This window comes from Hordeum vulgare, chromosome 4H (genome assembly GCF_904849725.1).
Source record: "Hordeum vulgare subsp. vulgare chromosome 4H, MorexV3_pseudomolecules_assembly, whole genome shotgun sequence".
Taxonomy (NCBI): Eukaryota; Viridiplantae; Streptophyta; class Magnoliopsida; order Poales; family Poaceae; genus Hordeum; species Hordeum vulgare.
Genome location: NC_058521.1, coordinates 159,818,965 through 159,891,053, shown reverse-complemented (window position 1 = coordinate 159,891,053; position 72,089 = coordinate 159,818,965). Strand labels below are relative to the sequence as shown.

General features: G+C 44.5%; 1 protein-coding gene and 1 long non-coding RNA gene across 4 annotated transcripts; one reads left to right on the top strand and one right to left on the bottom strand.

The window, feature by feature from the left end:
• The first annotated feature begins 43,427 nt into the window (after positions 1-43,427).
• LOC123448272 (RHOMBOID-like protein 2) lies at positions 43,428-47,676 on the top strand. The gene is made up of 6 exons (XM_045125122.1): positions 43,428-44,036; positions 45,579-45,742; positions 46,234-46,397; positions 46,524-46,783; positions 46,876-47,002; positions 47,210-47,676. The coding sequence occupies exons 1-6, from the start codon at positions 43,735-43,737 to the stop codon at positions 47,330-47,332; spliced, it is 1,140 nt and encodes a 379-aa protein (XP_044981057.1). The 5' UTR covers positions 43,428-43,734; the 3' UTR covers positions 47,333-47,676.
• A 3,788-nt stretch (positions 47,677-51,464) lies between these two features.
• LOC123448270 lies at positions 51,465-53,193 on the bottom strand. 3 transcript variants are annotated; one of them, XR_006631642.1, is made up of 3 exons: positions 53,103-53,193; positions 52,776-52,826; positions 51,465-52,690 (listed from the first exon to the last, which is right to left on the bottom strand). It is a non-coding gene; the product is annotated as an uncharacterized LOC123448270 (long non-coding RNA). The 3 variants fall into 3 exon arrangements; XR_006631643.1 differs by having other exon boundaries at positions 53,107-53,143; XR_006631641.1 differs by lacking the exon at positions 53,103-53,193 and having other exon boundaries at positions 52,776-53,096.
• Between the last annotated feature and the right edge of the window lie 18,896 nt (positions 53,194-72,089).

Sequence of the window (72,089 nt, the reverse complement as noted above, 5' to 3'; positions counted from 1 at the left end):
GGAGGAAGAACGGCGACGATGGCGACGCTACGGGGGCTCGAGTGCTCGAAGGAGATGATGGAGGGATGCAGCTCGTCGAGGCGGAGGAGTGGATCTCTTCAGGGAGGCGAGGGGTGGCCGGGGTGGAGCTAGCGACGAGCTCGGGCGGCCGGCAATGGCGGCGAGAAGAACTCGAGACAGAAAAGAGAGGAGAGACAGAGAGTTGGGGGGTGGAGAGGATAAGGGAAGGAGCGGGCTCGTACGCTGGCGCGGTGGAGGCAGGAGGGAACTCCACGCAAGCAGGAGGTGGCGAGGGCGCCGTGCCTTCCTTCTCCTCTGCCTTCTGGCACGAGGAGGAAGACGACAGGGAGACCCCCCTCTGGTGGGCCGGCCCAGGAGGGTGGCGACAGGTAAGTTTTTCTGTTTTTTTTTCATTTCTCTTTTTTTTTCTTTCTGACATTCACTTTTAGGATTTAAAATATATAGTTTGACCAAATATAAAACCCAAAAATGTTATTAGGTGACAGAAACAATAATGTCCAATGCCACATAGAAGTTTCAACATTTTTGAAACTTTAAAATAGAAGGAATCAAAATAATTCCATTCCAAATAGCTATTTAGTCAACTCAAAAATCCTTTTTAAAAAAGTTATTGTGACCTAGAATTTTGGTTTGACAATTTTACCTTATGTCACAATTTTGCCAAATTTTTGGAACATTTTTCTGGTTCCATTTAAGGTATTAAATTTTATTGCCTTCTTGTCAATTGATCAAAACATTTGGGGCTTTGATCACTTCCTATTTAAACATCAAAGTTTTTATAATGCATGCATGAATGCTTGGCAAACAAATGAAAGCTAGGGCTGTGACATGTTTAGATTATTCATGATCAATATTTGAGTCTCCCCTCATATACAATATGATTCTTATGTGCATGGTTGTGATAGATTCGTAATTCTCTCTGATCTACTGAAATAGTTTGGCCAACGGGGTTGAAATTTGTTCGGTGAGAGAGGTGTGTTGTAGTAGGTTCAACTGGCGAGTTTCTAGATCACAATGACAGAAGAGGACAAGTTTCATCTTTGTGTTGTTGCTACTAAGGGTAAAACGATGGGGTTTATTCATATTGATGGAGTTTACTTTGTCTACATCATGTCATCTTTCTCCAAGCATTACCTCGTTTGTCATGAACTTAATACATAGAGAGGCAAGCATAGAAGCGCTCTTGAAGTGAAGTAATAGTAATAGGTGCATGCAGGAGTCGACCTATTTGTTTATGGACGTGATGCTTATATTTACATGATCATTACCATGAAAATCGCATACCTATCCGCTCTTCTATCAATTTCCCAACAATAATTTGTTTACGCTCCGTGAGCTATTTTCAAGAGAGATGCCATTAGGGGAAACTATGGCCCCGGGTCTATTCACAACATATTCCTAAAACCTCCAATACCTTGCTGCCATTTATTTGCTTGTATTTTATTTTTCTTGCAAAAAACGAGACCAAGGGGATTGACAACCCTCTAGCCCGCGTTGGGAGAAAAATGTTTCTTCTTTTGTGTGCAGCCGCTAAAGACGGTTGTGGTTGATATTCCTATTGGTTTTATAAACCTTGGTTTCATAACTGAGGGAAATACTTAACCGCATTGTGCTGAGATAACCCATTCCTGTTAAAGGAAACCCAATGCAGATCACAAGTATCATGCCCATACCCATGTACTCAAGCATCCTCCTTAGGTGATGGTGGTGGTGTAGTAACATTCTTCTTCTCCAGCTTACGTCAAAAGATAAAATACTCCTCCCCCAAGTCATCGTTTTCTTGCTCAAGCTTCAATACCTTTTTGCATAATGCCATCTTTCTTTCGTGTGACAAACATGACGGGATAAATTGATCCTTAGACTTATTTACCCTGTTTGGGAGACTTGACTTCTTGAATTCCACATGCACATCTTCAAGTTGAGGGAATGGAGCTTCATCTTCATCAAAACCGACGCGAGGACCAACATCTTTTATTTCCTCCAAATCATCATCTTCTCCCTCATCCATGAAACAAGGTTAGGGTAAATATCTCCAAAGATCTTTGGGTCCGCGGTATAGTGAGAGACATAGCTCTCTCCATCTGAATCTTGAGACGACATATTCTCAGATCTGTTAGAAAAATAACCCGAAACAAGAACAGAGGAAAATCTCGTGATGCGGTGGTCAACACAATCAGGAGTGTATATATATATATATATATATATATATATATATATATCTTTTTCCACATAAGAATACGTGCTTGGGAAGAATTCGTAGTTCAGGAGGCGCATGAGGGCCCCACAAGCCATCAGGGCGCGACATGGGGGCGCCCTTTTGGCTTGTGCCTCCCTCGTGGGTCCCCTAGACTCCTTTTTAGTTTTATAATTTTTATAAAATACCAAAACCAGCAAAGAATATATTTTTTGGAATTTTTGGAGCTGGTTTACTTACCGTACCACGTACCTACCCCTTTTTGAGGTTTATCGAGCATTCCGGAAGACTTCCTTTATGTGCTCCGTCGATGTTATTACTTGGATGACATTAGTTTCCTCATTAATGGTTGTACCTGAAATATAATGTTGGATTCTTTGCGCATTCACCACTCTCGGGTTTTTACCTTTGAAGTTATTAATTTTTATAGCACCAGGGTGATAAACCTCCTCGACAACATAAGGTCCTTCCCATTTGGAGATGAGTTTCCCTGCAAAAAATTTAAAACGAGAACTGTACAAAAGCACTAGGTCTCGTACATCAAATTCTTCTTTTTGAATTCTCTTGTCATGCCATCTTTTAACTTTTTCTTTAAATAACTTGGCATTTTCATAGACTTGTGTCCTCCATGCATCCAGTGTGCTAATATAAGATAACCTCTTTTCACCAGCAAGTTTAAAGTCATAATTAAGTTCTTTAATTGCCCAATAAGCTTTATGTTCTAACTCAAGAGGTAAATGACAAGCTTTTACATAGACCATTTTATATGGGGACATCCGCATGGGGTTCTTATAAGCAGTTCTATAAGCCCATAAAGTATCATCTAGTTTCTTAGACCAATTATTTCTGGACCTATTAACAGTCTTCTACAAGATTAATTTTATTTCTTGATTGCTTAATTCAACTTGACCACTAGATTGAGGATGATAACGTGATGCAATTCTATGGTTAACATCGTATTTAGCTAAGAGTTTACGTAAAGCACCATGAATAAAATGTAAACCACCATTAGTCATTAAATATCTAGGGACTACAAACCTCGGAAAGATAATGTCTTTAAGCATTTTAATAGAAGCGTTATGATCAGCACTACTAGTTGGAATAGCTTTACCCACTTAGTAACATAATTAACAGCAACTAAAATATGAGTATATCCATTAGAGGACGGAAAAGGTCCCATAAAATCAAAACCCCACACATCAAATGGTTCAATAGAAAGTGAATAGTTCATGAGCATTTCCTGACGTTTACCAATATTACCCACTCTTTGGCATTCATCACAAGAAAGGAAATACTTACGAGCGTCTTTAAAGAGAGTAGGCCAATAAAAACCAGATTGTGATACCTTGTGTGCAGTTCTGTCACCGGCATGGTGTCCTCTGTAGGCCTCACAATGGCACTTCCTAATGATACGTTCCTGTTCATGCTCACTTATACAACGTCTAATAACACCATCTACTCCTTCTTTATTAAGATGTGGGTCATCCCAAAAGTAATGTCGTAAAGCATAAAAGAACTTTTATTTTGTTGATATGTGAAACTAGGTGGGATATATTTTGCAACAATGTAATTAGCATAATCAGCATACCAAGGAGAGCTACGTGAAGTATTAATAGCAGCAAGTTGATCGTCCGGGAAATTATCATCAATAGGTAGTGGGTTGTTAAGAACATTTTGCATTCTAGACAAGTTATCTGCTACATGATTATCAGCTCCCTTTCTATCAATGATATGCAAATCAAACTCTTGAAGTAAAAGTACCACCTAATGAGTCCAGGTTTAGCATATATCTTTTCCATAAGGTATTTAATAGCAGCAGCATCCTCTGAATAGTTACTTTAGAATTAACAATGTAAGGTCTAAACTTATCACATGCAAATACAAATGCTAAAAATTATTTTTAGTAGTACCATAGTTTCTTTGAGCGACATCTAGGGTCTTACTATCATAATGAATAACATTCAATTTCTTGTCCACTCTTTTCCCTAGAACAACACCACCGACATAATCACTAGCATCACACATTATTTCAAATGGTAGGTTCCAATCATGTGGTTGGACAATAGGTGCTGAAATTAAAGCTTTCTTAAGCATTTCAAAGGCTTCTACACAATCATCATGAAAAACAAAAGGAACCTCTTTTTGGGGAAGATTAGATAATGGCCTAGAAATATTTGATAAATCTTTAACGAATCACCTATAGAGACCAGCATGACCAAGGAAGCTTCTTATACCTTTGATATCTTTTGGGAAAGGTATTTTCTCTATTGCATCAGCTTTGGCCTTATCCACTTCAGTACCTCGTTCAGAAATCTTATGCGCGAGCACTATACCTTCATTCACCATGAAGTGGAACTTTCCCCAATTCAGGACAAGATTAGTTTCTTCATATCTTTGCAAAACCACTACAATCTTTGAAAGGTTGCTCAAGAAATCATCAAAGGAAGTCTCTTAAACGGAAAAATCATCCATGAAAACCTCAACAATCTTTTCAAAAAAATCAGAAAATATAGCAGTCATACATCCTCAAAAGGTAGCAGGTGCATTGCATAGACCAAAAGGCATATGCATATAAGCATAGGTTCCAAAAGGGCAAGTAAAGGTAGTTTTCTCTTGGTCCTCTTTTGATACGGGTATTTGAGAGAACCCAAAATATCCATCAAGAAAGCAAAAGTGTGCGTGCTTAGATAATCTTTCTAACATTTGATGAATAAAAGGCAAGGGGTAATGATCTTTTCTAGTAGCTGATACGTCTCCAACGTATCTATAATTTTTGATGGTTTCATGCCTAGCTAAGGGCGTTAAACAATAGCTCTTGTTGGGAGGCAACCCAATGAATTTATCTTTTTATTTCTGTTTTGTTGCGTCCACATCATCATAATTCTATTGTGATTATGTTTTTTTGGGTTTCTTTTTGTGTTTGAGCCCAGCAAAACCTTTATGACTAGTCTTGGTAATGGTTGTTTGATCCTGCTGGAAAAAGACAGAAACTTTTCGCTCACGATATGATTTTTAATTTTTATTCAGAAAGAGCTTTTGAGTTGATTCGTTTTGCTGCTGGTTGATATGCCTTTTTCCCAGGCAGTCGTAATTTTTTAGAATTTTTGAGGTACCAGAAGTATACGAAGTATACAGATTGCTACAGACTAGTCTGTTTTTGACAGATTCTGTTTTTGTTCAGTTAGTTGCTTGTTTTGATGAAACTATGGTTAGTATCGGGGGGTACTAGACATGGAAAAGTTATAATACAGTAGCCCAACACCAATATAGATAGAATTCAAGTTTGCTACAGTACCAAAAGAGGTGGTAGTTTGTTTTCTTGTGCTAATGTTATCACGAGTTTCTGTTTAAGTTTTGTGTTGTGAAGTTTTCAAGTTTTGGGTGATGTTCTCATGGAAAAAGATATAAGGAGTGGAAAGAGCTCAAGCTTGGGTATGCCTAAGGCATCCCAAGCCAAATTAAAGGACACCAAAAAGCCTAAGCTTGGGGATGCCCCGGGAAGGCATCCCCTCTTTCGTCTTCAATCCATCGGTAACATTACTTGGAGCTATATTTTTATTCACCACATGATATGCGTTTTGCTTGGAGCGTCTTGTATCATAGGAGTCTTTTCTTTTTGTTGTGTCACAATCATCCTTGCTGCACACATTTTTGAGAGAGAGAGACATGCACTCATCGTGATTTTGCTAGAATGCTCATAGTGCTTCACTTATATCTTTTGAGCTAGATAATTTTGCTCTATGTGCTTCACTTATATCTTTTAGAGCACGGCGATGCGTGACTTGGTAGTTGGCTTATGCTATCAAAGTAGTCCCAAAGGTGATAGATACCCAAAGAGGATACAAAAACCTCCATCTTCATGTGCATTGAGTAGAAAGAGAAGTCTTGATTCCTCTCAATTAGTTTTGGGACGTGGATTTGGTAATATTAAGAGCTATGTTAGTAGGGTGTTGTGAATCTAGAAATACTTGTGTTGAAGTTAGTGATTCCCGTAGCATGCACGTATGGTGAACCGCTAGGTTAGGAAGTCGGAGCATAATTGATCTATTGATTGTCATCCTTTGTGTTGAGGTCGGGATCGCGCGATGTTTAACACCTACCAACCCTTCCCCTAGGAGTATGTGTTTAGCACTTTGTTTCGATTACTAATAAAAACTTTCGCGACAAGTATGTGAGTTCTTCATGACTAATGTGAGTCCATGGTATAGATGCACTTTCACCTTTCACCATTGCTAGCCTCTCTAGTGCCGCGCAATTCTCGCGGGTGCACAAACCCATTATATGCCTTCCTCAAAACAGCCACCATACCTACCTACTATGGCATTTTCATAGCCATTTCGAGATATATTGCCATGCAACTCCCAAACAGTAATTTGTTCACCCACCGTGATATTCGCTATTTTGAGTTTTCCGCACAAGACTTCAACATCTCTAATAATCCCAAGTGGTGAAATAGTATCACAGTTTGCAAGCTTAATAGTGACATCAATATCTTCACTTTCAGAGGGTGCTATATCATGCATAATTTGTTGATATAAAGTAAAAGGTTTATCACAAATAATAGGACCAATATCACACAGGCCATAATAACAATGATCTCCAATTTTAACTGCGATGACATGTGTGCCTTCCACTTGTTTATTTTTATCTAGTTCATCTTGTTTGTTTCTAACACGTTCTACAATTATAGCAGCTTGTACGATCGAAAGTATGTCTAGAGGGTCGTGATTAGACTACTTAACAAGATAAAAACTTAGCCTTCTCCAATTTTAGTTGTGGGCCAGTTTTAGCAATTATGGCAAGTCAAGTACACCCTACACATGCAGTTCTAAGAGTATAGCAGCGGAATGTAAAACATGCAAGTGTAAAGTAAAGGAGTAAGGTAGGGAGATCAGACGCATGAGGTTGACACGTCGATTTTTGGCATGGTTCCGATAGGTGGCGCTATCATACGTCCATGCTAGTGGAGACTTCAACCCACAGAGGGTAACAACTGCGAGAGTGTACGGAGGGCTCCACCCATAAGGGGTCTATGAAGAAGCGGCCATGTCTATTCCACCATGGCTTCCGCCCATGAAGGACTAGCCCTACTCATGGTAGATCTTCATGAAGTAGGTGATCTCCTTGCCCTTACAAACATCTTGGTTCAACTCCACAACACAAAGTAGGAGGCTCCCAAGCGACACCTAACCAATCTAGGAGGCACCTCCAAAAGGTAATATATGTGGTAGAATGATGAACTCCTTGCTCTTGTGCTTCTAAAGATAGTCTCCTCAAGACACAGTCACTCTCTTACAGAATAGGCATGGGTAGGAGAGATTGATTTGGTGGAAAGCAACTTGGGGAGCCTAGAGATCAAGTTTCAAATGATTGGATTGGAATATCTTGGTCTCAACACATGAGTAGGTGGCTCTCTCTCAGAAAAATGGATCTGGCAATTAAGTGCGTGTTCTGAGTGCTTCTCTCTCGAATGAGAGATGGGTGGAGTGGTATATATATGCAGTCCCCACAATCCAAGCGTTACACCTAAAGTGACCAACTAGGTGACACCGAAGTCTTGAACTAAGTGGTACCAACTTGCACTAAAGGAGGCAACTTTTGAATCTCGGTGGAACCGATATACAGAACTAGGTGACACTGAAAAGGTGGCTAACGGTCAGATGACACAACTCGATGACACTGATATACAAACTCGGAAATTCTGATTTTGTGTACCGAAGCAACAGAAAGTTGGTCACCTCAACTCGGCAGCGCCGATATGGTTTTGATTGCACTGATTTCATGGCTTTGGCTAGGGTTCTATCTGCGATGAAAATCGGTAGGGCTGAATTGAGAAAGTTGGTGGCACCGATTATGTGTATGAGGCTTTGGACAGAATGGTTATGTGGGAAAATGATTGAGTATTTTTTGGTGGCTATCTCTGAGCACTTGAGCAACTAGTTCATTTTAATACCTCACCCCCTTTTAATAGTATTGGCTTTCCTATGGACTCAAAAGTGATTTCTCACAAATATAAAATGAAGAGTCTTCTAGCTTGAAGCTTGGGCCAATCTTATTCCTTTCTTACATAAAGGGGCATCTCCACATAAGCCTTTAGCCAATGCATCTTGTGAACTTTTCTGAAATATACTTGGATAAACATATTAGTCCAATGATGCATATGTTGTGATCAATTATCAAAACCACCCTAGGGAGCAATTGTGCTTTCAGTCTCCCCCTTTTTGGTAATTTATGACAACATATAGATCAAAGATTCGAAAAAAGATATAATCAGTGATTAGCATCGACACTTTGAGAAGTATGTGAAAAACAAGAGCTCCCCCTAAATTTGAGCATTACTTATCATTTGTGTTTGAATGCAAATGCACAATCAATTAGGATCATGGGTCACTCTTCCATGTCACATACATGATGGTGGTGCACATACATGATAAGAATGAATATTAATGCACATGACACCAAAAAGAAAAGTGAATGATCATCATATAGATAGCGTATAGATAATAATGTAGCATCAACCAAGCAAATCGTATGATCAAACACGGGAACAAATATAACGTCATCCAAAAGACCAAAGTTTGAAAAACCAAAATGAGAGCAAATAAAGTCAGAAACTCTCTCTCTCTCTCGAAGCCCTATGTTCTATACACATTTCTCCCCCTTTGGCAACAAGTTACCAAAAAGTTCAAAAGTATAGAGCTAAACGTCTCTCTGGGCAGTTGATGAAGGAGTGGATAGGAAAAGCATCCACGAAGGCTTCTGTTGAATGTCGTGGAGCTGGAGGAGTGGATACTGGAGGGGCTGGAGCTAGGGTTGAAGCTGAAGGTGCAGATGCCTGAGCTGATGAAGTTGGTCTTGCTTCCGACAGTGGCACAACTGCTGACCGGGGCTTATTACTGAACTAAGTGGTTGTGCAAGGAGGCGACTCTTTGTCATCACTAGTAGAGCTGGATGTCCTCACACCATCAACTTCAAGCTTGAGCTGATCGACACTATCAGATACCCCAATCACTTTGACATCCAAATCATGGAACTTTGTTTCCACGATTCTCTCCAAACTCTTTTGATTTTGCAGAATCTCCAATTTGTTCTTCTGCATTCCTTGGACATAGCTTACTAGACAAGCCATTTTCTCAGCTTGAGTTCTGATTGTGGAACTGGTGGTGGCACATTTCTAGCAGCCTCAGCTTCTGCTGCCTCTACTGCCATTCTAGCTGCAGCTGAGCTGGGATCATTGTCATCCATGACCACTTCATTCTCTTCAAATTCTGGTTGAAGGGGTAAATGGGGACGATCAAGTAGATATGCATGCTTGCCTAGCTTGGCACTGATAAGCATCTGAATGTATGGGGGCATATCCACAAGATCTTTTCTGATCAGCAGCAGCCCTTTGATAGTTGTCCATCACTCTGAATCTAGTGTGAGTGTCCAAATGGTGCAGCAAGTTGATGGAGTGACCTCTAATCATTTTCTCATCGCCTGATTTGGGCATCAAGGTCTATCTCAGAATTGTATTGGTTGTAGGTATCCCTTCTTGCAAGAAGTACACTGAGCCAAACTTGTGAGTTGCCAAAAACTTGTCAGGAATTGGCTTGTACATGATGGCCATGGAGTTGTGACTTATCTTTAGCTCAGAGTATACATCAGCATCACCTTCTTTATCCTTAGGGGCACCCATAATAATAGCCCACTCATCAACAGTGGATTCGTACTTGTGATCACTAGTCATCCACACAATAGAGCCATCACCATAGAAATGAATAGTTGAATAGAATTGCATAATTAGTTAATCATTCCATGGGGTCATCTCTCTCCGAACAAACTCTTCAATGTCCACAGACTTGAAATTATCTTCCACATGGGGAAAGAAATTTTCATTGGCTTTGATGTAAGCCCAGACAACATATATACCATGTCACTAACAGCTGGAATTTTGTCATACAAAACGATCTCATAAAAGTCTTATTGTTCCTTGGTGTGGAACCTTGGACCAACAACAATTCTTCTCCTTATGGCATATGGATCTGCAGCTCTCCATTTCCTCAAACCAGCATATTTCCTCTTCTTCATATCTTCAGGTACTCGATGAGCAGCATTGTGCAGTGGCAGTTTAGGTCCGAGCTTTCTCAGAATGGGTGCATTCTGTTCTTCTTCCTCTGCAGCAAAGGTACTAGAAGCAGGGCCTTTGTTCTTTGCAGCTGCAAGAATATCCATTGTAGTCCTTTTGGAAGCTACAACCTTTTTATCCTTAGAAGCAGGCTTTGGAGCAGATTTCCTAGGCAAGGCATCAGCCATGAGCTTCTTCTTCTGAGGAGGAGGAGGAGCATCAGCTGGGATCTCTTCTTCTCCAACAGCATCTTCTGGGTCCTCATACATGGAAGTGGGTCTTGCAGTAACATGGATCACCCTCTTCCTGGATCTCTTCACACCAGCCTTCTTAGGAGGATTGTCAAGGGAATGTGTCATCCCTTGCCTTGCAAATTCAGGGGCTCTAACATCAGCAGACTTGGCATAATCTTTCCTGATAGTCTTCTTGATAGGAGCTTTCTCTTTCAGCTTCTGAGGTGCTGACGTTTCTCTGGCACAAAATATGAGTCCTTCTCATCTGAGTTAAGCTTCTTTCTTTGTCTGGTGGCTGCCTTGGGCAAGCCATGGGAGCTGTAAGAACCAGGATCAGAGTCTATCTTCTCACGAATTGTGCCTGAGTCCATCTCAGGACTATTTTCCCTGAAGTTGTTCTGGCTATCCTATGAATCAGAAATATTGGTAGGCAATTAACAACTCACCAAAAAACCAGCAAATAGCAACCCTGCGAAATAGATATAGAAGAGAAGAAGGGTTGAGCATCACAAAACACAGCTGATTTTTCAAAGTTTGATTTCAGAAACTCTAGGTGTAATTTACTGTCGAATGCAATTCGGTAGAACCGGGTTTATTGTTTCGGAGTCACCGAGATTGTCCACTCATGTAGCACAAACTTGGCAGCCTTTTCGGTGTCCCGAAAATAGCTACCCAGTCTCTCCAAGAAGGTTCTCACAAACCCTAAACACGAAATCGGTGGGACCGATTTCCCAAAATCGGAGTCACCGAGATGCATGCTACGGGAAATCAGATCCAGAATTTCGTCAATCTCTACTCTATGAGAATTTTCTGGTGGATAGAAGAACATGCACATGGTGGATTTGAGATAAAAGCAACTATTGCGCGTGGATAGGATTTGGGAGCGCAAAATAGGAGCGGAGTCATACCCTAACTTGGCGGTGGTCCGACTACGGCAGCAACGACGGTGTAGATTCCGTCGAAGGCGGTGAATCCCAGTGACGGAGGAGCTCGGGGATGAAAAGGTGACGACCATGGGTCCTTACCGGAAAATTAGGGTTTGGGGACAAAGGGTTTTGAGGAAGTGTTTTCAAAAACCATGTTGGCCAGGTTATACACCCGTCAGTGTCAGTGTCGTCGAGATGATGAAATCGGTGTCACCGACTTCCTCTACTGTCAGCTAACAAGGAAACGTGTAACCGAGTTAGTGATTTCAGTGGTACTAAGATGGAAAATTCTGATCATCTTTGTAACTCGGTGGAACCGATTTCGTGGGATTGGTTTCACCGAAATTCACAAAGGGGTTTTGGAAGGCAGTCTTTGACGATACGGAACTCCGAGTGCTCCTTCACACAGAGGGATCGAAAAGTGCTTGTTCAAGTTTTGTGATGAAGCATTAATAGAACTTGAGATGAGATAGCATAGATAGCTAGAGGAGGGTCATAGGCATTCTTGTCCATCCAATTGGCAAAAGATAAATCAAGAGCCAAATAACAACAATTGGATGTCCTCTAATGAGCAAAAATATGCAGACCAACATGCTCACACAATAAGATGATAGACAAAACATGGTGAACATGCACAAACATTCTAGCATCTATCAAGCACTTTGGCGATGACAAAGTCATCTATATATAAGTATATAGATTTAGGAGCCAAGTAAGAATACTTGATCATAGGTCATACTCACCTTTTAAGCACAAGTGGGGTTACCACTTTCACATAAAGCACTAATGTGTTCATATCCTTAGGATATCCTTATACTCAAGATTTAGAGTAAAGCTCCCACTTGATATGACATCCCCCCTAAGAGGGATAAACTAACCTTGGGCTTTGTCGTAGAAGACTTCAAGTAGGTGAAGTAGTGGTGGACGCTCAATGTTGATGAAGATCATCTTGAGTTGGGAGCAACCCTTGTTATTTCTTACTCTTCTCACCTACATGGGTTGGTCCCAAAACACAAGGAACATATGCAAGATTATCCATGGACATGTAGTGCAACACATATGGGATGATGTCCAAAGATACATTAATTACCTTGTGCCTTGCTTACCATTGAGGGAATGTGTGACTCCTTGAACTAATGCATATGGTTGAGGTTGATTACATATAGTTCTTAGCAAAATGAATAAGAGTGAATTTCATTGGTGGAGTCACCCCTCAATAACTTTCTAGTTCTTCCACTTGGGGATCCACATCAACTTGATAGGGATCCTTGGAGTTGTGGTAGCACTAGATGAGGTAGTGCTAGTAGTGTCCTTGGGAATCCACTTGACCTTGACTTGGGGTTCCTCTTCAAATAAGTCAATGTCCACTTGAAGCTTTCCCTTGCCCTTGTGGTCTTGTGGTAGAAGGCCATCTTGTGATCTTGTTCCTTTGGGATGTGTAGGATCATACTTCATCATACTTCTCCTCTTGAGGAACAAACTTGGGAATGGGATATGGACCTTCTTCCCAAACATCTCCATTGACCTTGAAGTAGCCAACACCTTGTTTCTTCCCATGTCCTCCTTGCTTGCACACAATTTCCTCAAATCGCTTACTTCGAGCAAGACTCTTGAAGACACCTCTCTCTATAATCCCTTTCAATACATCATTTTCTTGCTCAAGTGTAACTTGGCTAAGAGAATCATTAGTGGGATCAAGAGACCTACTAGCAACACCATCATTAGTTTTAACTTTAGCATTGTTGTTACTAGAAGAAGAAACTTTCTTGCCTTTGTTACTAGTGTTCTTAGGTTTAACTTGTGGAATAAAGGTACACAAGAGTAATCGTTTGGCCAGATAAGAAGAACTCTTATTTCAAAGATCATCATTGATTGATTTTAGGAACTCCTGTTCTTGCTCCAAATTGAGCTTCGCTAAGCATAGCTTCTCATGAGTTCTTGCAAGCTCTCTATGATCTTATAGAGTAGTTTCATGAGCTAACTTAAGAGTGTTCAATTCTTTAGTTAGTCGTTCAATATCTTTATTATCATCACTCGATTTCTCTTGACTAGCATGATAATTAGCAAGTTCATTTTCAACGCAATCACTAGTTTTATCAAAGAGCAAGTCATTTATCCTAACAAGTCATCCTCATCACTATTAAAATCAAGATACTCAGGGTGTGATACCTTGGGGCATTTAGCCATGATGCAGTTTCCTAACCCCTCATTTGGTGAATCAAATAAGTCGTAGGAGTTGGAGGAAATGAGTACAATGTCGGCAACACCTTCATCTTGACTATAGTCGGAGTTAGAGTGATAGCTTCTCTCGATTGGTTGTCAGACTCAGATCCAGAAACCCATTCACCAACATGAGCATGATGTCTTCTTCTAGAGCTGCTCTTGGTGTATTTGTCCTTCTTCGATTCCTTGCCTCTTCGTGAGTGTCTTCGTTCATAACGATCTTCTCTACTCCTTCTTTGTCTGCGAGGTGACTCATCCCTTGAGCTTCATCTTCAAGGTGACTCTTCTCTTCGTTTGTAGGGATTCGAGCACTCATTGGAGTAGTGTCCAGGCTTCCCACAGTTGTGGCAGTTTCAATCACGACTAGACGAATGCTTCCCATCATGTCTTGAGCTTGAGCTTCTATCTTTGCCTCTACTCTTGTAGAACTTGTTGAATTTTCTGACCATGAGGCTTATCTCTTCATCAGTGACAAGATTGTCCTTTAAAGTAGTGGGAGCATCGCTTGAAGCTTTGTAAGCACCGCTTGACTTGTTGTGCGGCTCATCTTTGTCCATGAGTGACATCTCATGAGCAACAATCCTACCAATGACATTAGTTGGCTTGAGATCTTTGTAGTTTGGCATCATTTGGATCAATGTGCACACGGTGTCATACTTTCCATCAAGAGCTCTAAGTATCTTCTTGTTGATGAACTTGTCGGTCATCTCTTCGCTTCCCAAGCCGGCAATCTCATTTGTGACGAGAGCTGGCCAAGAGTACATTTCTACGACTCCTTCACCATCCTTCATCTTGAACTTGACAAGCTAACTTTAGAGCACATCCAACTTAGATTCTGTGACAGAATCAGTACCTTCGTGCATATCGATCAAAGTTTCCCAAATTTATTTTGCATTCTCAAGGCGCCTGATTTTGCCGAATTCTTTGGGGCATAGACAGTTGAATATGATGTCGCGGGCTTGTGCATTAAGTTGTAAGATCTTCGGTTCATCTGCTGTCGCATCATGATCCGGTTCACGCCCTTCTCCGAAAAAATCACCTTGCCCACCAACATGAATAACAGCCCCATACGGAAGGATTAAAACCAAGAATATGCATTTTCATCTTATGCTTCCAACTAGCAAACTTAGTGCCATCGAAGTATGGACCTCTACGGTGATAACTTACCTCACTAAACGCCATACTCTCTAGGTTGTTATACAATTGCAATGGATACCAAAGCTCTGATACAAGTTGTAGGATTGAAAGTATGTCTAGAGGGGGGTGATTAGACTACTTGACAAGATAAAAACTTATCCTTTTCCCAATTTTAGTTGTGGGCCTATTTTAGCAATTATGGCAAGTCAAGTACACCCTACACATGCAGTTCTAAGAGTATAGCAGCGAAATGTAAAACATGCAAGTGTAAAGTAAAGGAGTAAGGTAGGGAGATCAAACGCATGAGGTTGACACGGCGATTTTTGGCATGGTTCCGATAGGTGGCGCTATCATACGTCCATCTTAGTGGAGACTTCGACCCACGGAGGGTAACGGGTGTGAGAGTCCACGGAGTGCTCCACCCACAAGGGTTCCATGAAAAAGCGACCTTGTATATTCCACCATGGCTTCCGCCCATGAAGGCCTAGCCTTAGTCACGGTAGATCTTCATGAAAAACTCCACAACACGAAGTAGGAGGCTCCCAAGCCACACCTAACAAATCTAGGAGGCACCACCCTCCAAAAGGTAATAGATGTGGTAGAATGATGAACTCCTTGCTCTTGTGCTTCTAAAGATAGTCTCCTCAACACACAATCACTCTCTCATGGAATAGGCATGGGTAGGTGAGATTGATTTGGTGCAAAGCACCTTGGGGAGGCTATCAAGTTTCAAATGATTGGATTGGAATAACTTGGTCTCAACACATGAGTAGGTGGCTCTCTCTCAAAAAAATGGATCAGCCAATGGAATGTGTGTTCTGAGTGCTTCTCTCGAATGAGAGATGGGTGGAGGGGTATATATAGGCAGTCCCCAAAATCCAACCGTTACACCTAAAGTTACCAACTCGGTGACACCGAAGTCAAGAACTTGGTGGTACCGACTTGCACTAAGGGCAACAACTTTTGAATCTCGGTGGAACCGATATATACAACTCGGTGAAACCGAAAAGGTGGCTAATGGTCAGATGACACCGATACTGAAACATGGAAATTCTGATTTTGTGTACCGAGGCAACAGAAAGTTGGTCACCTCAACTCGGCAGCACCGATACGGTTTCGGTTGCACCGATTTGGTGGCTTTGGCTAAAGTTCCATGTGGGATGAAAATTGGTAGGGCCGAATTGAGAAAATTGGTGGTACCCATTTTGTGTATGAGGCATTGGACAGAATGGTTATGTGGGAAAATGGCTGAGTATTGTTTGGTGGCTATCTCTAAGCACTTGAGCAACCAGTTCATTTTAATACCTCACCCCCTTTTAATAGTATCGGCTTTCCTATGGACTCAAAAGTGATTTCTCACAAATATAAAATAAAGAGTCTTCTAGCTTGAAGGTTGGGCCCATCTTATTCCTTTCTTGCATCAAGGGGCATCTCCACATAAGCCTTTAGCCAATGCATCTTTTGAACTTTTCTGAAAATACTTGGATAAGCATATTAGTCCAATGATGCATATGTTGTGATCAATTTTCAAAACCATCCTGGGTACCAATTGTGCTTTCACAACTTCATCGGGGAGATAAGTAACCTTCCCATCAATATTACCAACTAGGAGATATTTAACTATAGCAACATTAGGCTCAACATTTATTTGTTCACAAGGTGTAAGTGTTCTAACATAACTCTTATTAACCACTATTGAAGCCTTAGCATGTTTTCTAATCCTAACAGGAAAAGGAGGTTTTTTCAATGTAAGCTGTAGGAACAATTGGATCAACATGGTTAACAATTATTTCTTCCTTATTAATTCTAATAGGTTCCTCGGGTAACTTTTGAATGGGACGATGATATTTAAACCAATCTTCCTTGGGAAGGTCAACATAGGTAGCAAATGATTCGCAGAAAGTAGCTACTATCTCAGAGTCAAGGCTATATTTATTATTAAACTCATGAAAAGGAGAAGTTTCCATGAAAGATTTAACACAAAAAAATTAAGCTTTATACCTGACTCTTTACCTTCATCGAGTTCCCAATCTTTAGAGTTGTGTTTAATCTTTTCCAAACGATCCCATTTGAATTCAATAGTCTCCTTCATATAGGAACCAACAACACAAGCATTGAGTAATGTTTGATCATCATGAGAAAGTCGAGCATAATTTTTTTGTATAATCAATTCCTTTGAGAGCTCATGGTTGGGGCAAGTGTGCATCACAGATTTAAGCCCCCCCCCCCCAAGCTTGAGCGATGCCTTCTCATTCATGAGACCAGCAATTATAAATAAAATTCTGATCATGATGAATTAGATGCATAGGATAAAACTTCTCATGAAATTCCAGCTTCAAGCGATTCCAATCCCATGATACAATATCATCCAATAGCCTGTACCACACTAGTGATTTTCCATCCAAAGATAAAGGGAAAACTTTCTTCTTAATTTTGTCTCCGGGTAGACCTGAAAGCTTAAACAATCCACAAATCTCATCAACATATATGAAATGGTAATCAAGATGAGTTGAACCGTTATAAGGATTAGCCAGCAGTTTCTCTACCATACCTAAAGGAATCTCATAATAAATACTTCCGTAGGTTCAATAGGTTGAAGAAAAATTTCCTCAACTTCCGTTCAAGGCGAAGATGCCCCGAACAAGCCACTCAATGGGTGACCATTCATAGTTATAAGCAATAGTAAATTTCAGCACGTACCGAAAATGTTTTCTTACCAGTTTCCACTTAGCAAAGGCGCTTCACTCCTGGGAAATGGCGCCAGAAAAGAGTCTTGATGGCTCACAAGTATAGGGGATCAATCATAGTCCTTCCAATAAGTAAGAGTGTCGAACCCAACGAGGAGCACAAGGAAATGATAAGCAGTTTTCAGCAAGGTATACTCTACAAGTGTTGTAAGTAACAATGATAGATAGTTTTATAGCACGATAATTCATAACAAGTGACAAGTAACAATAGTAGAAAAGGTGCAGAAAGGTATCCCAATACTTTTTATATCAAAGGAAAGGCCTGAAAGTACTCCTATATAAAGCAAGCGCTCCTAAGGACACATGGGAATTTTTGTCTAGTCATGTTCATCATATTGAGTTGATTCACATTTGCTACTTTGGTGATTTGATATGTGGGTCGAGCGTTGCTAAGATTATGTTCTTACTTGAACTAACGACGTACTTATTTTCCCCCTCTCACAAGTATCCGCATCTATAAAAGAAAAATTAAGATAAATGTAACCTTAGCATGAAACATGTGGATCCAAATCAGCCCCTCATGAAGCAACACATAAACTAGGGTTAAAGATGTTGCCAATCTTGCAACCCATCATCTACTTTTTACTCCACAATGTCTTACATTAGGACATGTGGATCCAAATCAGCCCCTCATGAAGCAACACATAAACTAGGGTTAAAGATGTTGCCAATCTTGCAACCCATCATCTACTTTTTACTCCACAATGTCTTACATTAGGCCCATAACATGGTGAAGTGTCACGTATTCGACGTTCACATGACACCACTAAAGGAAGTGAAAACATATATATCATCAAAATATTGAACGAATGCCAACTCTATATGATTACTTATAACAAGACTTCTCCCATGTCGTGAGGAACAATAGTAACTAATCACACCTCATCAAACTGTTCAACATCAGAGGTATAATAATAATGATCAAATATATGAACATAATATGTTGCACCAAGTAATCCAACAAGCATCAACTACAAGATGTAATCAACACAGCTAGTAACCCACAGGTACCAATCTGAGGTTTTGAGACAAAGATTGAATACATGAGATGAACTAGGGTTGGAGATTAGATGGTGCTGGTGAAGATGTTGATGAAGATTGGTCCTCCTATGAAGGAGGGAGCGTTGGTGATGACGATGGCTTCGATTTCCCCCTCACAGAGGTGAATTCCTACGACAGAATCTCTCTCTAGGAGAGCAAAAAGGCCTCTGCCTAGGTTTACTCCTTGAGACGGTGGCGCTTCATCCCGAAAGATGACTTATGATTTCTTTTATAGGGTAAAGCACACCATATAGGAGAACAAAGGCGTCGGGAGGCCAGCTGGGGCCCCACAAGCCATCAGGGTGCGGCCTGGGGGCGCTAGTTGGCTTGTGCCCAGCTGGTGGCCCCTCTCTGGTATATTTTTGGACCATAAATTCTTAAATATTTGAGAAAAAATCTCCGTGAAGTTTCACGTCATTTGGAGCAACTTGATTTTTCTAACCTTTTCTCGATCCAGAATTCCAGTTTCCACATATTTCCTCTTTTGTGATGTACCTTGCATATTCACACAGAAAATGCATAAGAACTACATAATAACAGGGAATAATGGGCAAGAATGATGCAAATATCAATACAGAATCATGATGCAAAATGGTTGTATCAGCGTCGTGGCATCACGGGTCGGCGACACACGTGATGGTGGTGCTGCGGTTGGCGATGGGGCGGCTTAGTGGCGCGTCCGAGGCCCAGATCTGGGCCGAGTAAGGGTGGGCACTATAAAACAAAAAACCGAAAAACCGAACCAAACCAAACCATATTAACCGATTTCTTGGTTTATTTGGTGGTTCGATTTTTGGTTCGGTGGGAAATTTTAAGGTTGTTTGGTGTTTTGTTTTTGTTCGGTTTCCATTTTCCAGAAACCGAATAGACCGACAAAACGATATGTAGGATACCCCATGTAATATCTTGTTTTCAAAAGGGCAACAGTTTGGAGGCATCACGTATTTCTCCACCCGTAATACATTTCACATTTGAAGTTATTTTTTACTTAATTATTTTTACTAGTTTGATTGACCGAATAAATCATAGAATGCTATTAAGGTTCTTAGATCGTGTGATTATTATTTGCGTATTATACAATCCAAATTAGTGCTCTTGAGTCATTACACTTATAGTGACAAGTGCATGAATGTTGGTTTTTTGGTTAACCGAACAAACCAAACAGATATATTATGGTTAATATGGTTCGGTTCCTAAATTTTGAGTGATTATTTCGGGTTTTGTTTCTACAAAACCGAAATTATAAAGAACCAAATAAACCGATCCGTATTAACCATATAAAACGAACGCCCAACCCTAGCCGTGAGGGCCCCATCTGAGTCCTAGCGGGTCGGCGTCGGCGTTTCTTCGCTACCTCAGGCATGGCGGAGTGGTGGAGCGGCCCGTACGGGGAGCAGCAACATCGACGGCATGCCCTGTGCATTGCGACGACACGAACTTCACTTGCGTTTGAGGGCCTGGATGGGCATGTGGGCCCACATGCCTGGTATGATCCTGCTATCGCGTTTGGTCGGATCCCATCGGTTACGGGGGAGGTTGGACCCTCCGGCATGCTGGAGGTGTTGCTACTTTGAGTTTCGATTCCTCTTTTTCGTTGTGCAAGTCCTACCGCACGGTGTCGTGGTGAGACAGCGGTGGACGCTTCAAGACCGTGTTGGCAGAAGGTGGTGGTCGCTTTGGTGGTGAGAGCCCAAGGTGAGGGTTGGGATCGGGAGAAATCCCTGTCGGCATGGTATACACCGACGCGGTGGCGCTTGAGGGTGCCGCTGGACCTTCCTGGAGGGCGTCGAGGGCTACCCTTCCTCTCTCCTCGCCGCGTACCAGGGGAAACCCTTGGCAATAGCGTCGTCTTCGTCGCGTCCCTTCTTGGAGGTGTTGATTGGATCTTGGTGGGAGATCTCCGGTGGGCACAGTGATCGCGATGCTTCTTCATTTTTGTCGATCTGTCGTTGTCTGTATTTGTTCCTTTTGTATTTTCTCTTCCATTTTTTGGGCATGAGTGTGTTTCTTCTGCCAGAGCACCTATCATTGGTTGTATCGTTTGGTTGCTTTGTAATACAAAGCGAGGGAATCCCTTTTTCGTGAGCGCTCTCCATCAACTTCATCGCCTCCTCCGTAGGGGGGCTGGCTATCACAGCCTCGTCGTGCCACCTAAAACATCACGCCGTCGTGGTGCATCTCGACCTCCACCTCGCGTAAAATGACCAAAGAATCACATGTGCAACTCGCCTCCTTGAGGGAGTGCCTCCATCGACACCTCTATGGCATCCCCTTCCTTCCCCTCCTATGCTACAATCAGGGAGGCTGGATGGACCGCGTAGACGAGAAGGCTTGAAGAGAGCAGATATGTGGAGGATGCCTTCTCTCAGCAGGCGCCAAAGGAGTCGAATGCACCGACAGGGCAGGGTGGGGGCAGGGGAAGGGCGATGGCAGCGGCAACCCTAGCCCACCTAGGGAAGGGAGGAATGAAGGGTGGGTTTTGCTCTGGCGACCTGCATTTTAGACGTGAGATGTGTTTCTTTTTTTTGTTGTTCTTTTCCTCTTGGCACTGTAGATTCAACATGGCATGGCTTAGCGAGCGCCATTTAGAGCAACTCCAACGCGCCGACCCATTTCATCTGCACGCCTCCGTCTGGGTCGCGATGGACAGAAAAGTCAGCCCAATGCGCCGACCCAAATGGACGTGTGTCTACTTTTCATCCGCCTGTAGATCCATTCCTGACCATTTTTTAGCCTGATTTGCATCATCGCAGACATGAGAAGGACGCGCACGATGCCCGCTTACTCCTTCCCCTAGATCGCTAGTCCGTGGCACATTGGACATCCTCTACCACCCCATATCGACAGCAAACCCTCGCCCGCCTCCGCCGCATCGTCGCTGTCGCCCATTTGCCGGTGTCGACACACCATCCCCCAATGTTGCCACCTTGTTGCCACCACCATCTCACTGCTCCAGGCCAGCCACTTGGTCCAAGGGAGGCACGCATCTCTTTGTCGACCAGCTACTTCAACGACGCCCGCAAGTTGTTCGACAGTTTGCCAAGATACAAAATAGACTCCGTCGACGATTTCTTTTTCCACAATTTCCTTTGTTACTATGATGGTTCCTTGCCCGATGATGAGGAGGGAGATGTCAGCTGCTGAAAGCACAATTGCTCCCTTGGGTGGTTTTGATAATTGATCACAACATATGCATCATTGGACTAATATGTTTATCCAAGTATATTTCAGAAAAGTTCAAAAGATGCTTTGGCTAAAGGCTTAAGTGGAGATGCCCCTTGATGCAAGAAAGAAATAAATTTGGCTCAAGCTTCAAGCTAGAAGAATCTTCATTTTATATTTTGTGAGAAATCACTTTTGAGTCCATAGGAAAGCCAATATTAAAAGGGGGTGAGGTATTAAAATGAACTGGTTGCTCAAGTGCTCAAAGTTAGCGACCAAAATACTGAGTCATTTTTCCCACATAACCATTTTGTTCAATACCACACACTCAAAATCGGTGCCACCAACTTCCCCATTTCAGCCCTACCGAGTTTGATCTCAGACAGAACCCTAGCCATTCCCACCAAATCGGTGCAACCGAAACCATGTCGGTGCTACCGAGTTTAGGTGACCAACTTTTTGTTGCCTCAGTACACGAAATCGGAATTTCTGAGTTTGAGTATCGGTGTCACCGAATTGTGTCATCTGACTGTTAGCCACCTTTTCGCTGCCATCGAGTTGTGTATATCGGTTCCACCGAGATTAAAAAGTTGTTGCCTTTAGTGCAAGTCAGTACCACCGAGTTGATGACTTTGGTGTCAACGAGTTTGCCACTTTAGGTGTAACGGTTGGATTTTGTGTGCTGCCTATATATACCCCTTCACCCACCTCTCATTCGTGGGAGAAGCACCGAGAACACACACTTCATTGCGAGATCCATTTTCTGAGAGAGAGCCACTTACTCATGTGTTGACACCAAGATACTCCAATCCAATCATTTGAAACTTGATCTCTAGCCTCCCCAAGTTGCTTTCCACCAAATCAATCTCTCCTACCCATGCCAATTATGTGAGAGAATGATTTTGTGTTGAGGACACTATCTTTAGAAGCACAAGAGCAAGGAATTCATCGTTCTACCACATCTACTACCTTTTGGAGGTTGGTGCCTCCTAGATTGGTTAGGTGTCGCTTGGGAGCCTCCTACTTCGTGTTGTGGAGTTGAACCAAGATGTTTGTAAGGGCAAGGAAAGATCTACCATGAGTAAGGCTAGTCCTTCATGGACGAAAGCCATGGTGGAATAGACAAGGCTGCTTCTTCGTGGACCCCTTGTCGGTGGACCCCTTCGTGGACTCTCGCAACCGTTACACTCCGTGGGTTGAAGTATCCACTAACATGGATGTACGATAGTGCCACATATCGGAACCATGCCAAAAATCGGCATGTCATCCTCATGTGTTTGATCTCCCTACCTTACTCCTTTACTTTACACTTGCATGTTTTACATTCCACTGCTACACTCTTAGAACTGCATGTGTAGGGTGTACTTGACTTGCTATAATTGCCAAAACTGCCCCTCAACTAAAATTGGGAAAAGTATAAATTTTTATCTTGTCAGGTAGTCTAATCCCCCCTCTAGACATACTTTGATCCTACAACTGGTATGAGAGATTTGGTCTCCATCGCATTGGTATAACAACCTAGGAGATTATGGCGTCTAGTGAGGGAAATTATCACCATAGAGGTCCATACTTCGATGGCACTAATTTTGCTAGTTGGAAGCATAAGATGAAAATACATATTCTTGGCTTTGATCCTCACGTTTGGGCTGTTATTCGTGTTGGCGTGCAAGGTGATTTCTTCGGAGAAGGGCGTGAACCGGATCGTGATGTGACACCCGATGAACGGAAGATGTTGCAACTCAATGCACAAGCCTGCGACGTTATCTTCAACTGTCTATGCCCCGAAGAATTCAACAAAATCAGCCGCCTTGAGAATGCTAAAGAGATTTGGGATATTTTGATTGATATGCACGAAGATACTGATCCTGTCACAGAATCTAAGTTGGATGTGCTTCAATGTCACCTTGACAAGTTCAAGATGAATGATGGTGAAGGTGTCACTGAAATGTATTCTAGGCTAGCTCTCATCACCAATGAGATTGACGGCTTAGGAAGCGAAGAGATGACCGACAAATTCATCATCAATAAGATACTTAGAGCTCTTGATGGAAATTATGACAACGTGGGCACATTGATCCAAATGATGCCAAAGTACAAAGATCTCAAGCCAACTGAAGTCATTGGTAGGATTGTTGCTCATGAGATGTCACTCAAGGACAAAGATGAGTTGCACAACAAATCTAGCGGTGCTTACAAAGCTTCATGTGATGCTCCCACTACTTCAAAGTACAATCTTGTCATGATGAAGAGATAAACCTCATGGTCAGAAAATTCAACAAGTTCTACAAGAGTAGAGGTAAAGATATAAGCTCAAGCTCAGACATGATGAGAAGCGTTCGTCCAGTCGTGACCCTAACTGCTACAATTGTGGGAAGCCTGGAAACTACTCCAATGAGTGCTCGGCTCCCTACAAACGAAGAGAAGAGTCACCTTGAAGATGAAGCTAAAGAGATGAGTCACCTCGCAGAGAGAGAAGGAGTAGAGAGGATCATTTTGAATGAAGACACTGACAGAGAGGCAAAGAATCGGAGAAGAAGAACAAATACACCAAGAGCATCTCAAGAAGAAGGCATCAAGCTCATGTTGGTGAATGGGTTTCTGGCTCCGAGTCTCACAACCAATCCGAGAGAAGCTACCACTCCAACTCCGACTATAGTCAAGATGAAGGTGTTGTCGACATTGCACTTGTTTCCTCCAACTCCTACGACATGTTTGATTCACCAAATGATGGGTTTGGAAGCTGCTTCATGGCTAAAGTCCCCAAGGTATCACACCCCGAGTATCTTGATTTTAAGTGATGAGGATGACTTGTTAGGAGAAGATGACTTGCTCTTTGGTAAAACTAGTGATTACACTGAAAATGAACTTGCTAATAATCATGCTAGTCAAGAGAAATCGAGTGATGATGATAATAAAGAGATTGAATGACTACTAAAGAATTAAACACTCTTAAGTTAGCTCATGAAACTACTCTAGAAGATCATAGAGATCTTGCACGAACTCATGAGAAACTACGCTTCGAGAAGCTCAATTTGGAGCAAGAGCATGAGTTCCTAAAAGCGATCGATGATGATCTTCGAAAGAATAGTTCTTCCTATCTAGCCAAATGATTACTCTTGTATACTTTTGTTCCACAAGTTAAACCTAAGAACACTAGTAACAAAGGCAAGAAAGTTTCTTCGTCTAGTAACAACAAAGCTAAAGCTAAATCTAATGATGTTGTTGCTAGTACCTCTCTTGATTCCACTAATGATTCTCTTAGCCAAGTTACACTTGAGCAAGAAAATGATTTATTGGAAGGGATTACAGGGAGAGGTGTCTTCAAGAGTCTTGTCGGAAGTAAGCAATTTGAGGAAACTGTGCTCAAGCAAGGAGGACCTCGAAAGAAACAAGGTGTTGGCTACTTCAACGTCAACGAAGATGATTGTGAAGAAGGTCCATATTCCATTCCTAACTTTGTTCCTCAAGAGGAGAAGTATGATCCTACTCCTCCCAAAGGAACAAGCTCACAAGATGGCCTTCTACCACAAGACCACAAGGGCAAGGGAAAGCTTCAAGAGGACATTGACTTATTTGAAGAGGAAACCCAAGTCAAGGTCAAGGGGGTTCCCTAGGACACTACTAGCACTGTCTCATCTAGCGCTACCACAACTCCAATGTTTTCCATCAAGTTGATGTGGATCCCCAAGAGGAAGAACTAGAAAGTTCTTGAGGGGTGACTCCACCAATGAAATTCACTCTTATTCATTTTGGCAAGAACTATATGCAATCAACCTCAACCATATACATTAGTTCAAGGGGTCACACATTCCCTCAAAGGTAAGAAAGGAACAAGGTAATTAATGTATCTTTGGACATCATCTCATAGGAACTTCACTCCATGTCCATAGATGTTCTTGCATATGTTCCTTGTGCTTTGGGACTAACCCGTGTAGGTGAGAAGTGTAAGAAACAACAAGGATTGCTCCCAACTCAAGATGATCTCCATGAACATTGAGCATCCACCACTACTTCACCTACGTGAAGTCTTCTACGACAAAACCCAAGGTTAGTTTATCCCTCTTAGGGGGATGTCATATCAAGGGGGATCTTTACTCTAAATCTTGAGTATAAGCATCTCCTAAGGATATGAACACATTAATGCTTATGTAAAAGTGCTAACCCCACTTGTGTTTAACGATGAGTATGACCTATGATCAAGTATTCTTACTTGGCTCCTAAGTCAATATACTCATATATAGATGACGTTGTTATCGCCAGAGTGCTTGATAGATGCTAGGATGTTTGTGCATGTTCACCATATTTTATCTATCATCTTATTATGTGAGTATGTTGGTATGCATATTTTAGCTCATTCGAGGACATCCAATTGTTGTTATTTGGCTCTTGTTTTATCTTTTGCGAATTGGATGGACAAGAATGCCTAGGACCGTCCTCTAGCTATCTATGCTATCTCATCTCAAGTTCTATTCATGCTTCATCACAAAACTTGAACAAGCACTTGTCGATCCCTCTGTGTGAAGGAGCACTCGGAGTTCAGTATCGTCAAAGGCTTCCTTCGAAAACCTCTTTGTGAATCTCGGTGAAACCAACCCCACAGACTCGGTTCCACCGAATTCCCAAAGTTGATCTGGTTTTTCAATCTCGGTACCACCGAAATCACCAACTCGGTTACACCGAGTTTCCCTGTCAACTGATAGGAGAGGAACTCGGTGACACTGGTTTTGTAATCACGGTGACACCGTCGGTGATGGGTATATAATCTCACGGACCAAACGTTTTGAAATCCGCTCCTCAAACATTTCGTTCCCAAACCCTAAGTTGGCGCCAAAGGACCCCTCGTCATCGAATTTGCCTCCCCGAGCACCTCCGCCGTTGGGATTCGCCACCATCGACGGAATATTTGTTGTCGTCGCCGTCGTAGTCGGACCGCAACCGAGCTAGGGTACGGTTCTGATCTCCTCTTGTTCTCCTTTAATCTAACTCTTGCGCATTAGGAATTCTTCTCTACAAGCCACCATGTGCAAACCCCTCCTTCCACCAGAGAATCTCGTAGCATAGAGAATGATGGAATTTAGGATCTGATCTCCTGCAGCATGCAACTCAGTGAGACCGAGTTGGTAAAATCGGTTCCACCAATTTCAGTTTTAGGGTTCCTCACAAGCAAATCAGTGAGACCGAGCAGATCTTTTCGGTGACACCAAAAAGCCTGCCAAGTCTCTGTTATTCGAGTGGATTTTCTCGTGACTCCAAAATGACCAACCCGATGCTATCGATTTATATCCTGCAGAAGATCATACCCTAAGTTTCTGAATTCAAAATTTTAAAAATTATGATGTGTTTTGTGATGCTCACAGGGTTGCTATTTGCTGGTTTGCTGGTGAGTTGTTGCTTGTGTGCCAAGATGTAAGGATTTGAGGATAGCTAAAATGATTTCAGAGCAAACAGTTTTTAGATGGACTCAGGCACAAGTCCTGAGAAGACAGACTCTGACCCTGGTTCTTACAGCTCCCATGGCTTGCCCAAGGCAGCCATCAGGCAGAGGAAGAAGCTTAATTCAGATGAAGAGGACTCGGATTTTGTGCCAAAGGAAACTTCAGCTCCTTCAAAGGCTCCTAAGAAGACTGTCAAGAAAGAGTATGCAAAGCATGTTGATCGTAGAGCTCCTGAATCTGTAAGGAAAGGGATGACACTTTCCCTTGACAATCCTCCTAAGAAGGTTGGTGCAAAGAGAGCTAGGAAGAGGGTGATTCATGTTGTTGGGAGACAAACTCCATGTATGAGGACCTAGAAGATTCTGCAAAATCAGAAGATCCTAGACACAGTCGTGGAAACAAAGTTTCATGACCTGGATGTGAAGGTTACGGAGTTGACCACTATAGTCAAACAACTTCAACATGAAGTTGACTCAGTGCAGATTCCACACCCAAATGATGATGATGAAGATGATGATGATGATGAAGAGTCGTCTCCTCTCACTACCACTCGGTTCAGCACCTGGCCTAGGTCACCTGTTGTACGTGCTCCGGAGACAAGACAGACTTCATCAGCTCAAGCATCTGCACCTTCAGATACAGCTCTAGCTTAAGCATCTCCAGTATCCACTCCTCCAGCTCCAGGACACTCAGTAGAAGCCTTCGTGGACCCTGTTCTGTCGACTCCTTCATCAGCTGCCCAGAGAGACGATTAGCTCTATACCTTTTGAACTTTTTGGTAACTTGTTGCCAAAGGGGTATAAACGTATAGATCATAGGGCTTCGAGAGAGAGATTTTGACTTTATTTGCTCTCATTTTGGTTTTTCAAAACTATGGTCTTTTGGATGACATTACTTATTTTTGTGTGTGATCATACACTTCGCTTGGTTGATGCTACATTATTTAAGATATCCTTGTGATGATCATTCACTTATCTTGTTGGTGTCATGTGCATTACTATTCATTCTTATCTTGTATGCGCACCACCAAGATGTATGTGACATGGAAGAGTGACCCATGATCCTAATTGATTGTGCATTTGCATTCAAATGCAAATTTTAAAATATGCACAAACTCTTCCTTTTCACATACTTCTAAAAGCGTCGATGCTAATCATTGATTCTATCTTTTGTCGAAGCTGTTGGGGAACGTCGCATGGGAAACAAAAAATTTCCTACGCGCACGAAGACCTATCATGGTGATGTCCATCTACGAGAGGGGATGTGTGATCTACGTACCCTTGTAGACCGTACAGCAGAAGCGTTAGTGAACGCGGTTGATGTAGTGGAACGTCCTCACGTCCCTCGATCCGCCCCGCGAACTATCCCGCGATCAGTCCCACGATCTAGTGCCGAATGGACGGCACCTCTGCGTTCACCACACGTACAGCTCGACGATGATCTCGGCCTTCTTGATACAGCAAGTGAGACGGAGAGGTAGAAGAGTTCTCCGACAGCGTGACGGTGCTCCGGAGGTTGGTGATGATCTTGTCTCAGCAGGGCTCCGCCCGAGCTCCGCAGAAACGCGATCTAGAGGTAAAACCGTGGAGATATGTGGTCGGGCTGCCGTGGCAAAGTTGTCTCAAATCAGCCCCAAAACCTCACTATATATAGGAGGAGGAGGGGGAGACCTGCCTTGGGGTCCAAGGACTCCCAAGGGGGTCGACCGAGCCAAGGGGGAAGGTCTCCCCCTCCCAAACCGAAATCTACTTGGTTTGGAAGGTGGAGTCCTTCTTCCCTTTCCCACCTCCTTCTTTTTTTTCCTTTCCTCTTTGATTTTCTTTCCTATGCGCATAGGCCTCTCTTGGGCTGTCTCACCAGCCCACTAAGGTCTGGTGCGGCACCCCAAACACCCATGGGCTTCCCCGGGGTGGGTGGGCCCCCTCCCCCGGTGAACTCCCGGAACCCATTCGTCATTCCCGGTACATTCCCGGTAACTCCGAAAACCTTCCGGTAATCAAATGAGGTCATCCTATATATCAATCTTCGTTTCCGGACCATTCCGGAAACCCTCGTGACGTCCATGATCTCATCCGGGACTCCGAACAACATTCAGTAACCAACCATATAACTCAAATACGCATAAAACAACGTCGAACCTTAAGTGTGCAGACCATGCGGGTTCGAGAACTATGTAGACATGACCCGAGAGACTCCTCGGTCAATATCCAATAGCGGGACCTGGATGCCCATATTGGATCCTACATATTCTATGAAGATCTTATCGTTTGAACCTCAGTGCCAAGGATTCATATAATCCCGTATGTCATTCCCTTTGTCCTTCGGTATGTTACTTGCACGAGATTCGATCGTCAGTATCCGCATACCTATTTCAATCTCGTTTACCGGCAAGTCTCTTTACTCGTTCCGTAATACAAGATCCCGCAAGTTACATTAAGTTACGTTGCTTGCAAGGCTTGTGTGTGATGTTGTATTACCGAGTGGGCCCCGAGATACCTCTCCGTCACACAGAGTGACAAATCCCAGTCTTGATCCATACTAACTCAACGAACACCTTCGGAGATACCTGTAGAGCATCTTTATAGTCACCCAGTTACGTTGCAACGTTTGATACACACAAAGCATTCCTCCGGTGTCCGTGAGTTATATGATCTCATGGTCATAGGAACAAATACTTGACACGCAGAAAACAGTAGCAACAAAATGACACGATCAACATGCTACGTCTATTAGTTTGGGTCTAGTCCATCACATGAGTCTCCTAATGATGTGATCCCGTTATCAAGTGACAACACTTGCCTATGGCCAGGAAACCTTGACCATCTTTGATCAACGAGCTAGTCAACTAGAGGCTTACTAGGGACAGTGTTTTGTCTATGTATCCACACAAGTATTGTGTTTCCAATCAATACAATTATAGCATGGATAATAAACGATTATCATGAACTAAGAAATATAATAATAACTAATTTATTATTGCCTCTAGGGCATATTTCCAACAGTCTCCCACTTGCACTAGAGTCAATAATCTAGTTCACATCACCATGTGATTCCAACGAATCCAACACCCATATAGTTATGGGGTCTGATCACGTCTTGCTCATGAGAGAGGTTTTAGTCAACGGTTCTGAAACTTTCAGATCCGTGCGTTCTTTACAAATCTTTATGTCATCTTATAGATGATGCTACTACGTGCTATTCGGAAATGCTCCAAATATCTACTCTACTATACGAATCCGTTTCACTACTCATAGTTATTCGGATTAGTGTCAAAGCTTGCATTGACGTAACCCTTTACGACAAACTCTTTAACCACCTCCATAATCGAGAAAAATTCCTTAGTACATTAGTTACTAAGGTAAATTTGGACCGCTGCTAGTGATTCAATCATGGATCACTCTCTGTACCTCTCAACCTACTTTGAGTCAAGGCACACATCAGGTGCGGTACACAGCATGGCATACTTTAGATTCTACGGCTAAGGCATAGAAGACGACCTTCGTCTATTCTCTTTATTCTGCCGTTGTCGGGTTTTGAGTCTTACTCAAATTCACACCTCACAACGCAACCAAGAACTCCTTCTTTGCTGATCTATTTTGAACTCTTTCAAAAACTTGTCAAGGCATGCATCTTGTTGAAACTTCTATTAAGCACTTTCGATCTATCTCCATAGATCTTTGATGCTCAACGTTCAAGTAGCGTAATCCAGGTACTCCTTTGAAAACTTCTTTCAAACAACCTTGTATGCTTTACAGAAATTCTACATTACTTCTGATCCACAATATGTCAACCACATATACCTATCAGAAATTCTATAGTGCTCCCACTCACTTCTTTGGAAATACAAGTTTCTCATAAACCTTGTACAAACCCAAAATCTTTGATCATCTCATCAAAGTGTATATTCCAACTCCGAGCTGCTTGCACCAGTCCATTGAAGGATCACTGGAGCTTGCATACTTGCAAGTATCTTTAGGATCGACAAAACCTTCTGGTTGTATCACATACAATGTTTTCTCAAGGAAACCGTCGAGAAAACAATGTTTTGACATCCTACGTGCAATATTTCATAAATAATGCATCAACAACTAACATAATTCTAACAGACCTTTAGCATTGCTACGAGTGAGAAAGTCTCATCATAGTCAACTGTTTGATCTTATCGAAAACATCTTTGCGACAAGTCGAGCTTTTTCTTAATAGTGACTTGTCACCATCATCGTCTGTCTTCTTTTAAAGATCCATCTTTACTCAATAGTCTTATGACCATCAAGTAGTTCTTTCAAAGTCTACACTTTGTTTTCATACATGGATCCTCTCTCGGATTTCTTGGCTTCCAGCCATTTGTCGGAATCTGGGCCCACCATCGCTTTCTCCATAACTCGTAGGTTCACTGTTGCTCAACAACATGACCTCCAAGACAGGGTTACCGTACTACTCTGCAGCAGTACGCAACCTTGTCGACCTACGAGGTTTGTAGTAACTTGATTCGAAGCTCAATGATCATCATCATCAGCTTCCACTTCAATTGGTGTAGGCGCCACATGAACAACTTCCTGCGCCCTGCTACACACTGGTTGAAGTGATGGTTCAATAACCTCATCAAGTTCTACTACCCTCCCACTCAATTCTTTTGAGAGAAACCTTTCCTCGAGAAAGGATCCGTTTCTAGAAACAAACACTTTGCTTTCGGATCTGAGATAGGAGATGTACCCAACTGTTTTGGATATCCTATGAAGATGCATTTATCCGCTTTGGGTTCGAGCTTATCAGACTGAAACTTTTTCACATAAGTGTCGAAGCCCCAAACTTTCAAGAAACGACAGTTTAGATTTCTCTAAACCTCAGTCTATACTGTGTCATCTCAACGGAAATACGCGGTGCCCTATTTAAAGTGAGTGCGGTTGTCTCTAATGCATAACCCATAAACGATAGTGGTAATTCGATAAGAGACATCATAGTATGCACCATACCAAATAGTGTGTGGCTATGACGTTCAGACACATCATCACACTATGATGTTCCAGGTGGCATGAACTGCGAAACAATTTCCACATTGTCTTAACTGCGTACCAAAACTCGTAACTCAGATATTCATTTCCATGATCATATCGTAGACAGTTTATCCTCTTGTTACGACGAACTTCACTCTGAAATGGAATTGAACTTTTCAACATTTCAGACTTGTGATTCATTAAGTAAATACTCCTGTATCTACTCAAATCGTCAGTGAAGTAAGAACATAATGATATCCACTACGTGCCTCAACACCCATTGGACTGCATACATCAAAATGTATCACTTCCAACAAGTTACTATCTTATTTCATCTCAATGAAAACAAGGCCTTGCTCATGTGGTATGATTTTCATGCCACTAGTGATTCGAAATCAGGTGAGTACAAAGATCCATCAGCATGGAGCCTCTTCATGCAATTTATACTAACATGACTCAAGCGGCAGAGCCACAAGTAAGTGGTACTATCATCATTAACTCGTATCTTTTGGCACCAATATCATGAACATGTGTAACACTACGATCGAGATTCAATAAACCATTGAAGGTGAATATTCAAGAAAATAGAGTAACCATTATTCTCCTTAAATGAATAATCGTATTGCAATAAACACGATCCAATCATGTTCATGCTTAACGCAAGCACCAAATAACAATTATTTAGGTTTAACACCGATCCCGATGGTAGAGGGAGCGTGCGACGTTTGATCATATCAACCTTGGAAACACTTCCAACACGTATAGTCACCTCGCCTTTAGCTAGTCTCCGTTTATGCCGTAGCTTTCATTTTGTGTTACTAATTACTTAGCAACCGAACCGGTATCCAATACCCTCATGCTACTAGGAGTACTAGTAAAGTACACATCAACATCATGTATATCAAATACACTTCTTTCGACTTTTGCCAGCCTTCTTATCTACCAAGTATCTAGAGTTGCTCCGCCTCAGTGACTGTTCCCCTCATTACAGAAGCACTTAGTCTCGGGTTCGGGTTTAATCTTGGGTCTCTTCATTAGTGCAGCAACTGTTTTTCCGTTTCACGAAGTATCCCTTCTAGCCCTTGCCTTTCTTGAAACTTAGTGGTTTTACAAACCATCAACTATTGACGCTCCTTCTTGATTTCTACTTTCGCAGTGTCAAACATCATGAATCGCTCAAGGATCATTGTATCTATCCTTGATATGTTATAGTTCATCACGAAGCTCTCACAGCTTGGTGGCAGTGACTTTGGAGAACCATCACTATCTCATCTGGAAGATCAACTCCCACTTGATTCAAGTGATTGTCGTACTCAGACAATCTAAGCATACGCTCAACGATTGAGCTTTTCTCCTTTACTTTGTGGACAAAGAATCTTGTTGGAGGTCTCGTACCTCTTAACAAGGGCACAAGCATGAAATCACAATTTCATCTCTTTAGAACATCACTTATGTTCTGTGATGTTTTACAACGTTTTCGGCGCCTTGCTTCTAAGCGATTAAGTATTTTGCACTGAACTATCGTGTAGTCATCAGCAACGTGTATGTCGGATGTTCATAGCATCCACAGACGACGCTCGAGGTGCAGCACACCGAGTGGTGCATTAAGGACATAAGCCTTCTGTGTAGCAACGAGGACAATCCTCGGTTTTACAGACTCAGTCTGCAAAGTTTGCTACTATCAATTTTCAACTAAATTTTCTCTAGGAACACATAAAAACAGTAGAGCTATAGCGCAAGCTACATCGTAATTAGCAAAGACCATTAGACTATGTTCATGACAATTAGTTCAATTAATCATATTACTTAAGAACTCCCACTCAAAAAGTACATCTCTCTAGTCATTTAAGTGGTACATGATCCAAATCCACTATCTCAAGTCCGATCATCACGTGAGTCGAGAATAGTTTCAGTGGTAAGCATCTCTATGCTAATCATATCAACTATATGATTCATGCTCGACCTTTCGGTCTCATGTGTTCCGAGGCCATGTCTGCACATGCTAGGCTCGTCAAGCTTAACCCGAGTGTTCTGCGTGCGCAACTGTTTTGCACCCGTTGTATGTGAACGTTGAGTCTATCACACCCGATCATCACGTGGTGTCTCGAAACGACGAACTGTAGCAACGGTGCACAGTCGGGGAGAACACAATTTCATCTTGAAATTTTAGTGAGAGATCACCTCATAATGCTACCGTCGTTCTAAGCAAAATAAGGTGCATAAAAGGATTAACATCACATGCAATTCATAAGTGACATGATATGGCCATCATCACGTGCTTCTTGATCTCCATCACCAAAGCACCGGCACGATCTTCTTGTCACCGGCGTCACACCATGATCTCCATCAATGTGTCGCCATCGGGGTTGTCGTGCTATTCATGCTATTACTACTAAAGCTACATCCTAGCAAAATAGTAAACGCATCTGCAAGCACAAACGTTAGTTATAAAGACAACCCTACGGCTCCTGCCGGTTGCCGTACCATCGACGTGCAAGTCGATATTAACTATTACAACATGATCATCTCATACATCCAATATATCACATCACATCGTTGGCCATATCACATCACAAGCATACCCTGCAAAAACAAGTTAGACGTCCTCTAATTTTGTTGTTGCAAGTTTTACGTGGTGACCATGGGTATCTAGTAGGATCGCATCTTACTTACGCAAACACCACAACGGAGATATAGGAGTTGCTATTTAACCTCATCCAAGGACCTCCTCGGTCAATTCCGATTCAACTAAAGTTGGAGAAACTGACACCCGCCAGTCATCTTTGAGCAACTGAGTTACTCGTAGCGATGAAACCAGTCTCTCGTAAGCGTACGAGTAATGTCGGTCCGAGCCGCTTCGATCCAACAATACCGCGGAATCAAGAAAAGACTAAGGAGGTCAGCAAAACGCACATCACCGCCCACAAAAACTTTTGTGTTCTACTCGAAAAGACATCTACGCATGAACCTAGCTCTGATACCACTGTTGGGGAACGTCGCATGGGAAACAAAAAAATTCCTACGCGCACGAAGACCTATCATGGTGATGTCCATCTACGAGAGGGGATGTGTGATCTACGTACCCTTGTAGACCGTACAGCAGAAGCGTTAGTGAACGCGGTTGATGTAGTGGAACGTCCTCACGTCCCTCGATCCGCCCCGCGAACTATCCCGCGATCAGTCCCACGATCTAGTGCCGAACGGACGGCACCTCCGCGTTCAGCACACGTACAGCTCGACGATGATCTCGGCCTTCTTGATCCAGCAAGAGAGACGGAGAGGTAGAAGAGTTCTCCGGCAGCGTGACGGCGCTCCGGAGGTTGGTGATGATCTTGTCTCGGCAGGGCTCCGCCCGAGCTCCGCAGAAACGCGATCTAGAGGTAAAACCATGGAGATATGTGGTCGGGCTGCCGTGGCAAAGTTGTCTCAAATCAGCCCCAAAACCCCACTATATATAGGAGGAGGAGGGGGGAGACCTGCCTTGGGGTCCAAGGACTCCCAAGGGGGTCGGCCGAGCCAAGGGGGAAGGTCTCCCCCTCCCAAACCGAAATCTACTTGGTTTGGAAGGTGGAGTCCTTCTTCCCTTTCCCACCTCCTTCTTTTTTTTTTCCTTTCCTCTTTGATTTTATTTCCTATGTGCATAGGCCTCTCTTGGGCTGTCTCACCAGCCCACTAAGGGCTGGTGCGGCACCCCAAACACCCATGGGCTTCCCCGGGGTGGGTGCCCCCCCCCCGGTGAACTCCCGGAACCCATTCGTCATTCCCGGTACATTCCCGGTAACTCCGAAAACCTTCCGGTAATCAAATGAGGTCATCCTATATATCAATCTTCGTTTCCGGACCATTCCGGAAACCCTCGTGACGTCTGTGATCTCATATGGGACTCCGAACAACATTCGGTAACCAACCATATAACTCAAATACGCATAAAACAACGTCGAACCTTAAGTGTGCAGACCCTGCGGGTTCGAGAACTATGTAGACATGACCCGAGAGACTCCTCGTTCAATATCCAATAGCGGGACCTGGATGCCCATATTGGATCCTACATATTCTACGAAGATCTTATCGTTTGAACCTCAGTGCCAAGGATTCATATAATCCCGTATGTCATTCACTTTGTCCTTCGGTATGTTACTTGCACGAGATTCGATCGTCAATATCCGCATACCTATTTCAATCTCGTTTACCGGCAAGTCTCTTTACTCGTTCCGTAATACAAGATCCCGCAACTTACATTAAGTTACATTGCTTGCAAGGCTTGTGTGTGATGTTGTATTACCGAGTGGGCCCCGAGATACCTCTCCGTCACACGGAGTGACAAATCCCAGTCTTGATCCATACTAACTCAACGAACACCTTCGGAGATACCTGTAGAGCATCTTTATAGTCACCCAGTTACGTTGCGACGTTTGATACACACAAAGCATTCCTCCGGTGTCCGTGAGTTATATGATCTCATGGTCATTGGAACAAATACTTGACACGCAGAAAATAGTAGCAACAAAATGACACGATCAACATGCTACGTCTATTAGTTTGGGTCTAGTCCATCACATGATTCTCCTAATGATGTGATCCCGTTATCAAGTGACAACACTTGCCTATGGCCAGGAAACCTTGACCATCTTTGATCAACGAGCTAGTCAACTAGAGGCTTACTAGGGACAGTGTTTTGTCTATGTATCCACACAAGTATTGTGTTTCCAATCAATACAATTATAGCATGGATAATAAACGATTATCATGAACTAAGAAATATAATAATAACTAATTTATTATTGCCTCTAGGGAATATTTCCAACAGAAGCTTTGATCTATATGTTGTCATCAATTACCAAAAAGGGGGAGATTGAAAGCACAATTGCTCCCTAGGGTGGTTTTTATAATTGATCACAACATATGCATCATTGGACTAATATGTTTATCCAAGTATATTTCAGAAAAGTTCAAAAGATGCTTTGGCTAAAGGCTTATGTGGAGATGCCCCTTGATGCAAGAAAGGAATAAGTTTGGCTCAAGCTTCAAGCTAGAAGACTCTTCATTTTATATTTGTGAGAAATCACTATTGAGTCCATAGGAAAGCCAATACTATTAAAAGGGGGTGAGGTATTAAAATGAACTGGTTGCTCAACTGCTCAAAGTTAGCGACCAAAATACTGAGTCATTTTTCCCACGTAACCATTCTGTCCAATACCACACACTCAAAATCGGTGCCACCAACTTTCCCATTTCGGCCCTACCGAGTTTGATCCCAGACAGAACCCTAGCCATTCCCACCAAATCGGTGCAACCGAAACCATGTCGGTGCTACTGAGTTTAGGTGGCCAACTTTCTGTTGCCTCGGTACACAAAATCAGAATTTCCGAGTTTGAGTATTGGTGTCACCGAGTTGTGTCTTCTGACTTTTAGCCACCTTTTCGGTGCCACCGAGTTGTGTATATCGGTTCCACTGAGATTCATAAGTTGCTGCCTTTAGTGCAAGTCGGTACCACCGAGTTGATGACTTTGGTGTCACCAACTTTGCCACTTTAGGTGTAACTGTTGGATTTTGTGTGCTGCCTATATACACCCCTTCACCCCCTTGTCATTCGTGGGAGAAGCACTCAGAACACACACTTCATTTTTAGATCCATTTTTACTGAGAGAGAGCCACCTACTCATGTGTTGATACCAAGACATTCCAATCCAATCATTTGAAACTTGATCTCTAGCCTCCCCAAGCTAATTTCCACCAAATCAATCTCATCTACCCATGCCTATTCTGTGAGAGAGTGATTCGTGTTGATGAGACTATGTTTAGAAGCACCAGAACAAGGAGTTCATTGTTCTACCACATCTATTACCTTTTGGAGGGTGGTGCCTCCTAGATTGGTTAGGTGTTGCTTGCAAGCCTCCTATTTCGTGTTGTGGAGTTGAACCCAGATGTTTGTAAGGGCAAGGAGATCGCCTACTTCGTGAAGATCTACCGTGAGTAAGCCTAGTCCTTCGTGGGCGGAAACCATGGTGGAATAGACAAGGTCGCTTCTTCGTGGCCCCCTTGTGGGTGGAGCCCTCTATGGACTCTCGCACCCGTTACCCTTCGTGGGTTGAAGTCTCCACTAACATGGACGTACGATAGCGCCACCTATCGGAACCATGCCAAAAATTGTCATGTCAATCTCATGCATTTGATCTCCCTACCTTATTCCTTTACTTTACACTTGCATGTTTTACATTCCACTACTACACTCTTAGAACTGCATGTGTTGGGTGTACTTGACTTGCCATAATTCCCAAAACTGCCCCTCAACTAAAATTGGGCAAAGGCTAAATTTTTATCTTGTCAAGTAGTCTAATCCCCCCTCTAGACATACTTCCGGTCCTATAGCTGTCGTGTTGGTCCATCACCACCTTAATAGCTAGCGGTCGTTGTTCTGTGGCTTGATCCCGGGACACTTTTCGACGTTGGATCATAACCAAGAGAGCGGCCATTTCCTTATTTGAAGGACTACTTTGACACAACCAACCCGTTGTTCAAACATCAAAAATTCCGGCGGTGTTTCTGTATGGCTAGGCATGTTTTCAACCATATTAGTGAGGGGGTGGTCGAATACGATAACTATTTCAAGTGCAAAGAGGATGCCTTTGAAAAGATTGGCTTCTCATCTGATCAGAAATGCACTGCAGCCATGCGAATGCTTGCATACGAAGTGCCCACTAATCTCGTTGATGAGCACGTCCGTATGAGGGAGTCTATATGCCTAGAGTCCATGTACAAGTTATGTAGGGCTGTGATTGCTGTGTTTGGCCCTGCGTACTTGAGAGAGCCCACCTCAAGATACAACCCACTTGTTGGTGAGGAATGCCAGCAGGGGCTTCCCAGGGATGCTTGGCAGCATAGACTGCATGCACCAGGAGTGGAAGAACTGCCCTACCGCTTCACAAGGGCAGTATAAGGGCCACGTCAGGGCTTGCACTATCATACTTGAGGTTGTGGCCTCACAATATGTCTGGATCTGGCACTCTTTCTTCAGCATGGCCGAATCACATAATGATGTCAACGTGGTTCAACGCTTGCCGGTGTTTGCAAGGCTTGCGGAAGGCAACAACCCACCGGTGAATGTTACCATCAACAGCCACAACTACGACTAAGGATACTATGTAGGTGACGATACATATCCTAGGTGGACCACTATCGTGAAGACAATCCTCGACCCTGTCGGAGAGAAGAGGAAGATTTGCCCAAGAGCAAGAGAGTGCTAAAAAGGACGCAGAGCGTGCCTTTGGTGTTTTGCAATCTCAATGGGGCATCGTTCAGTACCCTGCTAGGACTTGGAGCACCAAGAAGCCATGGGAGGTGATGACAGCTTGTGTGATTATGCACAACATGGTCGTAGGAGATGAGCGTCCGAAATGTACCTACATCAAGGGTTTCAGTTTGATGGTGAGAATGTTGTGCCTGAGCATGAAGGAGCGGCAACGTTTGAACAGTTCGTCCAATTTCATTATAAAATGCGTGATTGAGAAACTCACATGCAACTACAAAATGATTTGGTTGAACATATGTGGGCTCATGTTGACAACCAATAGTTGTATCTTTTTTTATATGTATTTGAGACAATTTAATTTTTATTCGATTTGTAAAACTATACTTATTTATTTTAAAACTATGCTTTATTTGTTGGAAATATGCCCTAGAGGCAATAATAAAGTGGTTATTATTATACTTCCTTGTTCATGATAATTGTCTATTGTTCATGCTACAAGTGTATTAACCGGAAACCGTAATACATGTGTGAATACATAGACCATACCAAGTCCCTAGTAAGCCTCTAGTTCACTAGCTCGTTGATCAATAGATGGTTATAGTTCCTAATCATGGACATTGTATGGCATTGATAACGGGGTCACATCATTAAGAGAATGATGTGATGGACAAGACCCAATCCTAAGCATATCACAAGATCGTGTAGTTCGTCAGCTAAAGCTTTTCTAATGTCAAGTATCATTTTCTTAGACCATGAGATTGTGCAACTCCCGGACACCGTAGGAATTCTTTGGGTGTATCAAACGTCACAACGTAACTGGGTGATTATAAAGGTGCACTACAGGTATCTCCGAAAGTGTCTGTTGGGTTGGCACGAATCGAGACTGGGATTTGTCACTCCGTATGACGAAGAGGTATCTCTGGGCCCACTAGGTAATACATCATCCTATTGAGCTCAATGTGACTAAGGAGTTAGTCACGGGATCATGTGTTACGAAACGAGAAAATAGACTTGCTGGTAACGAGATTGAACAAGTTATGGGGATACCGACGATCGAATCTCGGGCAAGTTATATACCGATAGACAAAGGGAATTGCATACGGGGTTGATTGAATCCCCGACATCGTGGTTCATCCGATGAGATCATCGTGGAACATGTGGGAGCCAACATGGATATCCAGATCTCGCTATCGGTTATTGACCGAAGAGGTGTCTCGGTCATGTCTGCATGGTTCCCGAACCCATAGGGTCTACACACTTAAGGTTCGATGATGCTAGAGTTGTAATGAGAATAGTATGTGGTTACCGAAAGTTGTTTGGAGTTCCAGATGAGATCCCAAACATCACGAGGAGCTCCGGAACGGTCCGGAGGTAAAGATTCATATATAGGAAGTGCATATTTGATCACCGAAAATATTTCGAGGATCATCGGTATTGTACCGTGACCACCGGAAGGGTTCCGGGGGTCCACCGAGAGGGGCCACCAGCCCCGAAGGGCCACGTGGGCCAAAAGTGGAAGGGAACCAACCCCTAGATGGGCTAGTGCGCCACCCACCAAGGCCCAAGGCGCCTAGGGATGGGAACCCTAGGGCGTGGAGGTGGCCCCCCTCCAACTTGGGAGGCAAGCCACCTCCCACCTGGCCGCCGCCCCTCCCATCTAGGGTGACCGCCTCCCCTCCTAGGGTTTCCTCGGGTGGCCGGCCAGCCCTCCCCCTCCTCCTATATATACCCAAGGGTTTTGGGGCTGCAACACACAAGTTTTCCATCCACCTCGGCGCAGCCCTGCCCTCTCTCTTACTCCTCCTTCGCGGTGCTTGGCGAAGCCCTGCCGGAGAACCACATAGCTCTACCCCCACCACGCCGTCGTGCTGCCGGAGCTCTCCATCAACTTCCTTTCTCCCCTTGCCGGTTCAAGGTAGAGGAGATGTCACCGGGATGCACGTGTGTTGAGCGCAGAGGCGTCGTTGTTCGGCGCTTTGGATCCCATCTACCGCGATCTGAATCGCTGCGAGTACGACTCCATCACCCGCGTTCATAGTAACGCTTCCGCTTAGCGTTCTTCAAAGGTATGAAGATGCTCTACCTCTCTCGTTGTTGGTTTCTCTTAGATTGATCTTGGTGTTCCGTAGGATTTTTTTTGAATTTCTCCCTCGAGCTCCAACATTATTTGATTATAAAACTATGCTACTTTTTATATGTCTACTTGTCAAATAATGCAAAACATGTGCATATTTACTGAAAAGGGGCGGCCAGCCGGCCACATCCGCAAATATGGATCGCAGGTGTTGGACGCAGTGCCAACCCAAATGTTAAACAGAGCGAATGCAAAGCGCTCGGCTGGCCTAAACGGACGAGACCGTCGTCCGTTTGGGTCGGCGCGTTGGAGTTGCTCTTATGCGGCGATGCTTTTTTTTTTAAAACCGTGCGAGCCCCTTTTCATTACCGAACATAACGAAAATACAAAGTTACAAAGTTCGGACAAACAAAGGAAAACAAGAAAGGGGAGCAAGTTCAAAGCATTACTGGAAAACCCACAATAGACAATCGTCATCGAGCAGCCTATCGCCGGACGAAAACCCAGGAACATCATAAAACGCATCAGCTAGCCTAACAAAACCAAGAAAAGGAGGCAAGTCTAAATCATCCCAGGATACAATCAGACCCTCCAACGAGTCGACCAGTCACTCACGCAAGGGCCAAAACCATAGAGATCTAAGAGCATCTCCAACAGGCGCGCTATACAAGCGTCGCGCCGTAAAAAAGGCAGTTTTAGCACGCGCGCAACGCGACGGGCAGCTCCAGCGGGCGCGCAAAAACGGCGCGCGCGCCATTTCCAGTTCAGCGCGCTGGCCGAAACGCAATCCCGCGCCCCCTATTTGCTGCGCCGGCTCCCGCGCGCGCGACTCTCCCGCGCTCGCTCCTGCTCTCTCCCGCGCTCGCTCCTCCACTCTCGCGCCGCCCCCATCCGACCGCGCCGCCGTCGCCGCCCGCGCCCGCCGGCGACCACTCAAGCGCTTCCCCGGCCTGTCTCCGCTGCGGCCGCCGCCCGCTCCCCCCGGCGACCGTTCAGGCGCTTCCCCGGCCTCCCCGCGCCGCCGCGCTTCCACCCCACCCCCTCCTAGTCCGGCCGGCCCTCGCGCCTCCGGCGTCTGAGGAACAGCGCCGCGCTTTCTTGAAATAATTTTGTTTGTTTGATCGTTTTTCTCCTATTTTTTGAAATGTATATGTGGTTTGTGCGTGCTGCGCGCGCTGCATTTTTGGGCACTGCTGGAGCGGCGCGCGCGCTACATTATAGCGCGGCTGTTGGAGCCAGCGCCTATCCCCGCGCTAAACCAGCCGAAGCGCGCGCGGTAAATACATTTTTTGGGCGCGGCGCGAAGCGCGGCTGTTGGAGATGCTCTAAGGCATTACTAGCACCTTTCATCTTCAATTGTTACTCTTGGGGGCAGCACAGATCCGTACCATGCTAGACGCATTGCTCTTTAGAATCTTTGCTCCACGCTTCAATTGCTCTTCATCGTCACCCGATTAGCTTCATTCAACAAACCTGTTCAATAAGTAAGAAAACTACAAGTAGCGTAAACCACATTAAAAAGGGATTTCAGCTTCTTGTTCTTAAAAATAGCACGATTATGACAATTTCAGATCGCCCAACAAACTGCTGCCACTCCCAGCGGCGATGCTTATTGTGTTGGATTAGAGAAAGAAAACCGCTTTCCAGCCGTGCAGATGGTCCACTTTTACCCAAGTAAGTAAGGAGCTGCTTTCCGGTTGCAGCAGATGAGACGCTACAATGTTGGCTCCTTCAATCCATTTGGCAGCCGGAGTTGGCCAACCATCCCACCGTCCACAACGACTCTCCTTCAATCCGTTGCAGGAATTTCACTTATCCTTTTACTTTATTCATTTATCCATCCTTTTCTTCCTTGGCTACGCAACCCGACGCAGCTCAAGCAATCTCTCTCTCTCTCTCTCTCTCAAGTTACCAGTTCTCCCTGTGTGAGAGAGAGACCTTGACAGTTGTAGTCGCAAGCAAGGCAAACAGAGTCAAGGAAAGCAGACGAACACAACGCGGCTTCCCTACCCTTCCCCTCCCTTCGCTGCCGCCGAAAGGAAGCGTCCTCTTGTGCTGCCAGCACCAACACAAGCCAGCCCAGAACTCTCCCTGCCCCCGTCCCCCACCTCCTCACGCTTCGCCGCCTTCCCTCGCTTCCTCCGCCAGCCTCCTCCACACCTGGATCCCTCGTCCTCCTCCTACGCCACGATGAAGCCCGCCGGCGCCGGTCCCGACCCCGGCACTGGCGCCGTCGAGGTCCGCGTCGAGCGCCCGCAGCGCCCGCCCGTGCACCCGAACCCGGCACGCCTCAGGGCGCGCCCCTACTACCGCCGCTGGACGCCCTGGCTCGTCCCCGCCGCCTCAATCGCCTGCGTCGCCGTCTTCCTTGTCACCATGTTCGTTAACGACTGCCCCAACCGCAGCTCCGGCAACTGCTCCGCGGGGTTCCTCGGCCGATTCGCCTTCCAGCCGCTCAAGGAGAACCCGCTCCTCGGCCCATCCTCCACCACGTACGCAGGCTGCTGCCCTCCTCCGTCTCTTCTTCCTCCACCCTTTCTTTGCTTCCTCGCCTCGCTGTGCATTTCCTTGCTTAGAGGAAGACAGTGAGTCTAGCTGAACATTGACAAGACTTAATTTCCCCTTTCCCTTTGTTACTGACCAGTACAATTGCAAACAGCAGCACCAACTCGATTTACTCAAAGATGATGCTGTATTAGCATTGTTTTTCTTATCTTTCTCTCCTCATGCCTTAGTAATTCCTTATTTGGGTCGTATAGACAGTGGGGGATAACATCTCTCCTTTTTAGCGTCTCAAACATGACATTTTATTCCTTTAGACCTCGTGTGTTTACACTCAAGCTATTGAGATTGATCCTCAATTAGGTTGGTGCACAGGTTCATTCTCAGGTTGCTTACTTCTGCAATAGGGAGACCAGCAGCCACCTCCCCTGCATTCTATTTTGCAATTGGAATTGGAAGAACTAGTGATGCTTCCGTTTGAGACATACTGATTTTTTTTCTGGGTTTGTGGATGAGGGAATTTTGTGAGCTAGCAATCTACAAGTCTTTGAGAGGAAACTTGTATGAGGTACACAAACATTCAGAGTTTCAGACCATCTAAAAAATCGGTCTTGATCCCCTAGGTGTGAGCTCTGCAGGCTGATCTTCCAATGGATCTAATCAAGTTTACGATTCTGGTTTTTTTTTTCTTCATCAAATAAAACTAAAGCCTTCTTACTGAGTTGGTAATTAAGTTGGGGTTACAAAGGTATTCTGGAACTGATCATTAAGTCTCTTTCCATTAGGGGACAGGTGTTATACTTGTAAATTCTAGTTTCTCTAATGAATGGGCAGAGCTCCTGCCATCCATTTCAAAGAAGAAACTAACAGCTGAAATATTAAATGTAGACGTAAGCAATTTGCTTGCCAAGTCAGGTGTAGGACATCTTTAGACTTGGTATTGGCTTATGTAGCTTTGCTAACTTTAGTTGATTTAGGCTATACTCTGCTCATGATTGGTGTTGGTGATGACTTGAGAAGAAAAAAAATCAGATTATCTTGTCAACCGTCTAGGTGTTGAAGGTTCTGCACAATTTGACTTCAACAATTTTACCGCATATTTGGACTTTTATGGTGTTGTCCGCAATTCGACTTTTATGTTATTTTGGAAGTGCAAATTCAGTGAACAGCAGTAGTTGCGTGCTGTGTTTACAACTAATGTAGTGTCAAAAAGCTCTTATATTATGGGATGGAGGGAGTATATGTATTCGTCGGTGTTGAGTAGAAGTATAACTACTTTGCTCAGATATTTTCAGAAACTTCGTCCTTGCTCTGCTTTTTTTTTTTTTTTTGCGTGAACTGGGAACTTTTTTTGGTTAACTTCTGGTCATTTTACTGATGTTTACTAAGAGCTACAGTGAATTTAATCTTTCATAGTGTGTTGCGTCACTTCATTTGAAATGAAGGACATGGAAAGAAATGGCGGCAAACAAGATAAGATATTTCTTATGGATATTTGAATTTCAGGACTAAGAAAGCATTTTCCATTCCAGGCTGCTGAAGATGGGAGCTCTAGATGTATCTAAAGTTGTCCAAGGTCGCCAGGGATGGCGTCTGATTACATGTATCTGGCTCCATGCTGGGGTTGTCCATTTACTCATCAATGTGCTTTGCCTTCTATTTATTGGTATTCGACTTGAACAAGAATTTGGATTTGGTAAGTGAAAGCATTGCTTGCATTTTTCACATGAGCCTTCTTGATTTCAACAAGAAGGAATAGATAGAAGTTATATCCTGTCAATCGTTTTCCCATGGCCTTGGTTCTGTTAATAACTAACAAGCTTCTTCGGACAAATTTCTTGTAATGAAATATTGCTTCATGAAGCCAATTCTAGTAGTCTACAGACATTTCACAAGTAATATCATATGTTATGTATCTTCGATAGTGGAACCAAAAATATCAGAATTTTGTAACCACACAGAGAAGCTACTTAGACTGAACCAAGAGGCACCATACTGTAGCAACTCCTGAAACAGGAATACCTCAAATTACCCTATCTATATCGCTGATTAGTTTACCAAAGTCTCAAATAATATGCTTGAAAGTTCATCCAAGCTGTAGTTCAATTTACGAAATAGATACACGTACATTTTAAATGCTTGTATGCCTTACACTACTGAAGAATTTTGTCTATTCATGATGTACAGTGAGGATTGGCCTTGTTTATCTCATTTCTGGTTTTGGTGGAAGCTTGATGTCTGCTCTCTTCATCCGAGCAAGTATTTCCGTTGGTGCTTCTGGTGCTTTGTTTGGACTGATAGGGTCTATGCTTTCTGAACTCATCACAAATTGGTCACTCTATGCAAATAAGGTCTGTTTTCGTATATATCTTCTGTAATTTGTAATAATAGTAGATGTTTCAGCAGATTGATTCAGTTTTGTCCATCGAGAATTAGTTGTTCAATTAAATGGTGTGATAATTCCCCTTAATTTTTAGGTGGCAGCATTATTAACCCTGGTACTTGTGATCGTGGTGAACTTGGCCCTTGGGATACTCCCCAGAGTGGATAACTTTGCTCATATTGGGGGCCTTATATCTGGGTTCCTTCTTGGATTTGTTGTCTTTATTCGACCACAGTTTGCATGGATTAACCAGAGAAGAGTAACACCTGGACCGCAAACTGCTCCTGCCGAACGCAAGCACAAGACGTATCAATATATATTGTGGATAGTTGCTGCTATTCTGCTGATTATCGGGTGAGTCTACAGACTTTCCGCTTGAAGCCCTGATATATAACTTTCAGATGTTTTCCCCGTGATGATTGATACCTGTCATCTGAAATTTGTAGGTTCACAGTGGCTATCGTTATGCTTTTCCGGGGATATAATGCGAACGATCACTGTTCTTGGTGCCATTATCTCAGTTGTGTTCCTACTAAAAAATGGAAGTGCAACTCGTCACCGACAACATGCACGGTAAGATAATTGGAAGTTCCTCCCTCTGTATTTTTTAAAGTACTTCTGAACCAAATGTGCTTTTGGATCAATATGGACCAAACTCACTTTCTTTGGCTAGACGCTGTAGCCAGATATGTAAGAGATGTCCCAGTTGAGATTGAGCATGCATTCACGGGGGCGTCGCTACATGCTAATGCTATTTTTCGTAATTCCATCTCCTTGCAGGCAATCCTACAGGCAAATACCTTGAACTTGACCTGTGAAGGCAAAGGGATACACCGGAGCTACATTGTGGCTGAAGCTACACAAGATAAGATAGACCAGCTCTGCAACCAGCTTTGCAGTTAGGAGAACCGGATTCCCTGAGCTCTCCTAGCTTCTAACATGATTTTTATTCTTTGTGTACATGAAGAGAATACCGCATATTTTAGTAGAAGGTTACTTATGGAGGGAAGTATTCAGTGTGCCATATTTGGTTGCTTGTGATTAATCTTGAGAAGTGGTGAAGTGTTGCTCCGATTCCCGGATAGATAGAAACTGAGAGGGAAAGGCCAACAGGTTTATCATTCATGTGTTATAGGCCTTTGGCGGAAGCATAAACCTATGCTTGTACCCTGCCTCTTAGGAGTATTGTAACAAACTCTATCTTTTCAATATAATGAAACACAAAGGTCCTTTGCGCTTTCTCGAAACAAATTATAGCATTTCATGTGTTGAAAGGAACTTCAACGCATGGTTGCCGGGAGTATCCACACAATAAACCCAAGCTTAGAGCAATTTTAGCGGAGTCGCCGTATGGCATATGGAGCGCGCTCTATATGCTTTTAGATGCTGCTGGAGCCGCCATAATGTGGTATCCACCTGTTGTCATAGGTTGTTCCCGAATAATCCAAATTGCATGACGCACTTGGTTCAATTCAATTTCATTCTTAACAATTTGGACGGAAAATTAGAACTTAGTTCTAGTGTGACTTACATTCATAGAACAACTAGTAATTACTTATAAGCTAATATAAACTAAGGCCATGTTTGAAACCACAATAGATTATAATAATTTGGATTATGAAGATAGTTATATAATCTGGTTTATAAAAATAATCCAGGTGGGTATGTTTGAAGGCCAGATTATATAAACTGTAATTCAGGTTTTATATTGTACAATGACATGTCTGTCCTGTATAAAATAAAGACGGCGGCGGTGGCAGTAGGTAATTATCTTCAAGTTCACAAGGGTAAGTAGGTAATTATCTTCAAGTTTACAAGGTTAATAGGTCATTAATAATCCATAATCTAATTTTAGCTGGGCTAGAGTAGATTATGAGTTTTTAATAATTTGGTCATCTAGTTTTTAAAATCTATAATATAAACTGTCCTGTTTAAAAACATAATAGATTATAAAAACCAGATTATATAATCTGGGTGGTTCCAAACCGGGCCTAAGTAGCTATGGTTTTTGAACGCTGCGTAGCAGCGCCACGCGCTATGAGGGTGGATATCGCGGCCTCCTGATTAGGAAAGTCCATCCAGTCGGTCCCCACTCATGTGCTAAAAAAAAGGCAGGTCCACTTTTCCCTCGTTGCCACGTCCCAACGGCCAACGACCCCCCTGCCTCACATGATCTTTCCCTTCCCCACTTACCCATCACCATAAAAACCATACGCCCCACCAGCGCTGATCTGCAACTTTTTGTTCCCATCCCCAGCCGTCGTCGGATGCCATGGCCTAGCATTGGGGAGCTCCCCTCCCACATAGAAGAACAGAGTAAAAAAGGTCAAAAATCAAATTGCAAAATCCTCGGGGAAATTCTGGAAAATACAATTGTGTCTGCAACTTTTTCTTGCTGATCAGGCAAAAATTCTGGAGATTGAGGGCAATTCAATTGCGAGAGCTGGGCAAATTTCAGATTGAGGGCAATTCAATTGCGAGAGCTGGGCAAATTTCTCTGAGTGAAGAGCAAAAGGTAAATGAGTTGTTCCAATGTCTATGAACTTCTTTTAGTTCTAGAACTAGCGGTTTTCCCTCTCTGTACCTATCTCCCCTGATGTACTACTTGCGAATATAGCCCTTGTACCTAAGTGTTCAGAACCTGGCTTGATTATTGTCCCCTGTTCGTGCCTTCGCCTTTACACATGTAGAACTGGGGTGCTAGATAATAAAGCTGCTGACTCTTGGCTCTTGAATTGCATCTTGTCTATTTGTATTGCACCTTGCTTCTGCAAGCAAAAAGAAACAAAAAAAAGAAGCTTTTTTGTTAGTAATCGGTGTATAGGAAAAAATTGTCAAAAACCTATTGAGTTGCTTACAAAAAATCTAGTAGTAAAATCTAGTTGCTTACTACTCCCCTATAAACTAATATAAGAGCATTTAGATAACTATTTTAGTGATCTAAACACTCTTATATTAGTTTACGAAGGGAGTACAACACAAAGTATCCAAGAAAAAAGCCTGAAAAACTAGTAGTAGAAAAAGATTCATGCAACTCTAAAAAAGGCTGCTCACTGAGTTTGGTGTGTTTCGGTGAATTCTAAAAAAAATTGCCCTTGTTTATTCAATTTTGCTTGCACGATGGAAAGAGGGGGAAATGCTAAAAGTGTTTTCATTTACATTCGCTTACATATTAATTACTTCCCCCTATTTCTGTCTTCTAACATGTGCAGATGGCTGGCATTGATCTCAATGAGCTATGTGGCATAACACCCGCATGTGGGTGAGTAGGGTCCATGGGCTATGCGACATAGCACCCGGCGGGCGGGTTGGCTGAACGGGCTTAGGCAGTTTTGCAAAAAATAAAGGTGTGTGGTGTTGTAGTCGATAAGGGTCGATGGGCTAGGCAACCTAGCAACAGGCGTGTGGGCGACTTGGTTGGTCGGCTTAGGCGGTTTTGCAAAAGATAGAGGTGTGTCGTGTATGCATGCAAGTAGGGTCGATGGGCTAAGCGACATAACACCGGGGGGGGGGGGGGGGGGGAGTTGGTTGGCCAGGCTTAGGCGATTTCTGCAAAATAGAGGGATATGGTGTATGCAGTCGATTAGGGTCGATGGGCTAGGCAACCTAGCAACAGGCGTGTGGCCGACTTGGTTGGCCGGCTTAGGCGGTTTTGCAAAAGATAGAGGTGTGTGGTGTATGCAGGCAAGTAGGGTCGATGGGCTAACCGACATAGCACCGGGGGGTTGGCGAGTTGGTTGGCCGGGCTTAGGCGATTTCTGCAAAATAGAGGGATATGGTGTACGCAGTCGATTAGGGTTGATGGGCTAGGCAACAGGCGTGTGGGCGACTTGGTTGGTCGGTTTAGGCGGTTTTGCAAAAGATAGAGGTGTGTGGTGTATGCAGGCAAGTAGGGTCGATGGGCTAAGTGACATAGCACCGGGGGGTTGGCGAGTTGGTTGGCTGGGCTTAGGCGATTTTTGCAAAATAGAGGGATATGGTGTATGTAGTCGATTAAGGCCGATGGGCTAGGCACCCTAGCACCAGGCGTGTGGGCGACTAGGTTGGTCGGCTTATGCGGTTTTGCAAAAGATAGAGGTGTGTGGTGTATGCAGGCAAGTAGGGGCGATGGGCTAAGAGACATAGTACCGGGGGGTGGGCGAGTTGGTTGGCCGGGCTTAGGCGATTTCTGCAAAAAAAAAAGGGATGTGGTGTATTCACGCGAGTAGGGTCGATGGGCTAGGCGACATAGCGCCCAGGGGTGGGCGAGTTGGTTGGATGGGCTTAGGCAATTTCTATAAAAAATAGAGGGGTGTGGTGTTGTGGACGATTATGGTCGATGGGCTAGGCGACATAGCACTGGGGGTGGGCAAGTTGGTTGGATGGGCTTAGGCGATTTCTGCAAGAAAAATAGAGGGGTGTGGTGGTGTTGTAGGCGATTATGGTCGATGGGCTAGGTGACATAGCATCGAGGGGTGGCGAGTTGGTTGGACCAGGTTAGGCGATTTTGCAAAAAAGGTGTTGTGGTGCTTGTAGGCGATTATGATCGATGGGCTAGGCGGCATAGCACCGGGGGTGGACGAGTTGGTTGGACGGGGTTAGACAGTTTTGCAAAAAAAGGTGTGTGGTGTATGTAGGCGATTTCGGTCGATGGACTATGCGACATTGCGTCGGGAATGGGTGAGTTGGTTGGACGGGCTTAGGCGGTTTTGCAACAAAGGTGTGTGGTGCTGTAGACGATAAGGGTTGGTGGCTAGGTGTCGTAGCACCCGAGGGTGCGCTAGTTGGATGGTCAGATTAGGCGATTTTGCAGGGTGTGTGCTGTTGTAGGCGAGAAAAGTCGGTGGGTTAGGCGACCTAGCATAGGTTTCAGGCTCTTGTTTAGCCTAAAAAATGTGTGAGATTGCCTTATTCTGCATAGAACAGGTTCTGAATAAATTCCTTACCGATCTAGTCTGTAGGTTTTTTTTTTTTTTGCCTGATTCCCTACCTAAGTCATGTAATAATGTTGTAAAGAAATGAAGAAAACCAAAAAAAATTGTGGTCAGTTCCTTGCCATTGTATTGATCTGGGGAGTCCTCCATCTTAAAAACTGCCATGTCAGGGATGGCGGGAAAGATGTTCTTGCCTAGTTTTTACTATTTCTCTAGCCTGCAGAGAAGCAAAAAGAATGCATTATTTCATGACTTCTACACTGAATCACTTTCTCATTTATTTTCACAGGGAAAAATCAAACAAAAGCACATGATATATACATGAGTAATCAACATGTATACAAGATGCACCCTGCTATCTGCTATAATTTGGCACCAGAGACTATCCAGTGCTTGCTATCTGCTCAAACATTGTGCCAAAAAATGCTAACATTCCAGGGAGCAGTAAACAATACTCTGAAGAAAATACTAGTACGTTCAGAGCAAAAATTTGAACTCAAAAAGCCTGCATGTAGATACGCAAAAAAACAGCAAACCTGCATCCGCAAAAGAAAATTCAGTTCCGAAAAAAGACTCCACTAAAACATGTATGTATATTTCTAGCAACGTTATATATCCACTCTCCAATACCACTTCCCCTGTCTTATTTGTGCCGTGCGGGGAGAGCCATGTTAATATCTCTGTGCCCGGCTGGCCACAACCTACTTAACATCAACCGCGACAAAGAAACTTGCCCACTGTAAATAGTCTCTGGTGCATCAGCTTGAAAAAGGGATCCACCGCGACAGAGAAACTTGCCCACTGTAAATAGTCTCTGGTGCATCAGCTCAAAAAAGGGATCCACCACGACAGAGAAACTTGCCCGTTGTAAATAGTCTCTGCTGCATCAGCTCGAAAAAGGGATCCACCGCATCAGAGAGAGATGCCCACTGTAAACTTGCCCCACGACCTACTGAACATCAACAGCAAAACAGAGCCACATTGCTCGGCTTGCCACTGAATTGACCACTGTAAGTAGTAGCATTGTCTACTTAACATGAACCATGAATGAGAAACTTGCCTCCACCTGGAGGAAACCAAATGCTACAAAAGTGCCCACTGTAAGTGGTAACATTGCCTACTCAAAAGTGCTTGGGATCATCAGGGACGGGATAGGGAAAACCTGAAAACACTACACTGTAAATATTGAAGTGAGAAATATTGCCTGTAAAACAAAACTGCTATAGATTTGCAGCAAAATCTGCACAAAATTGCTTGTAAAACTAAACTGCTACAGATTCGCAGCAAAATCTGCACAAAATTGCCCACTATAACCTGACATTTGCTTACCTATCGGTGGAAAACAGACCTGCAGCGTACAAAGCACCTATCATGAGATCGGTTCCTTGCCTGCGATGCACTACACAAAAAATCGCTATTGGTCCAAAACAAACCTGCAGCGTAGAAAACACCTGTCATGGGATCGGTTCCTTGCCTGCAATGCACTACACAAAAAATCACGTGAGAAAATTTCTCTCTGCTTGCTACTATTTGCTATCAAAATCGAAAATTGATTTTGGTTGGTATTTTGCGCACGGGCTTCGCCGGGGCATCGATTCCTCGTCTCCTTACTCCTCTGTTGGCAACCCCGTCGTCCCCATCCTTCCCCTCCCCCTGTCGTCCATGTAGATGACGCCGCCGTGTTTGTGAAACACCTCCCCTACCTCGCCCCTAGTTCTCGGAAATTGGGGGAAAATGGAGGAGCAGGGCGTGTAACTTACGTACTTTCTTCCCCACGGAGACGAAGCATCTCGTCGCGCCCTCGTCGTCTTCGCGTCGCCGATTTGTCCGCTTGTACCTTCTTCATCCCATTCACTGGCCGCGCAGTCACCCTCTCAATCGGAACTGGGGGGTGCTTCGCCTCCACGCCCCGCTTGATTCGTCACCGTCGTTTGATCTCTCGCCGGCTGCGGTCGTCGACAACCAGGGATTTCTCTCCCTTTGCTGCTGAAGAGGTGGGTGTGAGGAGAGGAGGGGGATGCGTACGACAAAACGCCACCGCTATCTCTTCCTCCGGTATCGGATCTGTCCACCACGTGGCAGGATCGTGTCGCGTGACCGACGGCTGGCGTTCGGCCACTCGGGAGTGCTGGATCACGCGTACTAGTTGGACAACGTTTGGGATGGTTTTGTTAGGACCCCGACCGTGCATCAGAAATACTAGCAAACGACCCATGCGTTGCAACGGAAAAAAATAATATCACACGTCACACGCTCTTAATTTATAAAATATGTCTATAATTTAAGAATTTATAGTTACGATACAAATAAAGATGGTCTTATTCTAAAAAATGTAGTTTAAAATTTCACAAGTCTTCTATTTTAACACGGCTTGCATGTAGATTTAATACGTACAAAGAATCAGTCAAGTGACCTTCAGTTTCATCTCTAATCCTGATTTTGTTGACGTGTTCATCCCCAATCCGAATGAGTACCGGTATGAAAGAAAGACGAATAATGACTTATTTATTAAGATTGCACCCTAGATAGTATTTTTATTAAACGTTTAACAGATAAAATAATATCATATTTAAATTCTACATATTTTTTCTAATCAAATTCCATGTATAATATGTTAAATTTGGAGTTACGGTTTAAAAGATATGAGTATTTTAAAAAATATTTAATATATATACTACGAGTTTAATGTCATAAACAGTAAGGACTTTTTTATAAAATCACCTCGGTGGATTTTCCGACGGAAGCGATAGCCTCTTTATTATTAGGTAAAGATATAGCAAAAGAGCATGTGCGTTGCAAGGAAAGAGAAAATAATACACGTTCTGAACGTAATATATTTTCACATGGCATCACATTTGTTTTGCCAACGATGACCTTAGTGTTCATACAACGAAAACGCGTTCGAATGTACAATCACTCGGAATAAGATGAGAAATATGTTGTTTCTCCCCACGAGGTAGTCCAAAGGTGTACATGTGTGGTTAACGATGGTTTTCTTTCCTCTCAATTTGGTTTTAATTTAATGGATGTTTATTGCAATTCGTATCATCGCCGGAAAGAGAGAGAAAAAAGGATTGTGCACTACAGATTAAGTTTTGTACCAAAAATAATATTTAAGAAGTATTCAACAGCTAAAAATAACATTCAATTTAGATTCTACATATTTTTTTAATCAAATTTCATATATAACATGTTAAAATCGGAGTTACGGTTTAAAATACGCTTTATTATTAGGGAGAGATATGCGAACAGTACAATCTCACCTTACACAAGGACCCTTAAAAAATGGAAATTATAGACCAGTCCTTGCATCTTACAAAGAGGACCCCAGAACATAAAGTAAAAACACAATACAGAGGGAGCCGAAGACCGTAGCCAGATCACCGGGGACGAACCACTTGGGGTGGTGCAACCGGACCGGAAGAAACAACAGCAGCAGAAGCTTGACTTCCATCGGACCGGAAGAAACAACAGCAGAAGCTTGACTTACAGTGGGCTGCCTCCTCCCATGTGACGACGACGCGTCAGGAGTGTTGAATATATGATTTATGCATGTATATTGTATGGCCTGGCCCACCTCCTAGCCTTTGTATAGTTGAGGTTGAGGCCCACTTTATACTCTATATATACGTGTGCTATGCACCGATCAATATATCGTGAAGCATTGCCAAACAATCGTTTCCAACATGGTATCATACCTACGATCCTAACCTAACCCTAGCCGCCGCCGCCCCACCCGCCGCCACCCCGAGCCGCCACCGCGCCGCCGCTCTCGTGAGCCGTCGTCTAACCCTAGCCGCCACTGCGATCTCATCGTCGCCGTCGCCGCCGCCACCACCACCCCGAGCCGCCGCCGCTCTCGTGAGCCGCCGCCGTCGCCCACACTTCCGCCCACCTCCCGCCACGCCGCACCACCTCGGCCGCTCCACCCCACCCGCGCACCACCGTCCCCCTCCCTCTCGGCCAATGGCCTCCCCTGCCACCTCCGACACCACCCGCAGCCGCCACACCAACCCATTCGACGGCCTCGACCCCGTTGTCATCCGCGATCTCAACATCCTCGCTCGGGTTCCTGTCGTTCTTGATCATCTCACCTCCACCTACTATGCCTGGAAGACGTACTTCTCCCTTGTGTTCCGCGAGTACACACTCCGGGATCACATCGATGGCTCCGTGGATTCCTGCTTCATGGAGGACGATGAGGAGTGGATGTCCATCGATGCCACTCTCATCCGTTGGTTCTACACCACCATCTCGAAGGATCTCTTCCACACGGTGGTCTCCGCCGACGATGACGCTCACGCCGTTTGGACCAAGCTCAACGGCCTCTTCATCGACAACGCGCTCCAACGCAAGGTTTTCCTGCACCTAAAGAAACTTGTCGACGAGCTCCGTGACCTCGGTGAGACGGTCTCCGACGAGCTTCTTCTCAGCACCCTCATTGCCGGGCTGAACGACGACTTTGGGAACGCCGCCTCCAACATCCCTCTCATCACCAACCCGACCTTCCCGAAGATCGTTGCCTACCTCCAGCTGAAGGAGAGGCGGATGCGGATGTCGCGCACCCGGGCCACCCACACGGCCCTCACCGCCGGTACCCGCGGCATCGCGCCACCCGCCGCCCCGGCCCCACCGCTGCGGCCCGCCTCGGGGCCCTTCCAGGCGCAGCCGCCGCCTGGGTTTCCCCACCGGCCGCTACCCCCCCCCCCCCCCCCCCCCCCCGCAGCCTACCGCCGAGCAGCCACAGCACCGCGATGGCCGCCGTGGCCGCAAACAACAGCTGCAAACCGGCCGCCCAAGGCGGGCCGCCACGTCACAAGCAGTCGTCGCACCAGGTGGTGCCCTAGCAGGTTGGCCAGAACCCCTGGACGGGGGTCGTTCACGCGTACCCCATGCCTGTTTCGCGCGCCCCCGTCCCCGGTTTCTTCGGTGCTCGTCCGACCCCTCATTAGGCATTCCATGTGGCCCCTGAGCCGTACCTGCCCGCGCCACACTACGGCGCCGGCGGGTTCGTGGTGCCACCACCTCAGCCGCTGTCGTCAGCCCCGGCTCTCCCGCCGGCCCTGTGGGATCCCGCACTTCTAGCAGCACTCCACACCGCTCCAACGCCGCAGCAGAACCCTGGCGGTGGTGATTGGTACATGGATACCGGAGCCACGGCTCACATGGACGCCAACCCCGGTAACCTTCTTACCGCTCATCCAGTTCACACAACGGCTCGCATTACTATCGGTGACGGTTCCTCCATGCCTATTACTCATGTCGGTCATGCTGCTTTTCCCTCTAACTCCACACCATTACACCTTTCTAATGTCCTAGTTTCTCCTGACATCATTAAAAACCTTGTTTTCGTTCGTTGTCTTACACGTCACAATCCTGTCACCGTTGAATTTGACATGTTTGGTTTTTCTATCAAGGATGCCCGTACCCGAATGGTACTCTACCGCTGTGACAGCCCCGACGAGCTCTACCCGGTACACTCGCCCACTTCCTCTGTCGCTGCTCCCATGGCGCTTTCCGTCGGAGTGGACCTTTGGCATGCGCGTCTCGGTCATCCCAACACCACAACCCTTCGTCATATTCTTCGGAGCTTTTCATTCACGTGTAATAAGATCGATGATCACACTTGTCATGTTTGTCGTCTCGACAAACATGTTCGTCTGACTTTTAGCACTTCCTCGCATTTTGCCTCATACCCGTTTGAGTTAATTCATAGTGATGTCTGGACCTCTCCTGTTGCAAGTAATTCATGCTATCTTTATTATCTTGTCATCCTTGACGATTTTTCGCACTATGTGTGGACCTTCCCGTTGCGGCGAAAGTCGGATGTTGTTACCACTCTCACAGCATTCTACTCGTATGTCTCCACGCAGTTTGGATGCCCCATTCATGCATTGAAAACAGATAACAGGAAGGAGTTTGATAAGCTTGCGATTCGCAACCTTCTCGCCACCCACGGCACGATTTTTCATCTCACTTGCCCATACACTTCGCAACAAAATGGCCGCGTTGAGCGCGTGCTTCGCACTCTTAATGACTGCGCCTGCACCCTTCTCTTTCACGCCAACGTGCCACCACGTTTCTGGCCCGACGCGCTTGCCACCGCATCACTTCTCAACAACATTCACCCCTGTCGCACTCGTGGCAACTTTACTCCTCATCACCTTTTATTCGGCACACTACCTTCCTATGCTGAGCTTCGCATCTTCGGTTGCCTGTGCTACCCTAGCACCGCTTCCACTACTCCTCATAAGCTCGCACCACGGTCCGTGGCCTGCATCTTTCTTGGCTATCCCGCCAACACCAAAGGCTACCGCTGCTACAATCCCCTCTCGCACCGGGTCATCACTTCCCGACACGTTTACTTTGACAAGATGGTTTTCCCTTTTCAGCAGGTACCTACAGATGTTGCGGCCTTGCCTGCTCCCGGTGATGGCCGCCCACTTGCTCTTGGGCCGCCTCCCGCCGTTGAGAGTGCCTCCCGCGCCACGGGTCAAGTTCCTCCCCGCTTGGCTGCCTTAGGGGCCGCACCTCACCCGGCACCCGCGACGCCTTCGACGTCCTCGGCTCCGACTACACCGCTGGTACCTCCGGCGGCCACGCCGCCGTCGGTCTCCCCGGACCCGACCACACCGTCGGCCACCTCGGTGGCCGCGTCACCGTCGGCCTCCATGGAGGCGATGGCGCCCCACTCGTCGTCTACCACGGGCTCCTCGTCCTTGTCACCCGTCGTCGCTCCGGACTCGTTGCCCCGCCTGATAACTCGCTCTCGGGCTGGCACCTTCCGTTCGAGCATGCGGTACACCAGCGACGAGTATCTTCTCGTTGCTTCCGCGTCTGCGCCGTCCCCTTTCCCGCCGTCAGCTCCAGCCGCCCTTCGGGACCCTCATTGGCTCGCTGCGATGCAGGACAAGTTCGACGCACTCCAGCGGACCCGCACCTGGCAGCTTGTACCTCGGTCGCCTCGTGCTAACATCATCACGGGCAAGTGGGTCTTTCGGCACAAGACTCGTCCGGATGGTACTCTCGAGCGCTATAAAGCTCGCTGGGTGGTTCGAGGTTTTCGGCAGCGTGCGGGCATGGACTTCACCGACACCTTTGCCCCGGTTGTGAAACCGGGCACGATCTGCACCGTGCTTCAGCTTGTCGTCTCCCGAGCCTGGCATGTGCATCAGTTGGATGTTTCTAACGCCTTCTTGCACGGTCACCTCGCTGAGCAGGTGTTCTGTGAGCAGCCCACCAGCTTCGTCGATGCCATGCACCCAGACCATGTGTGCCTGCTATCCCGTTCCCTCTACGGGTTGAAGCACGCGCCTCGGGCCTGGTACCAGCGCACCGCTGCATTCCTACAGACGCTCGGATTTACATCGACTCGATCTGATGCGTCCCTCTTGGTGTATCATCACGGAGTTGACACAGCCTACTTGCTCCTGTACGTCGACGACATCATCCTAACGGCATCCACTGTCGCGCTCCTCCAGCGGCTCACTGCTCGGCTTCACGCTGAGTTTGCCCTGAAGGACTTGGGTCCCCTGCACTACTTCCTTGGCATTTAGGTGGTTCGACGGCCCAATGGGTTTTTTCTGCACCAGCAGCGTTATGGCCATGAGCTTCTCGATCGAGCAGGCATGCTTAACTACAAGACTGCTCCCACGCTCGTCGACACCAAGGCCATGGTTTCCGCTATGGAGGGTTCTCTCGCATCCGATGCGGCCTTCTACCGCTCCATTGTGGGTGCCTTGCAGTACCTGACCCTGACGCGCCTTGACTTGCAGTATGATGTTCAATAGGTTTGTCTTCGCATGCATGCTCCGCATGATTCTCACTGGACCCTGGTGAAGCGTATCCTTTGTTACATACGCAACACCTAGTCGATGGGATTGACGCTGACAGCCTCCGCCTCCACCGACCTAGTCGCCTACTCTGATGCGGACTGGGCTGGCTGCCCGGACACACGGCGTTCCACCTCGGGGTACTGTGTCTACCTTGGGCCGTCTCTGATCTCTTGGTCTCCCAAGCGACAGCCCACCGTCTCCCGCTCGAGTGCCGATGCATAGTATCGAGCGGTGGCTAACGCTGTTGCTGAATGCTCTTGGCTTCGTCAGCTGCTTCAGGAGTTGCTTAGTGATGTCCACAAGGCGACACTGGTCTACTGCAACAACGTCTCTGCTGTGTACCTCTCCGCCAACCCGGTTCACCATCGTCGAACAAAGCATATTGAGCTCGACATACACTTTGTTCGCGAGCAGGTGGCTCTTGGGCGCATTCGGGTTCTCCATGTTCCGATAGCGCAATAGTTCGCCGATGTCATGACAAAAGGACTGCCTACTTCTGTCTCTGAGGAGTTTAGGTCCATTCTTTGCGTCTCCGGCGACGCTTCAACTGTGTGTGTGTGGGGGGGTGTTGTATATATGATTTGTGCATGTATATTGTATGGCCCGGCCCACCTCCTAGCCTTTGTATAGTTGAGCTTGAGGCCCACCTTGTACTCTATATATACGTGTGCTATGCACCGATCAATATATCGTGAAGCATTGCCAAACAATCGTTTCCAACAAGGTGGAATGGACAGAGCCAACACGGCTCTAACAGGTCGCCTTTCGACCAGAAGAAGCAGGGCGGAGGCAAAGACCGACAAGCAACCGAGGTGCACCGTATCTCCACCATGAACACACCTGCTGATAAGCACGAGGAAGATGGTTGCAGTTGTAGCTCGGCTGGAGGTGGATTGGCCTCCCTCCGCAACCCATCTGCCTCCATCATGGCGGCAAGAACGAAGTAGCAGGAGAAAGAACTCCATCTCCAGATCCGGGGAACCCAAGGCCTTATTCATGGAGTAGCTACTGAAGAATCTCCTCTGCTCCTTCTCCTCCGACCACCAGAGCAGCCAAAGGAGGAGAGAATTAAACTACCAGCAAACGCCATACGCGACCCACCTCCAGGGAAAAAGTCCATTTTAAACCCTGAATTGATAGTGGTTCGCCAAAATGAACCACCAACTCAAAATCTCGGTCGATTGTACCCTGAACTATGCAATCCCGGTCTAGATCAAACCTTTGGATCATTTTACAAACAAGGATTGTCGACCAGTGATACGTCTCCATCGTATCTACTTTTCCAAACTCTTTTGCCCCTTGTTTTGGACTCTAATTTGCATGATTTGAATGGAACTAACCCGGACTGGAGCTGTTTTCAGCAGAATTGCCATGGTGTTGTTTTTGTGCAGAAATAAAAGTTCTCGGAATGACCTGGAAATTTACGAGGATTTTTTGTGGAATATATAAAACATACTGGAGCAAGAATCACCTAGAGACGTGGAGCCAGGAGCCCACAAGCCCAGGAGGCGCGCCCCTGGCCGCGCGTGGCAGGCTTGTGAGCCCCTCGTGGCTCCGCCGCCTCCAATTCCAGCTCTATATATTCTCTCTCGCCCGGAAAAAAATCAGAGAGAAGAGTTCATCGCGTTTTACAATACGGAGCCGCCGCCACCACCTGTTCTTCCTCTGGAGGGCACATCTGGAGTCCGTTCTGGGCTCCGGAGAGGGGGAATCGACGCCTTCGTCATCACCAACCATCCTTCATCGCCAATTCCATGATGCTCTTCATTGTTCGTGAGTAATCTCATCGTAGGCTTGCTGGACGGTGATGGGTTGGATGAGATCTATCATGTAATCGAGTTAGTTTTGATGGAGATTGATCCCTAGTATCCACTATGTTCTGAGATTGATGTTGCTACTACTTTGCCATGCTTAATGCTTGTCACTAGGGCCCGAGTGCTATGATTTCAGATATGAACCTATTATGCTTCCATCAATATATGTGTGTTCTTGATCCTATCTTGCAAGTTGTAGTCACCTACTATCTGTTATGACCCGGCAACTCCGGAGTGACAATAGCCGGTACCACTCCCGGAGATGACCATAGTATGAGGAGTTCATGTATTCACTATGTGCGAATGCTTTGTTCCATGATATCCCTTAGTTTCCATTAGGACCCCGCTGCCACGGGATGTATGGACAATAGATGTCATGCAAGTTATTTTCCATAAGCACGTATGACTATATACGGAATACATGCCTACATTACATTGATGAGCTGGAGCTAGTTACATATCTCCCCATGTTATAACTGTTACATGATGAATATCATCCAACATAATTATCCATCACCGATCCAATGCCTACGAGTCTTTTCCTACTGGTCCTTGCTACGTTACTTTGCCGCTACTACTGTCACTGCTGCTATTGTTACCGCTACTGATGTCACTACTACTGCTGTTACCGTTGCTATCACGCTACTTTGCTACTGAAACTTTGCTGCAGATACTAAGTCTTTCAGGTGTGATTGAATTGACAACTCAACTGCTAATACTCGAGAATATTTTTTTGCTTCCCCTTGTGTCGAATCACCAAATTTGGGTTGAATACTCTACCCTCGAAAACTGTTGCGATCCCCTATACTTGTGGGTTATCAAGACTATTTTCTGGCGCCGTTGCCGGGGAGGCTTAGCTCTATTCTCCGAGTCACTTGGGATTTACGTCTGTTGATCACTATGAGGAATCCGAGAGATCCAAAAACTAAAGTCTTGCCCTCAACTACGAGGACAGGTAAGGAACTGCCATCTAGCTGCTGCACTTGATTCACCTTCAGTTATGAGTAAGTTTGCGACACCACCACCTGCTAGAAATTATGATATGTCGCTTGTTCTTGATGATGCTACTTCTGCTATCTATGATGCTTGTGATGATGCTTTGCTTGATACTGCTTTGCCACTAGGTGCATTTCTTGATGCACAAATTGCTAGAGTTGGTGCTGAATGTGATGATACTTCTGAAACTGCTGAAATTATTGAAGTAGAACCTGCTATTTCACCTGTTAGAACTAGCTCTCCTAGATACGAATTGCATGATATACCTGAGGGTTATGTTATGGAGGGAGAGATAGCTAAGGACTTTCTTGCTTGTAAGGATAGCTATGATCTTGAGAATTTACTGCGCAAGTGAAAGGAAAAATCTCTGAATGCTCGAATGAAATACGATCCTAAGTTTGCTACTTCACCCATCTTTGTAACTGATAAGGATTATGAATTCTCTGTCGATCCTGAGTTAATCACTTTGGTCAAATTTGATCCTTTTCATGGTTATGAGTCTGAAACGGTTGTAGCACATCTTACCAAGCTAAATGATATAGCCACCCTGTTCACGAGTGAGGAAAAGATTCGCCATTACTATGTCCTTAAGTTGTTTCCTTTCTCGCTAAAGGATGATGCTAAGACTTGGTTCACTTCTCCTGCTCCTGGTTGTGTGTGTAGTCCCCAGGATATGATCTACTACTTCTATGAGAAATATTTTCCTGCCCATAAGAAACAAGCTGCCTTGCAGGATATATATAACTTTGTGCAAGTTGAAGAAGAGAGTATCCCACAAGCTTGGGGGAGGCTTGTCCAGTTACTGAATGCTTTGCCTGATCACCCTCTTGAGAAGAATGAAATACTTGATATCTTTTATAATGGACTAACCGATGCTTCTAGGGACCACCTAGATAGTTGTGCTGGTTGTGTTTTGAGGGAACAAACTGCGGAACAAGCTGAAATTCTATTGAATAATATCTTGAGCAATGATAATGCTTGGACTATTCCCGAACCACCTCCGAAGCCAACTTCCAAGAAAAGAGGTATTCTATTCCTCAGTCCTGAAGATATGCAAGAAGCCAAGAAATCTATGCAAGATAAAGGCATTAAATCTGAAGATGTTAAGCATCTACCACCTATCGAAGAGATCCATGGTCTTGATAACCTGACACAGGTAGTAGAGGTAAATTCTCTTCGTAGATTCAATGAGAGTGATATTCCTTTTGATAAACCTGCTAGCTTATGCTTAGATGAATTGGAACAGAATGCTCGTATGCTTAGTCATTTAAGTGCTTGTGTGGATAGAAATGTCAATAATCTTAAGATTTTGAGTAAACATGCCTCTATGGTCACTACTCAAGTAGAACAAGTACTTAAGGCTCAAAATGACTTGCTCAATGAGTTGAATGACAATTCTGTTAGAGTCGTCACTAGAGGTGGTAGAATGACTCAGGAACCTTTGTATCATGAGGGCCATCCTAAGAGAATTGAACAAGATTCTGAAGGAGTTAGCACTGAGGCACCTAGTCATCCTAGTAATAGGAAGAAAAAGAAAGATGATAGGAACTTGCATGCTAGCAAACCTGCTGCTGTTAGACCTGAGAATCCAAATGATATCTCTGTTTCTGATGCTGAAACACAATCTGGTGATGAACATCAGCCTAGTGATAATATCGATAGTGGTGTTGATGATGATGCTCAACCTAGTAATGATAAGGATGTGGAGATTGAACCTAGTGTTGATCTTGATAACCCACAACCTAAGAACAAGAGATACGATAAGAACGACTTCATTGCTAGGAAGCATGGTAAAGAAAGAGAACCATTGAAAAGACCTCGATGACGCCTAGAGGGGGGGGTGAATAGGCTATTTAAAAACTTCTTCGGATTTGGCTTGAAACTAATGTGGAAATAAACTAAGAGGGTACTTGTCAAGCACAAATCCTAAATGCACTAGGCACTGCAACGTGTATCAACAACACGATCTACCAAGATGGACACAATACAGTTACTAACAAGCACAAGTAAGTTACACAATCTTACTTGAGCTATATCACATGACAAGTAGGTGAAACAACACAAGATACTAGATCACACTATATCACACGATATATCAAAGGCTGCAAGTATGAACGTGTGGATATAGAGGGTATGCTTGAATGATTAATCTTGTACAAGAAATAGCCAACACAATATAATGAGCACAGACAATATGCAATGTATGTATGCTCAAGTAACACAAGTAAACCACAAGTAAGGAGTTAGGGTTAAGGATAACCAAGGTCACTGAGACGAAGATATATCCCGATGTTCACTTCCTTGGAGGGAAGCTAGTAAACGTTAGAGAGGTGGATGTTACCACGAAGGCACACCAACGCCACGAAGGCTCACCCTATTCTCCCTCTGAGATAACACCACGAAGGCGTTTCTCAACCACTAGTGGTAAGCCTTTGAGGTGGCTTCCAGACCCTCACAAACTTTTCCGAGGGGTAATCACACGGATTGATTGCTCTCCGAAGAACTCCTACCGCCTAGGAGTCTCCAACCTCCAAGAGTAACAAGATCACGAGAAATGCTCAAAACTTGCTCAAATCTCAAATAGCTTGGGTTGAGAGGAGGAGAGGGAGACGATATATCTTTTGATTGGAACAACTCTCAAAGGGGCTCACAAATGCTCTTGGGATCTAAGATTCGGTGTGAGCAAATGCGTGTGAGGTAGAAGTGTGTTCTTATGAGGATAAGGCTGTGTTGGGCTACCCTCTCACGAAGTGGGAGGGGGGTATTTATAGTGGGGAGAGAAAAACAGCCGTTGGGGACACTTTAAGTCACACAGGGTCCGGACTTCCGACAGTTTCCGGAAGTCCGGGCGTCCGCGAGGGGTCGGACGTCCTACAGGGGTCGATCGTCCGAGGCCTGTAGATATCACTGAAAATACTGTGAATTGAACAACGACCGGACGTCCGGAGAAGACCGGAAATCCGAGTTATTCGACTCAACTTCTTCTGGTGGGAGGTTCCGGATTTCCGAAAGGGGACGGATGTCCGGGCCTCGGACGTCCGGAGGGAGCCGGAAATCCGAGTTATAGAGCTTATGTTCTTCTGGTGCAGGGCTCCGGATTTCCAAAGCTGGTCGGACGTCCGGCGCTCGGATGTCCGGAGGGAGCCGGAAATGCGAGTTATAGAACTCAAGTTTCTCTGGTGCATAGTTTCGGATTTCCGAAGCTGGTCGGACGTTCGGTCCTCGGACGTCCGGAGGAGGCCGGATGTCCGGGCCTCGGACGTCCGGAGGAGTCCGGATGTCCGGGCCTCGGACGTCTGGAGGAGGCCGGATGTCCGAGGCACTGGTCCTGTTTTCTGATAATAGCAGAGCAGTGGAGATGTGGTAAGAGCAGAACAGTGGATATCTAGTTTGCGCAAGTTCATCACAAAACCTGTGATCCCCTCTTAATAGTGCGGGATCCCTAAAGACTCAAGAATTATAAAAGGGGTACCGATGATCCATACTTGAGTGTATACTTTTATTCGCTGATCATCACTCCGCACCACTAACGTCAAAGGAACTGATACCTTTGAGTTAGCCCTTTCACTTGAGCTTGATGTTGTTGTTCCTTCTTGGCTCAAGTTGAAAGCAAGACATGATGAAGTCTTCAAGCAGCTCTCCCATACACAATGTGGAAAGCCTAGCTTATGTATTCATCTTCATTTGACCACCATGTGAACATCCACAAGAATCAAGCATGTAGTGCTCAGGAATGCTTATCTTGATCTTGTCCTGGTTAGCACATGAGCTTGTCCTTATCAACACATGATCATTAACAATAGTTTCAATGATATATTCGTGCTGCTCCACTTGAACTTGCACACCACAATCTTGATGACGATCACCACTTGACGTCATCCTTCATGAGTTGTATGAGATCTTCCTTTTGACGCAAGCCCATGGAAGCACACCTAACCCCCACATAGGAGTCTCACAAAGACCATGGGTTAGTACACAAACACGTAATGGACAATGCTTACCATACCATGGGATCACTTGATCCCTCTCGGTACATCTTATACGCTTTGTGTGTTGATCATCTTGATTTACTCTTTGTCTGAGATCTTGATCAACCTAGTGTCTCCATGACCATTCTTTGGATAATACCTTGAATACCATCTTGGTCATCATATAAACTCCTTGAACCCAACAGATGGACTTCAAGAAGTGCCTATGGACAAATCCTATAAATATAACTTAAGGCAACCATTAGTCCATAGGAATTGTCATCAATTACCAAAACCACATATGGAGATATATGCTCTAACAACCATGGGTTCAGAAACCCATGCCCTTTCCTCCCAAACCATCCAAGAAAAAGGATGATGAGGACTTTGAGCGTTTTGTTGAAATGATTAGACCTGTCTTTCTGCAAATGCGTTTGACAGATATGCTCAAAATGTCTCCTTATGCTAAGTACATGAAAGATATTGTGACTAACAAAAGGAAGATACCTGAGGTAGAGATTTCCACCATGCTTGCCAATTACACCTTCAAGGGTGGGACTCCTAAGAAACTAGGTGATCCCGGAGTGCCCACTATACCTTGCTCCATTAAAGGAAATTATGTTAGAACCGCTTTATGCGATCTTGGAGCTGGTGTTAGTGTTATGCCTCTCTCTCTTTATCGTAGACTTGAATTGGATAAGTTGACACCTACTGAAATGTCTTTGCAAATGACCGACAAATCAACTACTTTCCCTATCGGCATTTGCGAGGATGTGCCTGTTGTGGTTGCCGATGTTACTATCTTAACGAACTTTGTTATTCTGGATATTCCCGAGGATGACGCCATGGCGGTCATCCTTGGAAGACCCTTTTAAACACTGCAGGGGCTATTATTGATTGCAACAAAGGCAATGTCACTTTCCATGTTAATGGTAATGAGCACATGGTGCACTTTCCGAAGAAACAATATCGAGTACATTGCATCAATGCTACTGAAAAAAATCCATCAATTCTTATTGAGAGCTTTGAATGCCCTATACCTATTGTCAAGATGAAGTATGATTTACTTTTCGGGGATATGCACATCCCCGTTGAGGTAACCTAGTGATTATTCGAAAATTCTCCGGTTTTATGCGAATCAAAAAAGGTTTGTCAAGGAGACTTGATCAACCTCATTGACGGATTTCTTTTGATGACCATGATATGGATGAATCTAGGAGTCACAACCCTATGTTCTGAACTTTTACTTTCCGTTGTTTAGAAGAAAAATGATAGATTTAACTTTATTTTCCCGTTTTCTGCTTTTTTCCCGTTCTTCTTTTGCTTGTTGGGAGCTTTCCCGTGTAAATAGTTTTCTTTTTCTTTGGGTCAAGGTAGAAGACCATGGTTAAAAAGTTTAGTGGCTCTCACATGCATATATGTTTATCCCTCAAAGAGCCATATTACTTTGTCTTCTCCTCTATGTTTGCTTGCAGATTCCAGCTTAGTCCAATGCACGAACACTCTTATTATTGTTCACATCATTCTGTCGTGCAAGTGAAAGGCAATAATGACGATATATGATGAAGTGACTGAACCTCAAAAAGCTGGTATGAACTCGATCTATTTTGTTTTTGTAAATATGACTAGCTCACCATTCCTAATTCAGCTTTGTTATGAGAGAAACATGTTTGCAATGACAACTTAGAGATCATAGTTTCTGATGCCATGCTTAATTAGCTAGGGGCTTATAATGGTTTGTCTTAGATGCCAACATGAATTTCAAGATGATTATGATGTAGTATGATAGGATGGTATCCTCCTTTGAATGATTCAAGTGGCTTGACTTGGCACATGTTTACGCATGTAGTTGAAACAAAATCAACATAGCCTCTATGATATTCATGTTTATGGTGATTTATATCCTACTCATGCTTGCACTCAACGTTGGTTAATTTCAATGCTTATTGATGACTCTAGTTGGTCGCTTCCGAGTCTTTTTCTAGCCTTCACTTGTACTAAGCGGGAATACTGCTTGTGCATCCACTTCCATAAACCCAAAGTTGTTCCATATGAGTCCACCATACCTACCTATATGCGGTATCTACCTGCCGTTCCAAGTAAATTTTCATGTGCCACTCTCTAAACCTTCAAGTAATAATATGTTTTGCATGCCCGAACCGCTCATGTGGTGACAAGGGGCGATCAGTATCTTCCATGCTAGGCGTGTTATCCTCGATACGTGTTTATTCACTATCACTCACAAGAAAGGGGCCGGTAATTGGAATGCCCAGTTCCATGCTCAAATCGAAAATATAATTGCAAACAAAACTCCCCCTGGATTGTTGTTGGTATGGATGGCACCCGAGGATTCGGCTAGTCGTGGAGTGTGATTGATCGGTGGTGGGGGAGTCAAAACTTTACTTTTCTATTTGGGAACTGCTATAGTATGTGTAGCATGGAAGATGGTGAAAACTCTTGGTCATCGCGTTGACAATGAAAGCATGCCACCCAAAATTATTTGTCTCTGTCTTCAAAGCTTGAGCTCTGGCACCTCTGCAAATCAATGCTTCCCTCTGCGAAGGGCCTATCTATTTACATTTCTGTTGAGTCATCCTCTCCTTATAAAAGCACCAGTTAGAGAGCACCTCCGTCATTTTATTCTTTGCTATTAATTGATATTGAGTATAACTGTGACTGGATCTTCTTTGCCATGAATTACAATGTTCAGTCAGCCCTTGGTCTTTGAAGGTGCTCTCCATTTATGTTTTGCGGTCTCAGAAATACCTAGCGAGTTACCACCTATCCATATTGCTTCATGATTGTTTTGAGTGAAGTGTTGATGTTTGAAACTTATTATTATTGCTCGCTAGTTGATTATGCCATTGATACGAGTACATCTTGAGACCTAAATGTCATTGCTTATGTGGTTAGCTTATGATCTTGTTGAAAATCTGAATATGAGTTAGACATAATTGCAACAACAAGATCAAACAGAGTTCGTAAAAGTTTTTCTTTTGTCTCTTTCAGTTTGTCAACTGACTTGCTTGAGGACAAGGAAGGCTTTAAACTTGGGGGAGTTGATACGTCTCCATCGTATCTACTTTTCCAAACTCTTTTGCCCTTGTTTTGGACTCTAATTTGCATGATTTGAATGGAACTAACCCGGACTGACGTTGTTTTCAGCAGAATTGCCATGGTGTTGTTTTTGCACAGAAATAAAAGTTCTCAGAATGACCTGGAAATTTATGAGGATTTTTTGTGGAATATATAAAAAATACTGGCGCAAGAATCACCTGGAGACATGGAGCCAGGAGCCCACAAGCCCAGGAGGCGCGCCCCTGGCCGCGCGTGGCAGGCTTGTGAGCCCCTCGTGGCTCCGCCGCCTCCAATTCGAACTCTATATATTCTCTCTCGCCCGGAAAAAAATCAAAGAGAAGAGTTCATCGTGTTTTATGATACGGAGCCGCCTCCACCACCTGTTCTTCCCGTGGAGGGCACATCCGGAGTCCGTTCTAGGCTCCGGAGAGGGGGAATCGACGCCTTCATCATCACCAACCGTCCTTCATCGCCAATTCCATGATGCTCTTCATCGTCCGTGAGTAATCTAATCGTAGGCTTGATGGACGGTGATTGGTTGGATGAGATCTATCATGTAATCGAGTTAGTTTTGATGGGGATTGATCCCTAGTATCCACTATGTTCTCAGATTGATGTTGCTACTACTTTGTTATGCTTAATGCTTGTCCCTAGGCCCGAGTGTCATGATTTCAGATTTGAACCTATTATGTTTCCATCGATATATGTGTGTTCTTGATTCTATCTTGCAAGTTGTAGTCACCTACTACGTGTTATGACCTGACAACCCCGGAGTGACAATAGCCGGTATCACTCACAGAGATGACCATAATATGAGGAGTTCATGTATTCACTATGTGCTAATGCTTTGTTCCGGTTCTCTATTAAAAGGAGAACCTTAATATCCCTTAGTTTCCATTAGGACCCCGCTGCCACGGGAGGGATGGACAATAGATGTCATGCAAGTTCTTTTCCATAAGCACGTATGACTATATACGGAATACATGCCTACATTACATTGACGAACTGGAGCTAGTTACATATCTCCCCATGTTATAACTGTTACATGATGAATGTCAAGCTAGTTACATATCACCCCATGTTATAACTGTTACATGATGAATGTCATTCGACATAATTATCCATCATCGATCCAATGCCTACGAGTCTTTTCCTACTGGTCCTTACTACGTTACTTTGCCGCTACTGCTGTCACTGCTGCTATTGTTACCGCTACTGCTGTCACTACTATTGCTGTTACTGTTGCTATCACGCTACTTTGCTACTGAAACTTTGCTGCAGATACTAAGTCTTTCAGGTGTGGTTGAATTGACAACTCAACTGCTAATACTCGAGAATATTCTTTTGATTTCTCTTGTGTCGAATCAACAAATTTGGGTTGAATACTCTACCGTGGAAAACTGTTGCGATCCCCTATAATTTTGGGTTATCAACCTCGCACATGATGATCAGGATTGGGCCGGCCTAGTTCACCGAAGCGCGTGTTGCATGTTGTTGATTTAGTTTTTTTGTTCGTTATTTGTTTTTTTTATTTTTTTTCTTTTTTCGTTTCGTTTTTATTTTTTATTTTTCTTGGCTTGTTATTTTTTCATTCGTTTTTATTTTTGTTTTTTGTTTTTTGTTCTTTTTTTCCTTTCATTTAAATTTATCTTTTTTGTTTTTCTTTTCTGGTTTTTTCTTTCGTTTTTTTCTGCTTCTATTTATATTTATTCTTTTCTTTTTATGTTTTCTTTTTTATTTTTACTAATTTCTTTTTTATTTTTTCTGTTTCTATTTACATTTATTTTTTCTTTTTATGATTTATTTTTTCTTTATTTTTGTTTCTATTTACATTTTTTTTTATGATCTGGATTTGCGTAGCAGTGATAGAGCATGTACATCGTATGTATACGGAGCGAGCCGAGGCTATGGCTGCGTGTGTTCATATATTCAGGCCCAGCGAATCAGTGAATAGATGCGTGTCTATGTTAGTGATTTTTTCCATCGAGAGATGAGAATGATTAGCAGCAAGTTATGCATAGATATAAAATGGACTTTTTCTCTGTAACGGTAGCGAGTAGTAGTAGTAATTTGTAGGTCGCGAGCTAGCGTGGCCGGCTATGCCGGACAGGACCGGCATACGCGCCATCAGACCGGGGCTAGTGCGGTGTCACGGGACAAAGTTTTTTTCCTTTCGTTTCAATTGTTCAACACATATATTTGTAGAATTTGGTTCATATAATTGTTCACTGGTTGATGACTTTTTCCTCACCAAAGTTCCGTCCATGAATGAAATTTACTGAAAATGCAATTTTTAGTTATCAACCGACTGTCTCTCAACCTGTATTATAATAACTATTAACAGGCCCATGCGTTGCTACGGGAAAAATAAAAATATTATATGCTTACACAAAACAAATGAAATATCGGATTAGTTCCCTTTTAGACAGGAAAGATGTGAAAAGAAAGTAGTTCAATATAAAAATAAATTAAACAGAAGCTAAACGAGATCGCAACAAAGAAAGAACGGAAGCGACAGGAAGGTCCGGTCCGGTCCGGTGGTCATTATTTGGCTGGGGAGCCAGCCAAGCCAAAGGGAAGCCAAGGACGGGGGAAAAGGTTCGACGCGCGGGATCAGGTCTGCCATCACCACCACCGGCTCTGCCCGCCGGCGTCGCTCTCCGGCCCCGTGCCGTCCCTCACCCGCACGCACGCCTCCTCGCCCGCTCGCTCGCCGGATTCCAATCCTCCCCACCATTCCTCCTCCTCTCCGGCCCCTCCAATCCAGCCCCCCTCCCGCGACCTCGTCTCGATCCGGAAGGAATCCCCCCGCCGATCGGCCGCCCAGCGCGAGACTCCCTGGCAGCAATGCACGAACACGCGGCCGGCGTCGTGCTCGTCGCCGCCGGTGCCGCAGCCTCCTCCCCCGTCGAGGATGTCGCGGAGCGCGCGGTAGACGATGCCGGGCTGCCTGGACCTGATGAAGCGGTGGTAGAAGGCCTTGAGGTCCTCCTCCTTTGGCCGTAGACTCTGCAAGGAAGGTGGCGGCGGTGCGCTCGCTCGTGCGTGGGTAAGAG

What these genes read in the sequence shown, in the direction of transcription:
- LOC123448272 (XM_045125122.1), top strand. Translation starts at nt 43,735, where the DNA reads ATGAAGCCCGCCGGCGCCGGTCCCGACCCCGGCACTGGCGCCGTCGAG. An exon ending in TGAACAAGAATTTGGATTTG is followed by an intron (nt 45,743 to 46,233) that starts GTAAGTGAAAGC and finishes CATGATGTACAG; the next exon opens with TGAGGATTGGCCTTGTTTAT. An exon ending in GGTCACTCTATGCAAATAAG is followed by an intron (nt 46,398 to 46,523) that starts GTCTGTTTTCGT and finishes CTTAATTTTTAG; the next exon opens with GTGGCAGCATTATTAACCCT.